General features: G+C 47.8%; 4 protein-coding genes, 1 non-coding gene and 2 pseudogenes across 5 annotated transcripts; 3 read left to right on the forward strand and 4 right to left on the reverse strand.

Moving 5' to 3' along the window:
• The window catches only part of LOC136515949 (scopoletin glucosyltransferase-like), a 26,134-nt pseudogene extending 20,811 nt beyond the window's left edge, over window positions 1–5,323 (reverse strand).
• A 24,977-nt stretch (window positions 5,324–30,300) lies between these two features.
• TRNAM-CAU (transfer RNA methionine (anticodon CAU)) lies at window positions 30,301–30,386 on the reverse strand. The gene is given in 2 exon segments: window positions 30,301–30,336; window positions 30,349–30,386. It is a non-coding gene; the product is annotated as a tRNA-Met (tRNA).
• A 4,675-nt stretch (window positions 30,387–35,061) lies between these two features.
• On the reverse strand, window positions 35,062–35,562 carry LOC136518550 (uncharacterized). Its single transcript, XM_066512226.1, has one exon. It carries the CDS (start codon window positions 35,501–35,503, stop codon window positions 35,189–35,191), a length of 315 nt encoding a protein of 104 aa, XP_066368323.1. The 5' UTR covers window positions 35,504–35,562; the 3' UTR covers window positions 35,062–35,188.
• A 1,585-nt stretch (window positions 35,563–37,147) lies between these two features.
• Window positions 37,148–38,880, forward strand: LOC136518374 (22.3 kDa class VI heat shock protein-like). The gene is made up of 2 exons (XM_066512021.1): window positions 37,148–37,616; window positions 38,337–38,880. Exons 1-2 carry the CDS (start codon window positions 37,286–37,288, stop codon window positions 38,597–38,599), a joined length of 594 nt encoding a protein of 197 aa, XP_066368118.1. The 5' UTR covers window positions 37,148–37,285; the 3' UTR covers window positions 38,600–38,880.
• Window positions 38,881–40,908: 2,028 nt separating this feature from the next.
• On the forward strand, window positions 40,909–42,367 carry LOC136514775 (scarecrow-like protein 32). The gene has a single exon (XM_066508485.1). The coding sequence runs from the start codon at window positions 40,909–40,911 to the stop codon at window positions 42,184–42,186; it is 1,278 nt and encodes a 425-aa protein (XP_066364582.1). The 3' UTR covers window positions 42,187–42,367.
• Window positions 42,368–50,023: 7,656 nt separating this feature from the next.
• Window positions 50,024–50,990, forward strand: LOC136519100 (uncharacterized; annotated as a pseudogene).
• An 11,035-nt stretch (window positions 50,991–62,025) lies between these two features.
• LOC136517375 (probable indole-3-acetic acid-amido synthetase GH3.1) lies at window positions 62,026–64,637 on the reverse strand. Its single transcript, XM_066510928.1, has 3 exons — window positions 64,157–64,637; window positions 63,125–64,035; window positions 62,026–63,033 (listed from the first exon to the last, which is right to left on the reverse strand). Exons 1-3 carry the CDS (start codon window positions 64,489–64,491, stop codon window positions 62,357–62,359), a joined length of 1,923 nt encoding a protein of 640 aa, XP_066367025.1. The 5' UTR covers window positions 64,492–64,637; the 3' UTR covers window positions 62,026–62,356.
• Window positions 64,638–71,171: the final 6,534 nt, after the last annotated feature.

Below are 71,171 nucleotides of genomic sequence, written 5' to 3' on the forward strand. Positions count from 1 at the left end.
TCAGTTGTTATGTTGCTGCTGTATTTTAATTCCAATACAATTAAGATCATTTTCTTTGTATTTTAATTCCAATGTTCACTTGTGTTGAAGCCTCAAAAGATGAGATGTAATTCATATTAGAATCAGTACGCGTTTTGTGAAAACTGGTTTTTACTCTCTTCATTTGGCTTGCACATCAAAAGGTCGTTGAGCCAGTTTACTCTCTTCATATGCCTTTCGCTGGCTCGCTGGCTCTCTGGCTATATGCATATTAGAGGAGCTGCTTATTTCATTATTTGCATGAAGCTCGAGAATGGTGAGCTTTCTCTTCTCACCTTTCTTGTCAGGTATAGCACCATCAGTTCAGTATACAATATAATATATGTTTGGCAGGAAAAAAAAAGATATGTTCTGCAAACCATTTGCCTGACATTCTACAGTCTGAGCAGGGCCATTTCATGACCCAATGCATATCTACAGTGGACTTCAACACCATCCTAAAGGGCCCATTAATGAATTAGAGGGGCCACTGATCATGAAGCAATTTAGCCATGGATTACTGTAGTTTTTTTCCTAGAGATGCTACACATATTTGATATGTGATGCAACTTTGAAATTTTAAGCAATCATAATACTTTTGAGTTCATTTAGGGCTCTGTTTGATTTATTTATGCTTGTTCTCACAGTGTCTTTATGCTTTATACAGGTTTACACAGACCTGTTTCGACAAGTGCATTGAGAAGAGGTACATATATGATCAGCTTAGGGCCAGTTTGGCACCGCTCTTGCGTGCTCCGGCTCCGGCACTGTTCATGCACTGTAGCTGGAGCCGCAGGAGCTGCAAAAACGAGCTCCGCCGGCTTAGTGAACAGTGCCCAGTGAACAGTGAGACGAAAAAGTAGGAGAGAGAAAAACAGCTTCAATGAACAGTGTCGCTACAGTATAGGAGAGAGAAAACCGGCTTCATGAACAGTGCCGGTGTCGATGGAAGCCGGAGCCGTCGGAGCCGAAACAATGTAACACTTAATGTTCTATGATGTTATATATGGATAATCACCGAATAATTGAACTAAGTTGCAATACATTACATCTTAAGTTTGGAACTTCTCATTGTAACACCTCGGGTGTTTAAATACTAAAACCTGACATGTCATCATACGCATTGCAAAGCATTTGGCAATTGGTGAAAACTTTGGGATGCATACACTAAAACAAGTTTATATTCATGTGGTATGTGTTGAATTGTATTGTTTGACTCAAGTTCAAAGTTTGTTTGATTTTGAATTTTTCGTGAAAACCCCGATTTTCAGCATTTAAATCCTACCCTGAAAATCCATTTCAAAATCTATGCATATTTTGGGGTTGAGTCCAAAAGCAAAAGTGTAGAGCTTAACAAGTTAAGCAAAGTTTGTTTTTGGAGTTTTTCAAGTTGTTTAGTAAAATTTGGAGTAATTTAAAAAGGCGTAATTCATTAAATTTCCCCATTTGAATTCAAAAGTTCATTTCAAAATCTAGACTGAATTAGGGTTGGTTATAAAAGCAAAGTTGTAGAACTTTTGATTTTGAACAACTTTTGTTTTTGGAGATTTTTGAGTTGTTATGAAAATTTGAGAGTAATTTGTGAATTTTGGCGAATGGCAAACTTGTAAATACTGTGAACAGTGTTCACCGCCGTAGCTACACCGCCGGCGACCTTCGGTTCGCTTCCAGACACGCGCGTGGACGTCCTCGGCTTCGCGCTGGCGTGGGAAAGGCTCCTGCGTGGCTTCCTTGCGCTTCTGGCCGCTCCTTAAGGCCTAAGCCGTCGCTGCTCTTCGCCATTTCCCTTCCTCTGTTTTTCCGACGCCGTTGCCATAACTCCGTTGAGTTTTTGCCGTCGAACCAACGCCCGCGCCATCGCAGCAAAGCATGTCCTAGCTCCGCTAGTTCCTTGCGCGTCTAGCAAACCAGTCCTTGTGGCTTGTCTTCACCGGAAACTCACGGTGCGCGCTCTTCTTCCTCGCGGCCGGCAGCGTCCCCGCCGCGAGCGCTTCACCGTGGCCAGCGTGTTACGGTGATCCTCTGCCCCTGCTGAGTCTTGTTTCAACTTCGCCACGATGCTGTAGTCCTTCATGACCCATTGATTTCTCATTTTGACCACCACAGCTCCCGGAACATCGCCACCGACGACGATCTGCTCCGCCGTGCTTGCTCGGAACGTCGACCCACCTCTCCGTTGCTCCTCCGGCCTTGTACTCTACTCAGTCGCGTTTGGGGTGAGCTGCTGATGCTTCCTAGGCCTTCTGTTTAAGCTTTACTGGTCTCACGTCGCCGGCGTAGCACTGTCGTGCCACCGCATCCGCCATGGCCGACGACGAGCTAGTATAGGGCCGTAATCAGTGCTGATAGGGACGTCAATCGATGCGCCTAGTCTTGGTGATCATTTTGGTACTTTGGCCGTCGCCGTTGGACTCACCGTCGACGAGTTTACGCCGGTCAGCGCCGTCACCGTCGTGGTCAAATGCGCGAGGTTAGGGATGACAGGTGGGACCCGTTGTCAGTGACTTAGCGTTCAAATGGATTTTTCTATTTTCAGATTTGAATGAATAGTGATGTAATTTGTTATTTTTGTGTAGATTTATTTATAGCTCCAAAAATTATGAAAATTTTTGTGTGACTTCTCTGTGATGTATATTATTTAAGAAAAATATGAAATAATGTTTTTCAGTAATTGTTGAATGTGATAAAAATTGCTCAATTTATTAATAAATGGGTTTCCATGATTTTTCTAGGCTTATTTATTTATCCAAAAATTGTGAAATTTGTTTTGCCACTTAGTTATCATGTAATGAACATTTACTAAAATTTTGAGCTCAATTAGAATAAGTTGATTTATTTCATAATTTTGAATTAAATAATTAATTCATAAAAGCAAATTGTAACCTTTAATGAATTAGGTTTTGTTTGAATTTTTGATTGAGTGATGTCCTTGGGTGATTAGTTGATAATGATCCTTGGCAATTGATTTGGGTGTTGCGAAAAAGATTTGATTAGTTTGACTTACCATTGTACCGCGAAGGAAAGTTGTATTCAAATTCTTAATTTTTGCATCCATCATCGAGCTTCATGTTTCGTATTCCGCATCATGTTAAACATGGCATTGTTACTACGTGTAGTGAACGAAGGTGAACACGTGGTAATTAATCAAGTTGTTGAGGAAGTTAATCCGTCTGTTGAGGTCGGATCAAATACTTGTGAAACATCGCAGGAGCCAGACTTTTCCGTCAACGAAGGCAAGCCCCGGATGCATACAACCCTACCTTGTATTTTACAAATTGATTTCGCTTTTGCTTCTTTTTACTGCATTAAGTGATTAGAAGTCAAGTGGAAACCTAATTGGTGCATTACCAGCCTTGTTTTTCTATATCTACCTTGATTACCTGTTTTATTCGTAAATGACTAGTTATGCTTAGTCATGCTTAGTCGGGTGATTACCTGTCATCTACGAGTTTTAAATGGATCTTTGGTTACTTATGTTATCATGAAATATAAGCATGTGAAGTAATAAATCTAGACCAGGCGGACTCGGTGTGTGTGAGCCACAAGACATGGAAGTCTTGTGAGCAGGTTCTTTCCGCATATGTCGATTAAGGCACATCCGTTGTTGAACTGTGTGTGGTGAGACTTTGTAGTACTAACCACATACTCTGGTAAGCCTAAACTTAGCGATTCTATTACGAGAATGGCTACTCGCGCACTGAGAGTGGAGAGATGGCGGGAATAGCGTGTACCCACGTGGCAATGGGCTAGATTGGTGGAGTACTGTATTCTCGGGTGGCGTGGACCCATTCTTGCCTTAGAGGATCTGAGAGTAGGTTGATATATGTAGGTTGGGGACCTGCATATGTCGTGTGGTCTGGAATCCCCAGCTAGGTTTTAATCGGTTCGAATCATCATTGCTCCTCGGTTACAGGGACTCACTTCTCTGTTCATCTTCGTAGTACTATTAACTAGAACTCGAATAAGGCTTGTGAAGGTGTTGGATATGAAGTTTCATGATCTCAACATGGATCGTGTTAGCTTTGTATATGATTTTATGAAGTTTTCTATATAAAGAATTTTGTTAACGAGCTTTTACGCAAAAGAACTTTGATTATTGTTAAAGCCATACCTTGAATCCCATGAACCGGCATTTCTGAGTTCTATCAGTTTTATTTTGGTTAAGTCTTGTTGAGTACTTTTGTACTTAGGGTTCGTTGACCCTTGTTGTAGGTGAGCCTCATGAGCAGATCTGTTTTGGATCATGCTGCATGATAGTTGTACCTTGTGATGACGATGAGAAGTAAATGTGTGGCCCTTGGGCAGGGCAGTTTCATTGTGTGTTTTGTATTATATTATAATGCCACTCCACTATTCCATTTTGTAATAAACATCGAACCTAGTTGCAAGGTTTGAAACTACTGTTTTGTAAATTATGTTATTGTAAGACTTCCACTGTTTTTACTCTGGTATTGATGTTTGAATAAATGTTGCAATACTGCAATGACTCTGTAACGTGATCCTGCTCGGAAATCGTGGATGATTCGGGGTTCCCCGAGGACACCCGATAGTCTTTTTAAGTTAATGGAAACATATGCATAAATGTCAAAGGTCGTCGGACAGTGACAGGTGCATGTGGGCCCTATAACTTAGGAGGTTCTGCCACACTCATGCCATGTTAATTGATAGTCAAGAAGGATTTATCCTCTATGAGATTGGACTATGATTTTTTTTTCTGTGGATTCATTTTATTCCAGGTATAAAGAAACTGAGCTCAATATGGGTGAGAACAGTTGTATTGATCGATGTGTTTCAAAATATTAGCAGCCATGTTTGTTGATACCCTTTCTCTTTGGCCTTTGCGGATTCATTTTATGCTTATTCCTAGACAATGGATTATTGATGGGCATGTTTGTTGATACCGTTTCTAAAGAGATGATGATACACTTGACGTGGTCTACTTGAATCTGCAAAAGTTGATCTCATATATTTTCCTTTCGTAGTCCGAATTTGTGCATATATGGAAAAGTTATTTAATGTGTTCCGTAATGTTGCCACGGGTAATATACTAGTATAGAAAGGGGAGGAATGGAGAGGAAGGCAATGAGGAAACAAACTCTGTACTCGTACTCGTTACTTTTCGTCTGAAGAACTCATCGTGGAGATATCTCTGTTCCTCCTTGTTCTTCCTGTATTCGTGATCTCGGAGTAGCAGATCGGCATCCCCAGTGGGCTGCTGACAATCGGTGAATGGGCCGATGTGACTGGTGGCGAAGAAGGGCATGAGAAGGATGCGCAGTTTCTTGATGGACTCGGGCGCGACCATTGATTCTGCATGGCAGGCTCAACTTCTTTCACAAACGAATTGGAACGAGTCAGAATAGCTAGGCTCGATGCCAAGCATTTTGCGAAGGCGTAGATGAATGTCGATCATGCAAGCAATCATATTTCTCCGTCAGCGCTATGACGATGGACACGGCAGTCATACGGTGACTAGTTAACATCAACCTGGCCAGCGTGCTCAACATAAAAATGATGCGTTGTGACTTCATCCGCCTTTTTAGATATTGTCTGTCGGGTACCATAAAACGGGGTACCCCGAGCGTATATCGAAAGAACCATTTCAACCCCATAAAAAACAAAGCCAGAAGGTAAGCCGTTGGTTAACCACCGGCCCCGTCCGAATCCATCGGCTCTCCGCCTCGCCTCTGGCCTCGCATGGGAGGTCTTGATGGCCTAACAAATCTCCGCCTCGCGCAAGGCCTCTCACGGGAGGCCTCAACGAGGAACCCATTCTCGGTCTCGCCCGAGGCCCCATGCGTACAGCCTCGAACGAGAGCGATTCTCCGTATCGCTCGAGGCCGGCTCAGCAATAACCCATCGCTCCCGCCTCGACCAGTCTTCCTGACAATGCGTCGCGTCCCATTAATGCATCAACCACTCCCGCAATCTCAGCCGGACGACGGCTCAACACCGTGGAGTGGCTGACGGGACGGGAGGTCACATCAACGCCATACCATCAAGAGCAGACGGGGTAGTGGTTACCGACCGCTATGCACTGGTGCTGTGCCCACGATCAAGCGCCTGCACTACGCTGTGCCACCTAACCCCTGCCCTAGAGACAACACGGCATGGGGAGTTAGGTCCGGGTCACCATAGCCTCGGAATCAGTGTATGAGGCCAACAGCTCCTTCCGAGCCTCGACAATCTACTGTAGGGTCTCGGCAACCACGGGATTCACGTCTACCGAGCCTCCCACGATGGCTCGGCCTCGGCACCAATTAAGCCTCGGCCTCTCGCGTTATTAGCACGCAGTGACCAACACGCCGACTACCGTGCCCGCTTCGAGATAACACTGGAGCTCCCATGACGCACAAGATTGGACGTGACCGGCGCATCGCCCTAGTACTTCAAGGATGGACCGCTCCGTCGGCCACGCCGCCACAGGAACAGGCTACAGGGCTCGGACATGCCGCCTCCACTCGCACGACGCCGTGTAGCTAGCGCATGTATCACCCTTGTCCCCCCTTTCAAATTATAAAAGGGAGGGACCAGGGCCATTTCTAGGGGAGGGGAGGCGGGCGATTAGACCTAGGCTCACGCAACGAACTCACGCACAAACGCACAGACGAACACCCGAGCTCCCCCACGGCTTGAGATCAGCATCTCAAGCAATCCATGCCGCGCCACGAAGAGACCTAGGACTATGCCCCCTCTCTCGCCCTACTTTTAACCCCCTACTACAAGCACTTCGGTGCAAGGAATACAAGATCGATCTCTCAAACTGGATGTAGGGTGTTCATTACCCGAACCAGTATAATCCTTATGTCTCTTTGCATCACCATCCAGGACTGGGAACATGCAGTTCAAATTTACTAGTTGGTTGAGGGCTCGCCGGTCCAAAACACCGACAGTTAGCATGCCAGGTAGGGGCCTCTACGTGTCAGTTTCGTCATCCCAACAAGTTCTGGATGGCAGACCCCGTACGACCACTGCGTCTCGGCACGGTGATCTGGTTTGGGAGCCTAGAGTTCATGCCTCTAGGGCATGAGTACAACATGGTACTCCTTACGCCCTAAGCCCCACCGACCGACGACGACATCACGCACCGGCAGCCTAGGCGCAGGCGGCATCCGGGCGGCCGCTCTCGCCGCGCTCGCTAGGCACGACACGAGCAGGGTCACCCCGATGCCACGCGAACTCAGGGAGACACGCCGCTCTCCGCTGGTATCCCACAACCAGCTGTTAGCATAAGGTCCCTGGTTGGGGACCTGTCTAGCCTGAGCCTAGATAAGGGAAAAATGCCGGTGGCATGCGGCGATGCCCTGTCATCAAGCTCCGCTCCACCACTCCCTGAGGAGCTGACTTTGGCGAAGCAGAGCCCGACGATGGCACCATCCCCATACCCCTTCAGGTTGAGAAATGCCGCCGCTTCTGATCACGCGGATCACCTAGGACGCCAGTAGCGCTTCGCCCTTGACTTCGACACCACCGCGTCGACCCACACCCACGTTGACTCCTCGGAGGAGGACGAGGCATGGGCTGGAGCGGATTTCTCCGAACTCCATGACCCTGAAACCATGCGCCGCTTCTTGGCCGCAAGCGACTACTGCTTCGACTACTCCGACTTCGACGACGAGGGTGCTTACGACCCCACTCGTGAGTGCTTCCCCATTGGGCTTGGGATGCTAAGGATGGGCGAGAAGGACAAGGGGGTAGGTAGCCGTTCCTCGCTTCACCCGGGTGCAGGTGCCGCCACACCTCCACGCGTTGTCCTACCAGCAGCGTGGAACAAGAACTTCACGCCTGCATGACCTCAATGCCCAGACCTGGAACAGATCCGTGAGCTCTAGGCCAAGGTCGAGCAAGACCGACTCCTCCTGCAGCAGCTTTGAGATACTCTTGAGTAGGAGCATCGAGGTCACGGCGAGGGCAGAGGAGCCCGACAGAGGGCCTGCGACTTACACCACCGCATCAACGAGGACGAAGGGAGTGAGCAACCCCCAATCTTCAATCACACTAGCCAGAACATCGTGGCTGCAGCGATGTTAGTCTGCACGATGCTCGAGCCCTCCACCACGGAGGGGCGACGGGTCTGCGGTGAGCTTCGAGATCTCCTTGAGACCGCCACGGTGTAGCAAGCCGAGAGTTCCACATCTTAGCGGTGCGGGGGCGCCTCGGACCTTCCCATGGCACCGCCTTGGCAGAATAGGGAGGCCTCGATACGTCCTGAGCCCGCTCGAGCACCAATAGCCCATAGGGTCCCCTTGCTGCTCGACCGCCTCGGCAACCAACACGAGGTGCAGGGAGACCATGAGGTGGTCAGCAGGCGACGACGCCACGACAATGAGGGGCCTGCTCAGGGCTACCATCCACACTGAGGTGGCCGTTATGACAGCGAGGAGGACCGCAGTCCTTCTCCTAAACTGCCTGGCCCTCGAGTCTTCAGTAGAGCCATCCACGCTGCTCATTTCCTGGCCCGGTTTCGTCAACCAGCCAACCTCATGAAGTATAGCGGCGAGACCAATCCCGAACTCTGGCTTGCCAATTACCGCCTAGCTTGTCAGCTAGGTGGCGCGGATGATGACCTACTCATCATCCGCAACCTCCCCTTGCTCTTGTCAGACTCGGCGCGAGCCTGGCTCGAGCACCTTCCTCCCTCATAGATCCATGACTGGCGCAACTTGGTTAGGATCTTCGTTGGAAATTTCTAGGGCACATACGTGCGCCCTAGAAACTCCTGGGACCTTAAGAGCTGTCGCCAGAAACCGGACGAGTCTCTCTGAGACTTCATCCAGCACTTCTCTAAACAGTGCACCGAGTGGCCCAGCGTTGGCGACTCAGAAATCGTCTAGGCTTTCCTCTCTGGCACCACCTGCCAAGACTTGGTCCGAGAGTTAGGCCGGAACGTGCCGTGCTCGACAACCGCGCTCCTCGACATCGCCACCAACTTCGCCTTGGGCGAAGAGGCAGTTGGAGCCATCTTCCCCAACAACGATGCCAAGGGGAAGCAGAGGGACGAGGCCCCCGAAGCCTCAGCTCCCCACCTCCCCAAGAGAAAGAAAAAGGGTCACCAGGGGAAGCAGGCCGTCCTCGAGGCTGATCTGGTCATGGCTGCAGAATGCAAGAATCCTCGAGGCCCCAGGGGCCCCAGGCCCTTCGATGACATGCTTAAGAAACCCTTCCCTTACCACCAGGGCCCGGTAAAGCATGCCCTCGAGGATTGCTCCATGCTGCGGTGTTACTACGCCAAGCTCGGGCTCCCCGACAATGACGCCAAGCAAAAAGGCACCGGCGACCGGGATGATGACAAGGACGACGGGTTCCCCGAGGTGCACAACGCCTTCATGATCTTTGGTGGACCCTCGACATGCCTTACGACGTGCCAGCGAAAGAAGGAACGCCGAGAGGTCTTCTCGGTCAAGGTGGCCACTCCTCGATACCTCGACTGGTCTCGGGAGGCGATCACCTTTGATTGAGATGACCACCCCAACCATGTCCCAAATCCCAGGCAGTACCCGCTCGTTGTCGACCCGATCATGGGCAACACCCGGCTCACCAAGGTGTTAATGGACAGAGGCAACATCCTCTACGCCATCACCCTGGAGCTCCTAGAGATCGACCAGTCAAGGCTCTGGGGGGACGCCGTGCCTTTCCACGGCATCGTGCTAGGGAAACACACGCGACCCCTCGGACGCATCGACCTTCCCATTTGCTTCGGCACCCCCTCACACTACCACAAGGAGGTCCTTACCTTCGAGGTGGTCAGATTCCGGGAACCTACCACGCCATTGTAGGGCGGCTGTGCTACGCTAGGTTCATGGCAGTCCCCAACTACACCTACCTCAAGCTCAAGATGTCGGGTCCCAACGGCGTCATCTCGATTGAGTCCATGTACGAACATGCATACGACTGCGACATCGAGTGCATTGAGTACGCTGAGGCTCTCATGGAGGCTGAGACCCTCATTGCCAACCTCGACCGACTCAGTGGCGAGGTGCCTGACTTCAAGCGTCGTGCAGGGACGTTCGAGCCTGCGGAGGCCATCAAGCTCGTCCCAGTTGACCCCGCCTGCCCCGACGACCGGGCACTGAGGATCATCGCCACCCTCGATATCAAATAGGAAGTTGTGCTCGTCGACTTTCTCCGCGTGAATGCCGATATGTTCACATGGAGTCCCTCAGACATGCTGGGCATACCGAGGGAGGTCACCGAGCACGCCTTGGACATCCAGGCCGGCTCTAGACCGATGAAGCAATGCCTACGCCAATTCGATGAGGAAAAGCGTAGGACCATCGGCGAGGAGGTGCAGAAACTCTTGGCGGCCGGGTTCATCAAGGAAGTATCCCATCCGGAGTGGTTGGCTAACCCTGTGTTAGTTAAGAAGAAAAATAGGAAATGGAGGATGTGTGTAGACTACACCGGTTTGAATAAAGCCTGTCCAAAAGTCCCCTTCTCGTTACCTCGAATCGATCAAATCGTTGACTCCACTGCAGGGTGTGAGACCTTGTCTTTCCTTGATGCATATTCTGGTTACCATCAAATCAAGATGAAAGAGTTCGACCAGCTCGCGACTTCTTTCATCACCCCATTCGGCATGTACTGCTACGTGACTATGCCTTTCGGCCTCAGAAACGCAGGGGCCACGTACCAGCGATGCATGACCTAGGTCTTTGGCGACCACATTGGGTGAACCGTCGAGGCCTATGTGGACGACATTGTTGTCAAGTCCAGAAAGGCCGAGGATCTCATCGACGACCTGAAGATAGCCTTCAAATGCCTTAGAGAGAAGGGCATCAAGCTCAATCCCGAGAAGTGTGTGTTCGGGGTCTCCCGAGGCATGCTCTTGGGATTCAGTCTCGGAACGCGGCATCGAGGCCAACCCAGAGAAGGTCTCGGCCGTAACTAGCATGGGACCAATCCAAGACCTCAAGGGAGTGTAGAGGGTCATGGGATGCCTTGCGGCCCTGAGCCGCTTCATCTCGCGCCTTGGTGAAAAAGGATTGCCTCTATACCACCTCTGGAGAAAATCCAAACGCTTTTCTTGGACCCCCGAGGCCAAAGAAGCCCTCGCCAAGCTCAAAGCACTGCTCACCGATCCTCCTATCCTGGTACCGCTGGCCAGGGATGAGGCTCTCTTACTCTACGTCACCGCAACGACCCAAGTGGTCAGCGCTGCCGTAGTAGTAGAGAGGCAGGAAGAGGAGCATGCCCTACCCATCCAACGACCTATCTACTTCATCAGCGAAGTGCTCTCTGAGACCAAAACACAATACCCCCACATCCAGAAGTTGATCTACGTCGTAGTCTTGGCTCGGCGCAAGCTGCGTCACTACTTTGAGTCTCACCCAGTAACCGTGGTGTCATCTTTCCCCTTAGGAGAGATAATCCATAACCGGGAGGCTTCGGGTAGGATAGCCAAGTGGGCCATCGAACTCATGGGGGAAGCCCTGACCTTTGCGCCTTGGAAAGCAATAAAGTCTCAGGTCTTGGCTGATTTTGTAGCAGAGTGGACCAACACCCAGCTGCCACCAGCTCAAATTTAGACGGAGTGCTGGGCCATGTACTTCGACAGGTCCCTGATGAAGACCGGGGTAGGCGCGGGTCTGCTCTTCATCTCGCCCCTTGGAGTACACATGCACTACATGGTTCGGCTCCAATTCGCCGCCTCCAACAACGTAGCCGAGTATGAGGCCCTCGTCAACGGCTTGCAGATCGCCATCGAACTTGGAGTATGGCGTCTCGACATCCGGGGCGACTTGCAGCTCGTCGTTGATCAAATCATGAAGGAGTCAAACTGCCTCGACCCCAAAATGGAGGTGTACTACAAGTTGGTATGTCGCCTAGAAGACAAGTTCAATGGTCTCGAACTCAACCACATCGTGTGGAAATACAATGAGGCCACGGACGAACTGGCAAAGATGGCCACGGCATGGGCTCCGGTCCCCCCGAACGTCTTTGCCAGGGACCTCCACAAGCCTTCCATTGACTACGCCTTGGCAGCGGAAAAGGGCCCACCAGCTGAACCCACCGCGGGGCTCAACGCCCCCTCTGCTGCCGAGACTCCTTCGGCCGAGCCTGAGGTCATGGAAGTCGACACCGGGCCTCCCTAGACCGACTAGGACATGGACTGGCAAGTCCTGTTCCTTGATTCGCTCACTCAGGGAGAGCTTCCTAGTGATAGGACCAAAGCCCGATGGCTTGCATGACAAGCCAAAACTTACATCCTCTGCAATGGCAAATTGTATAGGCAAAGTCCATCCGGTGTCCTCCAACGATGCATCACCACCGAGGCAGGCCAAGCCCTACTTTGGGACTTGCACGTAGGGGCCTACGGGCACCATGCGGCGCCTCGGACGCTCATTGGAAATGCCTTCCACCACGGGTTCTACTGGCCGACGGCGGTTGCCGACGCCACCAAGTTAGTATGCTCCTGCGAGGGATGCTAGTACTATGCTCGGTAGACGGACCTCCCAGCCCTGGCCCTCCAAACCATCCCCATTACAAGGCCGTTTGCCGTGTGGGGGCTCGACATGGTCGGGCCTCTGCAGAAGGCCCCGAGGGCTACACCCATCTACTGGTAGCAATCGATAAGTTCTCCAAATGGATCAAGGCTCGTCTGATCAATCAAATCAAATCCGAGCAAGCAGTGCTATTCTTCACTAACATTATCCACAGGTTCGGAGTCCCTAACACCATCATCACCGACAACGGGACACAGTTCACCGGCAAAAAATTCTTGACGTTCTACGATGACCACCACATCCGTGTGGCCTGGTCGGCCGTAGGACACCCAAGGACCAATGGCCAAGTAGAACGTGCCAATGGCATGATCCTACAAGGCCTCAAGCCAAGAATTTACAACCGGTTGAAGAAGTTTGGCAAGAAATGGCTCGCTGAACTCCCATCGGTCATCTAGAGCCTAAGGAACACTCCAAGCTGAGCCACGGGGTTCACACCTTTCTTCCTGATCTATGGAGCCGAGGCCATCCTCCCCACTGACTTGGAATATGGTTCCCCGAGGCTATAGGCCTATAATGCCCTCGACCAACTGGAGGAAGCCCGAGACGTCGCGCTGCTGCACTCGGCCAAATACCAGGAAGCCCTACGGTGCTATCAGGCCTGGCGCATTCGAAGCCGAGACTTAAAGGTAGGCGACCTAGTGTTGAGGCTGACACAGAGCAACAAGGGCTGCCACAAGCTGACCCCACCATGGGAAGGACCGTACATCGTCACCCAAGTGCTGAAGCCCGAGACCTACAAGCTAGCCAACGAGAGGGGCAAAATCTTCACCAACGCTTGGAACATAGAACAGCTACGTCGCTTTTACCCTTAAATTTCCAAGCATTGTATATATTGTTTCTCAGAATACAATTGAGAAGTGTTCTTTAGTTGTTCTAATTTTTCGAGAACCCCCCCCCCCGAGCCCATCGCGGGTCTCGGCAATACGATAACACCATAAGGGAGTCTCGACTCTGCCTCTACAGAACTAAGCCTCCCTCGGGGGCTAGATGGGGGACTCCCCCCTAAGTCCCACGCACCTTTTTTAAGTCATTTTTTTGAAAAAATTCCTATGCCAAACTCTCTAGCACGCTCTGATGAATCGGTTGTAAAAACCCAAGGACCGAAAAGTCTGTTCCAGGGACAGAAGGCCGGTAGAGTCGTGAGACGGCCTACGCCCCCAGGCTACGGCACTCCCTCACCACCTTTCGCCTAAGGGACGGCTTAGGTTCCAAGGAGGTTTTTTGCAAAAGAAATCTGATCAGAGACAACAGAGGGCAGAGGCTCAGAAACACAAGAAAAATGACTAAGAAACACGAGTACTTAAAAAAAGCCTCGACGACCACAAGCATTATGATATAAAATTGATCCCTATCCCATTTACATGGCCTCTTGGGCCCAGGTCAAGACTCAGGGCCTCCAGCATCGGCAGACGGCGGGGGAGGGACCACCTCCTCTTCGAACAGCGTTGCCAGCGCCATGCCGAGGCCTTCCGCCGCCTCTATCAGCTTCGTGACCGCCTCGTCGTCCTCCTTGTCATCATCGGGCCAGACGTAGCCATCGCTGATGGCTTGGAGGTCAACGCTGATGTAGTGCGAGGCGATGACGGCCAGCGCGCGCTTGATGCCCATATGCAGTGCTCCTCGGAGCCGCTCACGCACTTGACCGCTCAATGCAATCAGACGGCTCCTAAGGGAGCTGCCTAACTAGACCCCCTCAACCTCCAGGGCCTCGCAGGCGGTACGGGCGGCACCCTTCAGCGCGTCGTGCTCCCCGATCTCGGTCTCGAGCACCGCCTGCACCGCGACAAAAGCCTCGGCTGCCCAGGTGAGCTTCGCCTCCAACTCTGCGCCATAGGAAACAGAATGGGGTTGAGCACAAAGGAAAACAAGATAAATAGGGATAGAAGCCTATGGGACTCACCCTTGGCCTTCTGCTCCTAGTGTCGGGCCTCGATCCGAGAGGCTCGGCTTTCTCCTTCCAGCATAGGGCCTCGGCCTTCTCCTTCAGGCGCTGGGCCTCAACCCGAGTAGCCTCGGCCACCCTGGAAGCCTCTCTCCCTAGCTCTGCATCACACCAGAGAATTAGGGGGCGAATACAAGAAAAGCGAATAAAACGAGGGAAATAGGACTCACCCTCAGCCTTTCCCCTCTAGACCATAGCCTCGGTCTAGGAGGCCTCAACCACTGTAAGGGCCTCATCCAAGGCGCCTTTTGTCAGCTAGTGCGCACTCTGCTCTGCTCCTAGCTGCCCAGCAAGAGCTAGAGGGACTTGAAGGCATCCTGATCACTGGCCACGCGGGTGAGCTCCTCCTCCAACTCCTTAACTCACGCCGCTAGAGGGGCGACCTGCTCCTAGGCCATGGCCGCCTCGACCTTCACATCGGCACAACAAAGGCGAAGGTCCTCCACCTCTATGCTCCGCGCCGACAGGAGCTCGTTGGCTCCGGCAAGAAGGCCCTTCTGCCGCTAAAGCTGGTCCTAGACGTCCCTCTCTCGCCGGAGAAAGACCAACTTCCCAAGGGACTAGGTCTCGAGCTCCTAGGGGAAATAGAACAGGGGTCAATCCCTACAAGAAAACTCAGAAAAAGACAACACCGCATGAGAAAAGAAAGCATGAACCTAGGCGACTCCGGGCAGATCGTCGACCACCACGGACAGCGCCGTCCGTAGTGACCGCTCCGCCAACTAGTGGTACTAATCGAAGGTGTCCCAGCGCTCGCCCTCGGCCGCGTCCTCGACGGCGAATAGAGGCTCCACCTCAGGGTCATCTCGACTCTAACACAGGACACGTAGGTGATCCCAACCGCGAGGCTTGGGTCGTACCCGTGCGAGCACCGAGCTTCCCTTGCCCGGGGTCAGAACCGGCTGTTCCATGGCGCCGGCCACCTCGGTGTTGGCCATCTCCTGTGCTCGGGAAGTATTGTCGGAGGAGATCAGAAGGACCTCCACCTCCCGGGCGCTCTCCTGCAACGACGGTGGGCCTTGAACCAAGGGTGCCACCGAGGCCTCCGCCGCCTTCATCTCCACTTCCTAGGCCGATGGCCTCGCTGCGATCACATCGGCCTCGGTGGTCCCGGGGGCTCCGGCCTCCGCCATCGTGACCTCGGTGGTCCCGGGGGCTCCGACCTCCGCCATCGTGGCCTCGGTGGTCGCGGGGGCTCCGGCGCCCGCCGCAGCGGCCTTGATGGTCCTGGGCGCCCTGGCCTCTGCCGCCTTGGCCTTGGAGACTGAGGAGGCCTCGACCTCGGTGGCCTCGGCAACTGAGGGCACTTCAGCCCCATCTGACTCACAGGCCTCGCCCTCATGGGGCGTAGGCGCTCCCTCCCCCGTCCATGTCGGGGCCACCTCAACAACCCCTCCTTGGGTGGCTGGCTCCTTCGGGTTGGCCCTTGCCAACGCTGCGTCGCGTTGTAGGGCGGCTTGTGCCTCCGCCACCCAGTGGGCGGTGGAACAGGGGTTCACCTTGAGCGCCTTAAGGGGCGCCAAGGTAGGCACCTCCGCAGGTCGCTTCTGACTAAGAACAGAACACTTGCAGGGTCAGCACGAGACCGAAGAACGAACGGAAAAACACTGCGGCTCTGCCAAAAATAAGCTTACCTCGAGCGAGGCTACAACCGCTTCGGCACGGCAACCCTCGTCTGCAAAGGCGGTGGCGGTGGCAGAGGCACGGCCTCTGTATCCGCCGACGCCGACCGGTCCTCGATGGACCCTGGCGCCCCCTCGGTCCTCTATGAGGGTGGTTGCGTCGCCCCCGCCACCACCTGCTCCGCTGCTGCCGTCGAGCCCACCAGGCTGACGGCACGCTTTCCCAGCGCCGCGCCTCGGGCGTGTCGGCCTCGGCCCTGGGGCGGGCGATTGCCGACCCTAGGACAGCTCTTCCTCCTCCTCCTGGGAGCGCCGGGCTGCTTGCTGACGCCCCGGGCACCATCTCCCTGATGTCAGGGAGATGGTCCAGGGGACCCCGCCCCATCTCGCCCTCGTCATCTCCGTCCGAGGCCTCCATCGATAGCGATGGTGAAGGAGACTCCTCCAATGGGAGACCGTCCTTCCTTTGCTGTCGACGGCGCTTGTCTAGTTCCTCGCACGCAAGGATCTTCTTTGTGCACTTCGCCGCCTTGGCGTCCTTCCACTTTTTCTGTGCCTCGGCGTGCGCTCGGTTTGATCGCTCGCCGCCTCACGTCCTCAGGAATGGGCGGCGGGGAGGCTCGCACGTCCCTCATCCCCTATAGGAAACGGTGAACACGGATAAGGGAACGAGAAATAATGAGAGACGGAGAAGGCTTGGGGCTACAGTGGCACGTGACTTACCAGTGAGAGGAACCCCCACGACGGACGCATCACGAGGGTGGTCAGACCACCGCTCCTCAGCTTCGGCATCACCGTCTTCCCCTCACCCGGCAAAGAATTTCCTCGTCAGAGAGGGCGGAGGCAGACATTCGGATGCCCACAATCGGCTCATCTGGCCTCATCTCGAACAGGCATCGCCGCCGAAGGCCATCAGTGGTAGCACCCTCCGGCGATGGAAGGCGGCCACGACCACAAACAGAGCACAGTCGTAAGGTAGCGTCCCACAGCCTCTGCACCCCCCAGGAGCGGCTGTAGCTTGGGCTGATCCTCCCTCGGGACGCCATACTTCCACCTCTCCGGACAGCTCCCCACAATCCGCCCAGTGTAGGGGGGAAGTCCGCCGTCGTCGTTGCGGAGATAGAACTAGCTCGTGTACCATCGACGATTGGTTGACGCGAGCTGGGCCAGGATGTAGAGGTGCTGGCGGTCCTGGCGCACTTGGAGAGTGCAGCCACCGGCCCTCACCACCTTCCTTGTGCTCGATGTGCCCATCGGCTTGGTGGTATGCCCCGCCTAGAAGAGATGGAGCCACAACTCCCAATAGGGAGCAATCGCCAAATACCCCTTGCAGACAGCGACGAAGATGGTCGCCTACGTGATAGAATTGGGGTTGAAGTTGTGGAGCTCCATGCCATAGTAGTGCGGGAGCGCCCGCATGAACCGGTCCATTGGGACGCCGAGGCCGCGCTCATGAAAGGACACGAAGCTCACGACGTAACCATCGCAAGGCCTCGGCTCTGGCTCGCCCGACGGAGCGATCCACTCCGGCCTGTTAGGGTCTATCACCGGACGAAGGAGTCCACCGTCGATGAGCAACTAAAGCATCTCCACGGTGATGTCGGATGGATCCTAAGGGTCCGCCTCAATGACAACGATGTCACCGGCCATGAGTGCGGTGGAGGGTTCGAATGCGGCAATGAGTCTGTCTCTCTGTCTTTCTCTCTCTCTCTGGCTCGCCCTTCTCCCTTCTTCTTCCCAGTGCTCGCTGCTCTAGCGATGGCTCAATGGGGGCAGAGCTAATGCAGGCAAGGTAAGGTGGGGAGGGGCAAGGCTCATTGCGTATTTATGCAGGGTGAAGGCAAAACAGACGGGTGACGAAATTGGGGAAGTTTCCCCCAGATCCGGTGCGGTTAATCCCGATCCAATTTTACCGCCCACGTGCCCACCTTTTCCTCATTAATCATGAGAATAGTTATATCCCATCCACTGACACCACATCGCGTCCAACCACAGCAGTGGCAGGCGTCGTTCCGCCTCCCTGGGAAAATCGCCTCAAAAGGAGCCGATGGGGGAGATATCCCCCCACCCTATTCCTTTCAAACGAAGGAACGAGGCACCGAGCCCATTACGGTCCAAGGGTTCGAAGGCTGGGCCCCTAGGGGTTTCGACAGCTGCCCCAGGGCAAAAGAGTCAGGGAAGACCGTGGGCGAGCCCATACGGGGCCGAGACCCAAGCAAGCGAAACGCTTGGGACACCCAAAGTCGTGTCCAAGACCGATAGGGAAGTCTCTGAATGGGATCCCACCGTAGGGAGGCACCGAGCCACCGGGGCCCAGTGAACAGCCCCAGCACCCACTAGAGAAACCCACTGGTACTCTTGGAGTGTGTCTCTAGACCGCTAGCTGACCCCTAGTGAACGGGGCTCGGGCCTCCACTCGGACTACCCGATAACAGCTCACCGGAACTGCCACCGCTCGCGCCCACCGAGGGTAGCCTGGCACATTCCACCCCTCCTTTCGAGCGAAAAGGAAGCACGAGGGTTGTACAAAAAGCCAAGGGAACCCCTGACGGCCCTCTTGCTTCGCGCAGAGACTAGGGGGCTCTTCCTGCAACCTTGTCGAGACCCAGCGACCCCGGCTCGCACTCGAGGGGGCTCGGCAAAACAACCCCTCCTTCTGAGTAAAAAGGAAGCGCGAGGGTCATACAAAAAGCCAGGGGAACTCCTAACGGCCCTCTTGCTCCGTGTAGAGGCTAGGGGGCGCTTCCTATAGATATGCCGAGACCCCGCGACCCAGGCTCGCACCCGAGGGCGCCTCGGCAAACAAACCCTCACGCGCGAGGGGCGTACAAAAAGCCAGGGGAACTCCTGATAGCCCTCTCACCCCATGCAGAGGCTAGATGGCTCTTCCTACAACCTTACCGAGACCCAGCGACCCAGGCTTGCACCCGAGTGGGCTCAGCAAACAACCCCTCCGTTCGAACGAAAAGGATGTGTGAGGGTCGAACAAAAAAGTCAGGGGGGCCCCTGACCGCCCTCTTGCTCTGTGCGGAGGCTCGGGGGCTCCTCCTGCACCCAAGACAAAGACAAGCGACCTAAGCCCGCGCTGGAAGATTCGTTAAAAACGCGATAAAGGGCATCGAGCCCGTTATGGTCCAGGGGTTCGAAGGTTGGGCCCCCTAGGGTTTCGACAGCCACCCTAGGGAAATAGAGTCAGGGACGACTATGGGTGAGCCCACGTATGGCCATGGCTCAAGCAAACGATCGCTCGGGACGTCCTAAGTTGTGTCCGAGACTGGCAGGGAGGTCTCCGAATGGGATCCCACCATAGGGAGGCTCTGAGCCACCGGGGCCCAGCGAATGGCCCCGGCACCCACTAGAGAAACCCTCTGTTACTCTTAGAGTGCGTCTCTGGACCGCTAGCCAACCCCTAGCGAATAGGGCTCGGGCCTTCACTCGGACTACCCGATAATAGCTCACCAGAAAGGGTCACCGCTTGCGCCCACCGGGGGTAGCCTGGCATATTCCCCCCTCCTTCCAAACGAAAAGGAAGCGTGAGGGTCGTACAAAAAGTCAGGGGAGCTCTTGATCGCCCTCTCGCTCTATGCAGAGGCTCGGGGGCTCTTCCTGCAACCTTGTCGAAACCCCGCGACCCAAACTCGCACTTGTGGGCTCGGCAAATACGATAAAATCTCTCGCTCAATGTGAGAAAAAGACCCTGGGGGAATGAATCCACTCCCCCAGGGCCTCGGGGGCTACACTCGGCGGGTGCGCTCGCGCGCACCCACCGAGGCCTCGAAGTACAAAACACCGTTCTGTTAGGAGCTACCGCAAGTCGAGCCTCGTCAAAACCTCAAGGAGAGAGCTCACGCTCTCCCTAAGGCTCGGGGGCTACTGTCAGGTACCATAAAACAGGGTACCCCGAGCGTATATCGAAAGAACCATTTCAACCCCATAAAAAACAAAGCCAGAAGGTAAGCCGTTGGTTAACCACCGGCCCCGTCCGAGCCCACCGGCTCTCCGCCTCGCCTCTGGCCTCGCACGAGAGGTCTCGATGGCCTGACAAATCTCCGCCTCGCGCGAGGCCTCTCATGGGAGGCCTCGACGAGGAACCCATTCTCCGTCTTGCCCGAGGCCCCGCGCGTACAGCCTCGAACGAGACAGCGATTCTCCATATCGCTCGAGGCCGGCTCGGCAATAACCCGTCGCTCCCGCCTCGACCAGTCTTCCTAACAACGCGTCGCGTCCCATTAATGCGTCAACCACTCCCGCAATCTCAGTCGGATGATGGCTCGACACCACGGAGTGGCCGACGGGACGGGAGGTCACATCAACGCCATACCGTCCAGAGCAGGACGGGGTAGGGGTTACTAGCCACTATGCACTGGTGTTGTGCCCATGATCAAGCGTCTGCACTACGCTATGCCACCTAACCCCTGCCCTAGAGACAACGCGGCACGGGGAGTCAGGTCCGAGTCACCATAGCCTCGGAATCAGCGTACGAGGCCAACTGCTCCTTCCGAGCCTCGATAATCTACTGCAGGGTCTTGGCAACCACGGGATTCATGTCTGCCGAGCCTCCCACGATGGCTTGGCCTCAGCACCAATTAAGCCTTGGCCTCTCGCGTTATCAGCACATAGTGACCAACACGCCGACTGCCACGCCTGCTTCGAGATAACACTGGAGCTCCCATGATGCACAGGATCGGACATGACCGGCGCGTTGCCCCAGTACCTCAAGGACGGACCGCTCCATCAGCCACGCCGCCACAGGAACAGGCTACAGGGCTCGGACATGCCGCCTCCACTCGCACGACGTCGTGTAGCTAGCGCATGTATCACCCTTGTCCCTCCCTTTCAAACTATAAAAGGGAGGGACCAGGGCCATTTCTAGGGGAGGGGAGGCGGGCGATTAGACCTAGGCTCACACAACGAACTCACGCACAAACGCATGGATGAACACCCGAGCTCCCCCACGGCTTGAGATCAGCATCTCAAGCAATCCACGCCGCACCATGAAGAGACCTAGGACTAAGCCCCCTCTCTCGCCCTGCTTGTAACCCCCTACTACAAGCACTTCGGTGCAAGAAATACAAGATCGATCTCTCAAACTAGACGTAGGGTGTTCATTACCTGAACCAGTATAATCCTTGTGTCTCTTTGCATCATCATCTGGGACTGGGAACACGTAGTACAAATTTACTAGTTGGTTGAGGGCTCACCGGTCCAAAACACCGACATTGTCAATCTATTTAGATTTTCTCAATCTTTTATTTTATAAGTAGTGCCCGGATGTGTAGATGGACACCCACAACTGCAGTTCATTTTTGCGCATCCACGTGTGGGCCCACGCCACCTGGACGTCACTCGCCTATGCCCGCGTCTCGCACGGCCACGTGGGGGCCCACGCCGCCCAAACATTGCCCATGCAGGAAACCTCTCACGCCTCCTCCCGCTTTGCCACGCACATCCCTATGCAACGTCCAATCTACTTTGAAACATCCAGATGCAAAACTTACAACATATAAGAAAAACGGATGAAACACTTGAAACATGCGGCTAGAACACTTACAAAAATATTTGAAAACCATTGCACACATATACAACATCCATATAAAACACTTGCAACATGTGTGAAACATATGAACATCCACATAAACACACTTGCAACATACATCTGAAAAACAGATGAAACATTGGAGACAAATGCTTGCAACATACATGTACAACCATTGTAACATATGCAACATCTCGATCCACTTCTGCAACATCCACATGAAACACTTGCAAGTTGCAACATACCTCTAAAATATCTAAAACATTTGAAATGTCAGCTTGCAACATGTATAGTATCCCAGTGCAGCCTCCTCCGCCATATGCATCGTGCCATAGCAGGAGACGAGGCTAGAGGGCTTCCATGCCAGGGCCCGATGCTTCTCTGGCGACACCTGTCGGTATCGTCGGGCGAGGCGAGTGGTGGAGCAGGAGCAAGATGAGCAGTAGAAGAAATGGGGTGGGCGGCAGAGCTTAGGTCTATTAGGCTAGTCCGAAGGCCTAGGCGCACGACGTCTGGACAAGATGGACGTCCGTGTAACACCTCGGGTGTTAGCCTTGCATAACTTGACTTGCATAACATGAGCATGATCATCACGCATTCATAAACAAGCATTTACAATTGAAACATTTGATTGAAACATCTGCAACATTTGCTTGTTATCGCATGTTTCATTAACATATGCAACTTTTCTCGTTATTTCATGTCTCCATGTGTATATGCATATGATCATGAGTGGACACATGTACTTGGTTAATATGAGTCACCAAAACATTTTGGCAATGCTTAGGTTCACAAATGGAACATGGCTCATGATTGTCATTTTCCATGATCAAGTCCTTAAGTCATGTTTCATGTGATTACTTTAAATGGCCCTATGAGTGACTACTACATGAAATGATTGAATGACCTTGCAAATTGCTTAAACATGTTTAGAGTATCTTTATGAACAACTTTGATATTCATGGTTAGGGGTAAAAAGATCATTAAGCCATGCTTTGATGTGTATCATCATGTAAATGTGACATGTTTGACCAAGTTTGAACTAGAGGTTAGAGACCTTGCATGGAGGAGATCACTAAAGCAAAGTTGTAGTATCTGACATAAGGAACAACTTTTATTTTTGGGTCATTGACTGATTTAGCTTCTAACATGCTTGAATGGGTCCCACAAAAATCAGCAAAATCATGATTTCAACACTTAAGAAATTTTTTTTCTAAGTCTTGATCACTGACAGCCTAACCAGCCGACCTTGAGCATGATTTTACTCTGTTTCTGTTGCGAATTAGAACTAGATTCTTGAATGAAAGTTGTAGCTGGTACATGGTTCTACAAATCTTATTCAGACAATTTTTACCTAGGAGCCACGGATTAGTAGTTAGATGAACGTCAAAACTCGTCGTCAGGCTCGGCGTTTCATGACTGAACGAACTGAACGAAGCCATTCAGTGGCCGACCACCGACAGAGCCCGCGCACCGCGTGTCTACGGCGACGGCCGCACGTCGCCGTTGCCCTAACCGCGCAGGCCACGACGCGCCTGAGCGCGGCTTCAACTCCCCAGCGTGTGCCCGCTCCATTCCCACTCGCTCACACCAGCTCTCTCCCTCTCCAGCGCCCTCCCTTGCTCTCGTCGTGGAACCAGGCAACACCGCCGAGCACAGCACCGCCTCCGCCGTCGCCTCGCGTGCTCTACGTCGCACCACCACCGCCTCCATCTCGCCCGTAGCTACGCCACACCTCCCTCCACCCCTCGTCTTGATTGCAGCGGCTATCACGCTTCGGTGAGGGCGTATTCACCGTTTCCTTTCTCGCCGGAGTTCTCGGTCGCCATGGCCGCCTCCACGGCAAGCTGGCCATAGCTCGGCTCATCGGCGCTTTTCCTTCGATTTTGAGCGTTAGCGTTTGGTCAGGCCATGTATTAGCCGGTGCTAAGACGTTACCTTCGTTAGTGATCCCGCCGGCGTGGAACGCGATGACCCGCGCCGCAGCATTCTAACCCCCACACCACCGTGCCGTGGTCAAGCGTCGTCGAAGCTTTGCGTGATGCATTTGTTGCTAAAATAGAGTCACTAGGACACCGTGGTACTGTTGCGTGCCTCTCCTAGCCTTCCCATGGCCGGAGACGGCCGGCACAGAGTTGAGCAGCGCCGCCGTGTCGCCATCACCGACGACGATCATGCTCCGCCGCACTAGCACTGTCACCACCTAGACCATTCAACGCATCTTGAGTAGTAGATCACGATGGTGCCCGTGATTTCGCCGGAGAACTCACCGGCGACGAGCTCTAGCCGCGCCAGCGCTGTGCAGCGCCGCTGCCCTGTTTCGAGTCACTGACTCGTGGGGTCCCCTGACCAGCGGGTCCCACCAGTCAGTGACTCCATGTTTTAAATCCCGTTCATTTTGAATGCAGATTTCATATGTTTTGTAATTTTTGTATCTTCAGTTTAGTAGCTCCAAAAATTGTGAAATAAATTTGTTAGTGTTCCTTAGGAAGTGTAGTATTTAGGAAAAATATGTTCTTGACTTGTACAGTAGAAATTTTTGGATATTTAAATAGGGATTTGAAATGTGCTTTTGAATGCATTCAAATTTGTTTATTTTATATCTAGAGTTCCTGTGCTCTAAAATTTATGAAATTTTTGTGGTAAGCTAGTCTTAGCATATATGAACTCTGGTAAAAATTTGAGGACCAGTGCATGTGTAGATTTATAGTTATAGATCTTTCTTTTATGAATAGTTAATCCTTGCATGAATTTTTATAAATTATTTATGAGTCCAAAATTCCTGAAATTTGTTGGAGGTAATCCTAGTAGTATATGGATGCTAAGAAAAATAGGAAATCTGTTGCTTGACACTTTTTAATAGGGTTTTCCATTTATGCTATTGCAAGCCTTGCTGCCTTGTCATTTTTGCATAGGATGTTCTACTTGGTAAAATGACATGAAATTTTTATAGTAGTCCTTTGATAGCATTAGTAAGGCACTGTAAAGTTTTGAGAATTTATGAAGTACATCTGGTATATGTTTATTATTTAACCTAGATATCAAAATAAAATAATAAAGACATTTAAATAAATAGTTTGGGCTTCACCATTATATTATCTAAAATGTATTTGGTATGCTTACACTATTGGTAGATTTTATGTTGTCAAATTTGGAATGATTACATGAAGTAGAAGTAGTGTTACTTTATATTGCATGTTGAATAGTTTCCGGACAGATTCTAGAGTTTGATGAGTTGCATGTTGAAACTGATGTGTACTGTAAAAATGGTTAATAACAAAGTTGTAGAGAATTTGATAAGCTTTCCAGAAAGTCTAGGATCACTAAATTTGGATTAGTAGAACTCTAGTTATGAGTGAAACAAGTAGCTACTGTTTTATGGCATAATCGATGCATTGTGGAAATAGTTAATTAATTAATCGAGAAGAGATATGCACCTACTCAATAAATATGATGCACTTGTTAATATTTATGCATTTGTAATACTTACGCCATACTCATGCATCTAGGATCAGAGGAAGAGATCACGTTACTGGAATTCGAAGAAGCAGAGGAAGGGAATCAGCAGGAGGATCCGTAAGCCGCAGCTCCCGAAGGCGTGGAGCAGAACCCTAAAGAGCTTCCGGAGTGTCCTGACCACCGCCCTACTTCCTTTCTGCGAGGCAAGCCTTGGAGCATTATAAGTCTCCCAGTAATTTACAAATGTTTACTTACGTACTTATGATTGATGCATTAGGTTATAAGAGTTGAATAGAACCACTTGATGCATGTAAATTCCTTGTCCAGATATTAACCCTTTAACCGGTATAGGTCCAGGATCGAATATATGCTTAGCCATGCTTAGACCGGTAGAAGTCGGGTGATGTCCTGTCACCCGCGAGATATAGGGGGATACCGGAGCACGGTTGACTATATCTGCCATCGTGGAACAGAACCATGTGGTAAAAGTAAATCAAGACTGGACGGGAGGTCGATAGAGAAGCAACAAGACATGGAGGTCTTGGGTGTGGATCTATCCCCATCTATGTCGGTTAAGGACCGTACCGTTGTTGGAACTTCTGACAAGATTACACGCATGCCTCTCACTTAGCTGGCCGGATAACTCGTTCCGACCGCGAAGCCGAGTAATTCAACTCAGGCCGGGACCCGTTCTGTTGTGCGCTCCTTCCGGGGAACGATCAGACTAAGCCCAAGGGCAGGCTTGGCCTAAGCATCCTGGCATCTGGTGTTCCAGATTGTGCGGCGCGGTACGGACCCGCGAAATGTGTACCTGAGTTGTATCAAATGTGACCTAAGGCTATCGTGGCTGGTAGACCTGGGTTTGTGTTAGGAATAAATTCCTAGCTGGTTGAAATCGATTCGAATCGCCGTCTCTCCCGGATAGTGAGAAACTTGACTAGCTCCAACATCGTAGTAACTGTGTTATGAAATATGATGGTTCGGATGAAAATAGAATTTCAATACCTGCTATGGTTACTATTGTATGCTTCTAAATGATATACCACATATTTAGCATAGGATAGTTTGCGAATCTAGAAATGGAGAGTTATAATTAACTTGATAAAAGGAATCATAATTGTACAATAGGTCAATTACCTTTTACACAAAATGTTGTCAAGTTACGTCCACTTATACAGCCTTGCATAATCCTTGGAGTCATTTTATTTCTGGTTCATGACGGGTAAGTCTAGCTGAGTACCTTCTCGTACTCAGGGTTTTATTTCCCATTGTTGCAGATGGCACTGTGTATCATGGTTATTGCAAGAGTTGCTTCTATCCCGCTGTGGATGAGGAGTAAACCTTGGGCAGGCTTCTTTATTAATTCCTATCTTTGCTTTTGTGGACCGTGATCTTACTTGGCACGGTATCAAACTATGTTGGAAACTTTATCTTCGAACTTATTTGCTTCCGCTTTATTTATCAAACTCGGTTTGTAATAACTTTTATTCGTACTCTGATGACGAAATGTATCTGTGAACTTTATGTAATATGTGGCATGTATGTTGAATCCTGTACGATCTTGGTTGTTGTAAATCGTTTATCGAGACCCGTTGTGGTACTCGACGGACTACCGGGTTTATATGGGTTCAAGTATGACAGTGCGACCGCTTGCGGGCTGTCATTGTACTTGTACTCTTATAAATTGGTCGGTTCTGCGACAGTCCGCGTCCTATCATTATCGATTAATAAAACCATATACTTGGGTAATAATAGAAACGGCACGTTACGGATAAAAAAAGAGTTTCATTCAGATGGAGAAGAAGCGGCACATTACGATAAAAAAGAGTTCGATTGAGAAGGAGAAGCGGTGCAAATTATAACAAAAATATCATTTGATTCATCAATCCCTTCGTTGCAACAGGAAATTTGATTCATTGATCCCTTCGTTACAACGGGAAAACCTAAAAGCTAACTATCAAGATTTTGCGCTATCAGGACACATACTTCAAGAAATGATCTGTGACTGATTAACCGCCTTGTTATCGTTTTTTTAATAAAGACAGTAAAAAAATGCCTCGTATCTCACATTATCAAGGAAAATAATTATTTGGTGCTAACGTGCAAGATCATTGCTGTAACATAGAAAACAAATTTTTGCATGGAAAGTCAGCAACGAACGGTAATCAGATGTGTAATCACAGTCTCTTGTTCTTTCTCCGACGAATCATTGTCATTGTTAATAGATTAAGCAGATCATCATCACAGATCTACAATTCGCCCCGATTGACGCAGAGGAATCTGTAAGCAGACAAGATAACATAATAGTTTATCTCACTAACAGTAATTAATAAAAATGAACATATACATATTTGATTATTTAAACCTTTAAAACATTATTAAGGGTCTTTTGATTTACTACCAAAATTTATCATGCCAAAGATTTGGCCATCGAAAGTAGGGTAAAAATATTTGTCGCGGCTTAAGCAAGCAAAATGTGACATCGAGCAACTCCAACAGCTTGGCTAAAATATTTGTCATGGCTTAAGCAAGCCAAAGTCAGATAGCGAGCATATGGCCACCAAAAATCAAAGGATAGCCAGCTTTTTATTTTACAAAGTCAGATAACACATTTGTTGAAGCCTACCTTTTGCTATAAAAATTCTAAAATAGCCTCCACAACAAAAATAGCTAAGCTATTGGAGCAAGTTTTAATAGCAAACCAAATGACAACAAAAACTTGGGCTGCTCAAGTTTAGCAACCAAATTTTAGCCATCAACCAATTAAGCTCGGGCCTAGTGCAAGCGGTAGTCTTACCGCTTGTGACCGAAAGTTCCCGAGTTCAAGTCGTGGTCATCTTGCGTTGCACAGATGAGGGTAAAACTTGACACTGACACCATTCCTCAGACCCCGTATAGAGCAGGAGCTCTCTGCACTGGGTACACCCTTTAACCAATTAAGCTCCAATTCTCGATAAAAAAACATAAATGCAAAAGTGCGCTGGTAAGCTGCTAGTACAGGAACATTGAATTTCTGGATTAGCATTGAATTTGAATCCATCACTCTCGTCCCCATTCTAGCTGGTCCTCCCTCAGCCCATGTTTAGTTCCAACTCAAAATCCCAAAAAGTGCTACAGTAGCCATCATATTGAATGTTTGCGGTCCGTGTATGGAGCATTAAATGTAGACGAAAAAAACTAATTGCACAATTTGGTGGGAAATTGCGAGACGAACGTTTTGAGCCTAATTAGTCCATGTTTGAACACTAATTGCCAAATAAAAACGAAAGTGCTACAATAACCCAAAATTCCAACTTCCTGAAACTAAACTTCCTGATGCTAATGGTTAACGTACGCTATACACCATCTACATCTCAATCAACAGACCAGCTCTTTTTTTTGAACTCTCAGCAGACCAGCTCTGATCGATCACTCACGTCCCCATTCTAGCTGGTCCTCCCTGCCCAGCCATCTAATGCGCGTGCTGTCCAGCTTTTCTTTTAGGAAGTGCGGCAAGCTTACACACGTACCTGGCCTTTTTATCTGTGAAGACAAGAGCAAGCAGGGGGTGTAATATCCAACCTCACTTCATGCATCAATCATAAATAAGTACTAGTACTACTAGGCTTAATGCTTTGAGTAAATTTCTGTGATGTAAAATTTATGATGAAGTTCGTTTTCCAAGCTTCATTTACAGGAGTCCAATTTTCAGTTTGTAATTGTAAAATCAGGTACCAGACGCTCTCTAATTTTTTAAACCGGAGAAATAACTTTGGTCATCCAGATAGTTTCAAAGACCGTTTTCAATTTTATAAATTAATAAAAATCAGTTTTAGTTTACAAAATCATAACTGATTTGTCTTAAATAAAATAAAATGAAATCAGTGCCATTTTTAGAAAATGTTATTTATTTGTCTCTCCTCACCAAGAGTATAAGAGATTTTTTTTTCTTTGGCGCAATGAGTAAACAAAGGGACCTTTTGCAATATTCCATCGTGATGGACAGTGCACTACTGAAAACCAAGATTTCCCTGTCGGTATTGTCTTCACCAACAAGAACATAAATATTACACGACAGGATAATTGTACAACTGACAGAAAAAAAAATCAATTTTCCTTTGTGGTTGCCCAATGCCTCCCAATCCCAGCATGCAGAAACACTATAAAACTTTGCACCCTGGAACTAATCAGGGCCTGAGTTGTAAATGTTTGTCATAAATAAATCATAAAAGAAATGCATTCCTTGTCCAGAATCTAGAGCAATTGGACACAATGGACACAATGTTTGCAATTGGCGTTTACCTTCCGCCTGGATGCCCAATGTAGACAAGAACACTTACGAGTCCCCCAGAACTGAGAATTCTGCTGGCAGCTTGGAATGCTAGATCAGTTGTTCTAGGCACTGCAATTACAGTTTTATCTCCTCCTGGAAGGTAGCTGAGGTTGAAAGCAACAAGCCTAGAATGAATGTGCCATAGCGAATCAGCAAGTCTAGGATTGTTACTACTTGAACTGGCATTTCCACTTTTGCAGATTTTTTTTTGTGAATTATAGTAGTACTAAATGAGTTGGAATTTTGAAATAGCAGTGAACCTAGGAAGGCCTTGATCACCTGACAGGAGCATCTTTGGGAATAATTTCTTCCAATCTACTATGACATATAGGAAATAGTTTTACTAGTCTCTGGCTCCCTGCTGCCACATAAAACAAATATAGTCACAAGTACAAAATATATTAAATATTCAGTGAGAAGATGAAGACCAACGCCTCCTCCACCCCTGCGACGGAAACGCACTCCACAACTTCAGCAAATTCGCCGACCAACGCCGACGTGAAGAAAAAACAGAAAGAGAAATCAAAAAAAAAAAACAACCAAATTCAGGTTGCTAGAGATGTACCTCCTGGGCCGGCAAAGGGGCGTGTAGCAGCTGGGTGCTTGCCGGAGGAGAGGGGCTGGGGCTTGAGAACGGAGGAGGTGAAGAAGCAGCGACAGTGGAGGGTGCAGCGGCGGCGGCGGCGGCGGATGGCAACGTGCTCTGCTATTGGAAAAATGGCTGCGGCTGTAGTGAGGTCGCGTTCGCTGGATTAGAAATCAACGGACCAGTTTGTCTGTGAGCTGCGAGGCCGGAGAAGAAAAAAAATAGACCGAAGCTCAGAGGTGCTCGAATCATCCGAGAGGATGACATGTCGTGACGACCATGTGTCACAGAGCGTTTCATCATCAGTTCGGCCGAATTAGTTTGGGGCGAGAGAGGCTCGAACTCTCGACCTCAGGATAACTCAAACAGCTATGAGACCTACGCGCTAGCCAACTGCGCCACCACCCCGTCGTTGTAACTGGGCAGATGAATATCTTCTCATTCTTGATCCATGGAAACTCCAGCATAGCAATTAGCAGTTTTTAACTTTTTATTAATTGAACTCTCTCGCCTACCGTGCTAGACTGATAGTAGCGTCCGAATGAACGAGGGGTATGCTCCCACTCCTGTCTCTGATCAAATTAAATATTAGAGTAATCTTAAATTATTTTTCTTTTAAGTTTAAGTAATTTATAGAAAAGAATAATAAGATTTATAGCACCAAACTAATATCATCAAATACATGACAAATATTTTTTTTTCATAATATGATCATTTCATGACATATAAATATTTGTGTTCTTTTCTATAAATTTAGTCAAAAATAGTCAGCAAATATAAATGCGCGACATGTATATGTTTATAAAAACAATTTTAAATGCAATGAGAATATTAATTGAATTCTTGATATGTCAATTCATATATATCATCAACAATTCTTTGAGTACAAAAATATGACGACGAATTATTTATTGAATCCATAAATCATTAAAGATTTTTTTAAAAAAAAATATATGATGTCGCTTGCTCACTGGTGCAAAAAAAAATGAAGTGGAGATTGCAGACGTGGCGGTGCTCTACACGGTGATTTAATGACCAGGCAATGATGTAAGCATGACTGAATATGATTTCATGTATAAGATTATACACATACAAACAACATGAGGGATTAGGACTTTATTAATGATGTAAGATTGCTACTGACAACGTATCAAATTGCTACTGACAAGCCTTGCAACACCTTGCACTAATGCAATCCAACGGGAGGCGGAGGCATGCTTCTAGCCAAAAAAAAAAAAAAAAAAAGAGTCGTTCTGACGTATGTCTTCTTAATTTCCTCAGCTTTATCATAATGCAGAGGAACATTCAAATAAGTACTGTAATAGGAAAGACACCTACTGGACACGCAAACAAAGATTGTGGAAAATAGAATGACTAGTATCTTCATCAAGGTCTATTGGAATGAGTTACTATTGCAGAAATGAATTTTTATCCTGGAGATCTGTTCAAACAACACTAGAGTTCACCTCAGATTTTGGAGATGGATAGGGTCTGCGTCTGAGAAGATAATAGCATCATCTGATATTGCAGCGATATAATACCTTCACTCCTTTATTTCTAAAATCAGAGAGCAGACCTTTAATTGAGTCAGCCTCAGCGGCCTTAATTAACATCCTAGTCAGGACATCTCCAACATTAATGAACAAAATGGGGAACATAAGACAGCAGACCTCTTCGTTTTTAGTCCTAAATCAAACCGAACTAACATAGTTTGATTCCGTGGAATTTGCTTCAAGACCTGCATTGCCACATTCCATCATTTCTCCAAGGAAAAAAATAACAAATTAACTGATCAGGCTAGACCTACGTCTTCGTGGGCTGCGCGCTGCATGGTTTGACTTTTATGCAGGGCTTGATTTTTCGATCATTCAGTGTTCCCTGTCGTGTTTAGTTCGCTATATAGCGAAACCGTGCCTTTCGTTCCCCTCGGTCCGATTTGAATGTAGGGCAGCAGAGCTGCTCAACAATATATATATATATATTTTTTTTGAGGAAACAGGAGGGGTTTGACCCCCTACTGAGCAAGATTACACATAAGCTCCTAGCCATTGATGGATGAAGTTTAGCCTTCGCTCTTAGAACAACTAAGGCGAATTCCTTCTTGAAGATGAGTTTACAGCGCTGAACTGAGGGCAGAACACCGTTGAATATTGCATCATTTCTTACCGACCAGATGGACCAGCACATAGTTACAATCACCTCCATGAAGAAAGGAAGGTGTAACTGAATCTTGAAGGCTTCCAGAACTTGATCAAACTCTGAAGTGTTGGGAGCCAGAAGTTGAAGGGTGTTCTAGCAGGCCCCCGCGAAAGGACAATGGGAAAACAGGTGAAACAAATCCTCTTCAATAGGGTGGGAGCAGAAAACACAATTGTAGTTGTCTAAAACCATGCCCCTTCGTCGAAGAGTCTGTCTGGTATTAAGCCCATCAACCATCAGAAGAAGAACTTTCGTTTATTCTAACAAGAAGAAAGCCAAAGCCAAAGAAAGCCCCTATGAGCCTGTCAACTGCCAACTAAATGCTTATATGCTCGGGCTGAAACATAAGCTTTTGGTACCCCAAGAATAGGACCAGACATCTGGTGATGGCTGGAGGTGAAGATTTCGAAGGATAGCCACAACCTGAACAAACTGCTCATATGCCTAAGTAGATAAAGGAAGGTGAAACATACTCTGAGGTTGACCTAACAAAATAGCAGTCTTCAGAGTAATGAACCTGTTTCGACAGTTAAAGGATCAAGATGCCTAAGAGGGGGGTAAATTGGGCTAATTCTAAATTTCTTTCAATAATTAAGTCCTACGGTTAGCCCAATTAACCCCTTGTGCCTAGAATATGTTTTTATTGATCTACCGCACAAAAGTTTAGCAACCTATGTTCCAATCCTACTCTAGCATGATAATTCTATGAATGTAAATGACAAGAATTGAATTGCTCAAAGTAAATGCTCAAAGTAAAGAGAGAAGGAGGAACGCGACGATGTTTTGCCGAGTTATCGGAGAGTCGTCACTCCCCACTAGTCCTCATTGGAGCACCCGCACAAGGGTGTAGCTTCCCCTTGATCTGCGTAAGGATCAAGTGCTCTCTACGGGTTGATTCTTCGACACTCCGTCGTGGTGAATTACCCACAACCGCTCATAACTTGAGTTGGGTCATCCACAAGCTCCGCCGGATGATCACCAAGCTCTTAATCAAGCCGTCTAGGTGATGTCGATTATCAAGAGTAACAAGCATGAACTCTCACTTGACCATGACAAGCCTAATGAGAAGGGTGGATGCACACTTTGCTACTCTTGCTTTCACTAATGAGGGCTCTCTTTGGGATTCTCAAATCTCAATCACCTCACTAGGACCTTGCTCTTCTTGGCACTCTCAAAGGTGTTTCTCAGCTGTTGGAATGAGCAAAAGTACACCCTCACACGAATAGAGGAAATATTTATAACCTTGGTTGAAAAACGAACCGTTATGTGCCTCTGCGGGGTGACCGGACGCTCCGGTCATGTTGACCGGATGCTCCGGTCAGTTCTCCCCGAACTCCAGTGTTTAAGTTGTGACCGGACGCTGGACGTCCGGTCAGCACTGACCGGACGCGTCCGGTCATGATTTTCCCTCTCTGGAACCTTACTGGAGTCGACTGGACGCTGGCACCCAGCGTCCGGTCACTCACCTCTCAGTGTCCGGTCGCGTCCAGACGATTTCACCTTGATTAAATGAACTGACCGGACTCTACGCCAGCGTCCGTTCACTCCGGAACCAGCATCCGGTCAGCATTTAACCCTCCATTCACTTCCAACTCTCGATCATACGTGAATGAAGTTTGCTCCAATGGATCTAAAGGCTTTTTAGGAGCTATCTAGTGCTAGATTTAGCAAGTGTGCACCACACCTAACCCACTAGACTCACCTAGCTACCCATCTATACCCGTCCATACCACACCTAGGATGCTTCACTAGCCAGTTCAAATGCCGTTTTCTGTGCATTTGAGTATCAAGCATATGTTAGCCATCCTAGTACCAAAGCATACTTGGATAGCCAACGTCCCAGTAGAATAAATTCACTGCTGCTCCCTCCTGCATTCCACCAGGAAGTATTTCGGGGCATTCTCAGAAATTTAAAGAGTAGTGACAGATTGTCCTTAGTACTATTGGAGCATTGGTACAGAGCTCATATAGCTACAACAAACAATGTTGAGCCAATATGAGAATTGTGACAAGACAAATGTTTTCTGATTCAACATAACCAACTTAACAAGAACCAAGCAAATGATCTAGTAATCTGGAACCAAAAACAAGGACAAGTGAACTCCAGAAAGCCATAATAAAAAAAAACACGATTGATTAACTTGTTACAGACATTATCAGCATTTAGGGTGTTTAATGTTTTCTACTTACATATATAGAAAATACAATAATTGTATCAAGGTATGTTGATACTGAAACCAAAGGCACAAAAGAAAATATAGACTGCATAACTGCAAATAAGTTCAAGCTTGCAAAGCCTGCCACATGGTGGTGCGTTAGGTGCTTTGAATTTTGATCACAGAACCAATCAAGTATAGTTTTGATGTTTGGTACCTTCTGAATTCTGTTCTTTCCTAGACAGCCAGTGAACACCCAGACAGTTATCATTCGAAACAGAGAATTTCCGGTTCAACGTAGGAATTTGGTAGTCCCTAAAAGATTCTCTATGACCAGCTCTAAGAATATCACACCACAATTAACAACAAACAACTTACACTAAGCAACATCCACAAATGTAGTTGACTTCCAAATAAGTCCCCTGTACCTTGTAGGATCTTCAGTGTCCAGCTCTAATAATATGACACCATAGCTAGAACAGTGATTTTAAGGGACTATCTGCCATGTACACCGAGCATGTATCTTGCAATTTTTTCGATCATGCTATAACTCAACCACAAATTTTAGCGCTCTTACCATACGCCCCCGGAAAAACAGATTTCACTTAGCTTAATTTGGTATATTACATTACTGTTTGCCAGTAGTGGCGAATTATTCATCTGTGACTGTAAGCATAGAAGAACCAAATCAACAGCAGGCAAAGTGAGCATAGAAGACCATCCATATCTAATCAGAAAACTCATCAATCATATCTCAAGTTTTATTTCCACTGAATGGTTGGTTATCAGTACACCCCCAACCATCACATCTTTATACCAATGATGAAACCTGGTACCATCCGAGATGCCTCGCGCTCAGAACACGATGCGGAACTGCGGCGCGCCCTCGCCAGCAGCCGGGACCAGCTCCCAGCGGCACGGCTCGAGCTCGTCGGAGACGGGGCAGTAGCCAGCGAGCGTCAGAGCGGCGCCAGATTCCGCCGCGGACCCGAATTCGAACACCGTCGCGTCCGCAGCCTGCCGCTGCCGCCGCACCTCCACCGCCCCGTGGGTGCCAGAAGCTGCCACCTCGGTTCCCGCGACCCCCGAAACCGCCGAGGATTGCTGGCCCTGCTGGTCCGGCGGGCCGCCGCCGCGTCGCCCTCCCCTCCACCACGAGAAGAGACCCATCGGGAGCGAGAGACGTGGAAAACGAGATTGGGCTAGGGTTTTGCGTGTTGGTGATGGACTTCGGGCCCGCTCGGGTGGAGGTACTAGGTAGACGTGAGAGTTTTATGGGCCAATCCGTGAAAACGCTGATAATTTGGGCCAACCTTTGCACTGTTCGGCCCATTTTAGCATCGCGTATGAAATATGAAAAAGAAAATAGCAATTAAAAAAAACAGTTTTCATATCTAGAAATGGAAAAAGTCCATATTACTCCTTCCAAGTTTGGCATATGTCCAAATAACCCCCAAACTAACATTTGGTTCAATTTACTCCCTCCAACTATTTAAGTTGGTCCAACCAACACCTTAGAGAGATTTTTATTTTTGTTTCTCATTGTACAAATTATATTTTAGTTTTAAATTTCGTGAGGTGATAGAGGTGTATTTTGTGTTAGAAAAATGTACTATGAATTTTTCATCATTATGTTTTATACGATATTGTATCTCTAGTGTTAATTTATTATTAAATTTCCTAAGCTATCAAAATAGTGGCAAAAAGTTAAGATATATTTTTCTAACATAACTTATGATGTTCTCTATCATATCACAAAAGTTGATATTAAGACAAAACTAATACGTGGAAAAACAAAAATAGCAAATCATGTTAAGGGGTAAACTAGACCAACTGAAATAGTTGGAGGGAGTAAATTGAACTAAATATAGGTTTAAAGATAATATGGACATATGTCAAAACTTGAGGGGAGTAATTTGGACTTTTTCATTTAGAAATCCTGAAAGAGTAATAGACTTAGCTTATGTTATTTCCTTTAGTTTATGTCATACCTCACCCTTTTATCTGTTCAGCCGCTGAAAACTCAGTGTAAAACTTACGACATGGCTAGCGTCTGGACGTTCGAACGCTAACCCCCGTCCATACACCCGCGCCTGCTCCACCTGTTGTGCTGCTGTTGCGTCTGCCCTGCCTATTGCACCTGCTATTGCTGCGCGCCTGCCTACTGCTGGTACACATGCCCGCCTGTTGTTGCTTCGCATGCTGCTACACCTGCACGCACCTGCCCTCCTATAGCTGCACGCCCACACCTGCTGCTGTGCATGTGCGGACCGCCTTCGCTCGCGCTCGTTTTCCTGTGCCCGCTGATGAAAACACTTGCAATATGAAGCATTAGCTGCAACATATATCTAAAACAGATTAAATATTTGAAACATATGAAACGTACGTCTGAAACGTATTAAACATACGGAGCTCGACATCGACGTGAAGTTCGATGTCACGGAATGGTGCGGAGCTTATTAAACATGAACCTCAACAGTGGCCTCAGCAACCGAATGGAGCGCGGCCGCGGCGGGAGCACGGCGCGGGCGGGGTCGCGCGACACGGGCGGGGGCTCGCGGCGTGCCGTGCAGGGGGCAGCCCGGGCAGGGTCAGGACGGACGTTAGCATTACTGTAAAACTTAGCTTTGTCAGTTCCATTTTCTAAAAAAATGTAAACAGTAAGAAATTGATAAGGAAGTACAAATGGGCCGGGCCGTGAGAAACACATATGTTTGGGCTAAGCATTTAATCACACTTTAGCAGCCCAGTATGTCGAGGTCCAGTATATATGATGAGGGGAAAATAAGAAAAAGGCGGGAATCACATCGATGGCATAGCCAGTGAACGGCGAACGGAATTGCGCCTCCCATCCTCTGCATTCCCCAAAGGCCAGCTCCACCGCGGCGCCACCGCTCCTATAAACCATCCGCTCCCCGCAGGCGCGCTTTCCCCGCGGCAGCCTGAGCAGCCATGCCGGGGAGGCTGGCGATCGAGGTCCGGCTGCTGCCCTGCGGCGGCGGCGACGCCGTGGCGCCCAGGTGGCGCATGTCGCTGCTGGAGAACACGTTCAGCGGGTTCCTGCAGGGCGCTGGCGCCGACGCCGCGGCGAGGGCCGTGTTCGTGGAGGGGTCCCTGTTCAGTCCGTTCCTGTTCGGCAAGTTCTTCGACCCGGCCGACCCGTTCCCGCTGTGGGAGTTTGAGTCCGACGTGCTGCTCGCCGCGCTCCGCCGCGGCAACGCCAGGACCACCGTCGACTGGGCCGAGACCGACTCCGAGTACTACCTCAGAGCCGACATACCAGGTACGAATTACGATCGCTGCCAGCTCCATGCTTTTCACTTGGTTGTGCACGCTGTTCATGGATTAATGGATCCTTGTGATAGCTTGGAAATGGTGTTAGAACACCGCACAGAAACAGGCATCAATATTCAGTAGAGTCTCTATTCAATATTCCTATGAAAAGTTCAGATTGTAAACTCATATGAGATGATTTCCATTTAGTAGTTGTAGGTTAGATTTAGATCTTTGCGATATTATGCGGCATCGGTTCCGCATAGTTTCTACTTGTGGTCTTGCGTGTGCCACCAGCTAATGCGTTACTGAGCCGGCGTGACAGAAAATCGCATTGGCAGTGTGCCGTCCATCATCCACACTTCAGTATTCAGATGCTTAATGCTTTACAGTTTTCCAGAGAGATCTTTTGCAACTAGCAGTAGCTAGAGCTAGAGGATGAAAGCAACCATAACTCATGTGTGCATCCTCCTTTTCCCCACACTAGCTTCCGTTTGCTTTATCGTTTACAGCAACGTTAGAACACTGCTTTTTTCACAAGAAATATTCGTTGCGTTTGCGTGCGGCACACCGCAATCCACATCGATCGTAGTGGACCGTGGTGAAAGCGTAGCTAGAAATGCAAGCGCAGAGCAAAGAGTGTTCGTGACGATTGCCAAGACCAAGAAACCAGCATCGTTCTAGGTCAAAAAGATGGATTTTTTATTTTGCCCTCTCGGTCTTTATTCAGGTGGAAGGAGATGCGACGTGGAGGTGAGCGGGGACGCGATGAAGGTGATCGACATCAGCGGGCTGTGGCGGGCACCGCCGCCAGCGGACGGTCGGGACTGGCGCGCCGGCCGGTGGTGGGAGCACGGCTTCGTCCGGCGGGTGGAGCTGCCGGAGGACGCGGAGTGGAGGAAAGTGGAGGCATACTTTGACGACGGCGAGGGGTCCCTGGAGATAAAGGTTCCCAAGACCGCCGATGATGATGCCCACCACGCCACGGCCTGACGCCGAGAATCGGAACCTCGCCGCCCCCATTGGAGGACAGCCAGTATTATTCTTCGAACAGTCGGCAAAAATGGAAAACGACGGCATAATCTTCGTGATTGATATTAAAAATTTGCAAGATACGGAGCACGCAGAGAAGGGAGCAAACAAAGATCATGGAAGAATGTTGCATGTGCCTTAATGCGTGCAGTGTCCCTGAAAAACGATGTATGTAATATGTTCTTCAGTGCCAACTGTTGAATTGGCTAGCTAATTGGCAGTGTCACTGTCGCCTTTGGTCATCCGTCCTTCAAATCCGGCATCGAGACCGCCGTATAGATGATTCCGGGATCGATAGATAGATGAATTCGTGAATGAATATATATATAAATTCACAGGTCGCGGCTTTCCGAAAGGAGGATTCAGATTCTCCCGTTTCTTTCGGCCTGAAGGCTCTCTATCACCCGCGTCGCTTTTATCCCCCAATCAGGCACATGAGCATCAGAGCTCTGACGGAAGACCGGCGCTTTCGGTTAGTCAGGAAATTCTTCAGAGAAATCATTAGCCAAACATATTTCAGTGATTGATCACGGTCTGTTGTAAAATAAACATCTTTCTGTGTGCCCCAGGCAGCTGTATGACAGACTGACAGACATTTGCTTCTCTTTTCCCCAAGAAGAACAGACACTATTTGTTTCAGTGCAGACATCTTTCCGCGATGCTCTTATCACTCGAATGCATTACAGTTCGCGCTGGTGTGGTCCAGCAGTCGATAGGTGTTCTTCACAATTCCTTGTCCCTTCCATGCGCATCGTCAGCAGCTCATTGCTGCAAGGTATCTTTGACTGATCTTGACTGACAACTGACCAATGAGGCCATGCACGCAAGAGCAAGACACGAGCAGTGCACACGTGGCGCCGGAGGATCGTCGGATCGATCGGAGGCTGAATTCCATGTAGTTTCCCTTCTGTCGCGCAACCAATCGCTCGTCAAGATCAACAGCAAGAATACAGAGATACGACAAGGCGTCGCGACAGGCACACCCCAATTATGTTCCAATCAGGGCTCCCGGAGTGACGAGAACAACAGGCTCTTCGTCAGCGCCCGGAGATGCCCGCTCGTGTGGATTTTACCTCCTTTAGAATTGGCCTGCTTGCTTGTTGGGTTCTCGGAGCGCCCGCCCTCCGGCATAGAAAATGGGGTCCGGAGAATGACAAGGTGAGGTAAGTTTATTCAGAGTTCTTCGTCCGTTGCTCTGAACGGCCAAAAGAGTCCGGGCGGCTTTGGCTGTTCCGCCGTCGCCTTCTCAGTTCTCACCGGCGTAAAATTTATTCTAGTTTTAATAAAAGGAGGTGCTGCAGCCTAGGGACAGACTAATACACGTCATAAACTCGTGTCGTTAGGCTGAACCGTTTGACGACAAAAAGAAGAGTTGGTTAAAACGATGCTGCCTGAAACTCTGAAGTCTAAACAAAATTCGGTATTTCAGGATGACTCGGGTTCTGTTTTCTGCCTTGGTATCGAGTGTTTTGTAGCTTCATTTGAGTAGTAGTAGTCACTAGTCAGTTGCAATCCAGTTGAGAGGAATTTGTGACCAGCTCCATATACCATATTCTGCAGTTCAGGCACGATCAGACAAGGGCGTTAAAAGAATAAATCAGATTGTCTTTACCCCAATAGAAAGCGTCCAAATTGCTATCCAATTTCCTCACCCAAGGAGATGAACTGAGGATCTTTCACAGAGCTCTTATAAATACCCCCAAGTCATTCCAACAAGCAAACCAAAACTACCACCAAGCACCTCAACCCTGCTAATTCTCTGTCTCAGTCAGAAGTCGCCTTTGCAGTAGCTTGCTACCGAACTCCAAAAGCAACTAGCAGCCCGATCCTTGTAGTGTCTTCAACAACCGTGACCCAACATAAAAGACTTATTCATCCTTTGTGTAGCAAAAGGTTCAATACTTATTTTTTGTCTTGTCCAACGACAGGACCCAAAAGACAACCCTTTATGCAAATAGGTCTCCAGGAAAGAGGATATTCAGATTTGGGTTATGCCTCTCCTGACATCCAAAATGGATCTTCCATATAGGGACTTTGTTGAAGACTATAATTATTGTGTTGGAAATTCTTTTTGGGTTTAGGTTTCGTAATAGGTCTCCTATTGGAGACAGGCTTAGGGATTGCTTCGTTCCACATCTCCTGAGATGATCCGAAGCCGCTCAATCCGAGGCCGACAAGTGTCTCGATCCTAGCCAGCCCTAACTATTTGGATTGTCATCCCAAAATCCTGTAGCAGGTTGGCACGTCCATTCGACGAGGTGGTGCGGAGCATGGAGCAGGAGTTGAGGACCGGCGGCGGCGACAACCTCAGGGCGGCGCACAGCTCTGTCTGCTTCTCCGGCGGGCTCATCGACGGCCCGCGCATCCAGCAGCTGCTCCTCCACTGCGCAACGGCGCTCGAGTCCAACGACGTCACGCTGGCGCAGCAGGCCATGTGGGTGCTCAACAACATCGCCTCCTCGCAGGGGGACCCCAGCCAGCGCCTCACGTCGTGGCTGCTCCGCGCGCTGGTCGCGCGCGCGTGCCGCCTGTGCGGACCGGCCGGCGCCACCCAGTCTGCCGCCGCCAGGGCGCCCGCGCCGCGGGAGCGGGCCATGTCGGTCACGGAGCTCGCCGAGTACGTCGACCTCACGCCGTGGCACCGCTTCGGCTTCACGGCCTCCAACGGCGCCATCCTCCGGGCGGTGGTGGGCAGCGCCGCGGTGCACGTCGTTGACCTCAGCGTCACACGCTGCATGCAGTGGCCGACGCTCATCGACATGCTCTCGAAGCGGCCCGGGGGCCCGCCGGCGCTCCGCATCACCGTGCCTTCCGCCCGCCCCGCCGTGCCGCCCCAGCTCGACGTGTCGGACGAGGAGATCGGCCTCCGCCTGGCCAACTTCGCCAAGTCCAAAGGCGTGCAGCTGGAGTTCAGCGTCATCAAGTGCGGGAGCCCGAGCCCAAGCCCGACGTCGTCGCCTCCAAAGAAGCAGGCAGCGCTCTGCCAAGACCTCGCGTCCGTGCTGTCCGACCGGCAGTCGCTGGGGCTACGGGACGGCGAGGCGCTCGTCGTCAACTGCCAGAGCTGGATCCGCCACGTCGCGCCGGGTTCCCGGGACGCGTTCCTCGACGCCGTCCGCGCGCTGAACCCGTGCCTGGTCACCGTGACCGACGAGGACGCGGACCTGGACTCGCCGAGCCTGGCCACCCGCATCGCGGGGTGCTTCGACTTCCACTGGATCCTGTTCGACGCCCTGGACACGTCGGCGCCCAGGGACAGCCCGCGGCGGGTGGAGCACGAGGCGGCCGTGGGCCGGAAGATCGAGAGCGTCGTCGGGGCCGACGACGCCGACGGAGCGGAGCGCTCCGAGTCCGGCGCGAGGCTTGCCGAGCGGATGCGGAGGAACGGGTTCGCGGCCGTTGTGTTCGACGAGGAGGCGGTGGGCGAGGTGAGGCGCCTTCTGAGCGAGCACGCCACCGGGTGGGGCGTGAAGCGGGAGGAGGACATGCTCGTGCTCACCTGGAAGGGCCATGGCGCCGTGTACACCGGCGCCTGGACGCCCAACTAAGTTTAGCCATCTCCATTAGCGATCAAAACTGCTGTTTAGGATGCATGCCAATGCCACCATCACCATGGCATGAAATGAAAGTAGGCTTGACTGCTGATTAGCTCGAAAAGGATCATCAAAGAAGTAACATAGAAACAAACAGTCATAAGAACTTCAGTCGTTTTCGTGCGTCCATGGTCACGGCGAATGAACGGACCAGGACTCGAGAGTAGTGAAGAACTCATGTAACATGTAGAAGTACCATGAACTTATCAAGTTGTATCACGGAACTCATTTCACAAAATAATACTTTGCAACAAGCAAGCCAGCCTATCACCCGGTAGCTAGTTTTTTTTTTTTATTCAACATAGTATTTGAGTTTTTTTATATAATTGCACATTTGTTTATTTTATTGTAATTGATCTCTCTCCATGCCTCACTACTGTATTCATGGCATGAGCTCCATATACAGTAGCACGCCAACCTATTTATTGGGTTAAAACTATTGTTGTTTTTCCCTCTTCTTTCTTTCCCCCCTACCCTCTAAGGTTTTGCAATCTATATCTTATAATTTCAAACCCCACTAAGTTCTATGTCGATATGTAAGTCGTTGTTCACCTTAGCAGTCAACTATCAAATACAATTATAGTCCACTAGCATATGCAATTATGATATACATGTCAGCACAAATACACCACTAACATGCATTTAGTTGTCCATATCAGCGTGTCACACCATCCACTACAATTAATTCATAATAGTTTATCCCTTCATATAAGTAATTATATGTAGTCTAATTTTATTCTAAATCATCTGCAATTCCTATAGCAACTATCGGGGTATAGTTCTAGTTTTCACCAAAGCTAAATCAAAGGAGCCTTTCCCTCTTGTAGATGTCATTCCTCAATAAAACTACCCTCCAAGTCTCTTGTGATTCGTTTAGTTTCTTGGACCTATTGTAATTTTAAATTTTGGACTAGCTTGTACCTTGTCTTGAAGATCTCCAGACTCCCTCCTACAGTCCCCCCCCTCTTAATCCTCATTGGATTCATCACAATGACATTCATATTTGCTAGATTCGCTACTGCCTCAAGAATTTGTGTTGGCCGAACCCATCGTCATGCCACCTCAAGCTTTCCCAAACAAATTGTGGAACCATAATTGATGCCAGTGAGCTCCTAATCCCATGCCTACTACCCAATGCCACTCTACCTTACTATCAATGGACATGTTGTGACAATGTTCGTTTCTACTTGTGATTGACTTTTTCGCGAAGAGAAAAGCTAAACAATCTCAGTCATGCTGCTCACAAGCTTCTCATACATGTGGATCAGAGAATCAATCGATCAATTACACATAAGATATCAAAAGTCGATATGCTTTTCACGTTTTTGTTGTAATCTTGGTTGACGCAACCTGGTCTTCTCCTAGGTCACCATAACCATTGAAAATATATGAATTAATTAATCTAGATCCTTTGATGATCATAATATTATGTGACAGTAGTTGTTCTCTTTTTTATTAGTCGTATTTGATATGATATTTCTTTTGATTAGAACGTTATATGCACTAGTTATAGATGAACATGTTATAATCTAGGCCCACATGGTTTGATATCGTAGATGTTCTCATTTCACCAATTAAAATAGTAAAATGTTGGCCTGGTGAGATCTTCTATAACTTCGGTTTACTTAAGATGATAGTATATATGCATTTTACACTTACTTTTCATGTAGGTGTTTCTATAAATCATATGGAAATTAAACTACTAATTGTTCATTTAGCTTTTACTAATTGTAATGTATATAGATTCTGTATTAGTTATTTTTATTTTCTATGAAATCAACTAGTATTTGTCTCACAATTTTTATTAGAAAATTTGCACTTCTAGTTGTGTTTTACATGGATTTTATTATTTTTTTCCCGATTCATATAAGCATAATTTGTTTTTTTATATTTTCCCCAAATAATTAGTTATCCTCGTCGGAGAATTCTCCTCATCGTTTGGAAAATTTGGAACGAGCACAACAACCGTATTGAATCGCTAAGGGTTATTGTGTAATAATTAATTCAATCGCTAAGGGTTAGTAGTTTGTACTAGGTCGTTTTTCTCCTTCTCGCTTAATGTAAACCATAAGTTGCACGTTCTGGAAAAAAGTTCAGAGTTGTGTATCAAATTCTGTCAGAAAGAAACATGCTTTTGTTTTGAATTTATAAGTTGCTTTTGTTTGATAAGAACTGGAATTGGCAGCTGAAGAAGACTAATGATACAAGCTATATTGTCAGGTTTCCTCCTAGTAGGAAGGTTGAGAATGTTGTGATTGGAAAGGCCTCTCTATTTCAGCTGAATAGGCCCAAAGTTGTTGCTTCGCTAAGTGTGTGGAATGGAGATGTGGAACCAGTTAGGAAGTTGGTTGAAGTATGGGTTCAGATCAGGGAATCCCTCCCAAGTGGGTCGATTGGAACATAGTGAGGGAGGTTGCTTCAAGTCTGGGTCTGATGATAGAGTCGGACTGGCATTCAGTGTTTGACAGTTTCTTTAGTCTGATTAGAGTTAAAATCCTTTGTAAAGATCCTACAAAAATCCCCAGAGGAAGACTGTATGTGTTCAAGGCTAGGGTGTACAAAATCTCCTTCTATCCTGAGGGATATGTCCAAGTTGATAATTCAACTGATGGTGATTCTGGAGATGTAGAGGAGTTAGAGGAGGATGGTTTGTTGGATGATAATGATCCTAAGGACTTTACAAAAGCGAATGATGATAACCCAAAGAAGGTTAAGGAGCATGAACCACAGGAGAGGGAGATACCTGAACCATCAGATAAATCACAGGGAGGTGGTAGCTCTGCTGCGAGTAGCAAATCTGCCAGGAGAGCTCTGTCGTTTGAAGATGACAGTGTCACAACTCAGAAGGATGCCTTAGTATTTGACTATGCAAATCTGCTGGGAGCCATGGAATTAGAAGTGGAGGATGGTGATGAGGAAGTTATAGAAGATGAAAGTTCCTTGGTGATTCATGATGATAATGAGAGAATCCAATTACCAGGTGAGTGGATATATGATCTGCAAGCAAAGAACACAAGTTTACTAGACAAAAACATAGATAACAATAGCTCTGAGTTGGTTCAGCAGGATAAGCAAGTTTTCATGGTTGAAAAATCTCAGATGGCGGAAAAAAACAATGATAGTGAGGAAGATTTGGTGTGGACACAACCCAGTGGTGAAGTGGCTGAAAGGATTCTAGCTAATGATAACAGGGACAAAGCAAAGCTGTTTAACCAGAATCAAAAGTGGGGGCCTGTGATGCCTTTAAGGAGGAGTAGCAGAAGGGTTGATGATGGCAAGAAGGTCATGGAATGTGCCTAGGAATTTAAGAGGAAATGGTATCTCGAAGACAATGCAGGTATAAGCAAAAAACCTCCTAAACCTCATCATGTTTCTAAAAACTTGTTGCTTTCTGTGGCCAAGGATATTGGCATAGATATTGAGGATGGACATCCTGTTTTAGACAAGATGGTACAATTAGATTTGGATAGAATGGGTGATACGTTTTCTAAAGGTAGTCATGCTGGTTGTTCTAGTAAAGCATCTACATCTATTTTAGGTTCTCAGGTTAATAGCAACAACTTGGATGGTGATTTTAACACATCTGAGAAAAGTGATTAGTATGGAAATCCTGATCTGTCCAAGGAGGACCAGGAATTAGGTTGGTCTAAAGTAGGGCCTAGAAGGAAGAACAAGAAAAGATATAAATGATAGGTTTGCTTTGGAATATTAGAGGTTTGGGTAAGCTTGGAAGGGTTCCAGCCCTGGTTAGTAGAATCAAGGATTCTCATGCTGGTTTTGTAGGCATTATGGAGACAAAAAAAAGTTCTCAGTCAGTAGGTTTTCTGAAGGCCTTGTCTAGTAATGTTCCTTTTGCTTGGCATCATTTAGAAGCTAAAGGCTCAGTAGGAGGAATCCTGGTTGGGGCCAACATGGATATCTTTAACATGGTAGTTGGGGATGTTTTAAAGTTTTCGGTTAGTGTAATGCTTACTAACAAAGCTAATGATTTTGTTTGGAAACTTATTGTGGTTTATGGGCCAGCTTATGATGATCTTAAGCATGAGTTCTTAGAAGAGTTAGAATCTGTGATGGGCATTTGGAATGGCCCAGTTTTGATTGGGGGTGATTTTAACCTTGTTAGGTTTGCCTCTGATAAAAGTAATGGAGTGTATAGTCATAGGTGGCCTGATGAGTTTAACAGCTGGGTTAACAAGTGGGCTTTGATTGAGTTGAATCCTAGTAATAAATTTTTTACCTGGACAAATAATCAAGAGCATCCTATTTTAGCTAAGATTGATAGGATCTTTGTCTCTAGTTTGTGGGATGCTGCTTTTCCTTTGTCCAGTGTCAAAGCTCTAGATAGGTTTCCAAGTGATCATAACCCTCTAGTTTTAGATTCTGGGATAAATAGTTGCTTTGGCAAAAAGAGGTTTTGTTTTGAGAAATGGTGGCTGGAAAAGGAGTCCTTTTATAGTATAGTGGAGAAAGCTTGGGGAACCCCTTGCACCCTGTCTAACTATATGGACAGATGGCAATTTAGAGTGAGGACCTTAAGAAGGATGATTAGGGGGTGGGCAGCAAATGAGGTAGCTGTCCAGAATAGAGATAAAGTGGCTTTGTCTAAAGAGTTCACTAGACTGGAAAGTCTAGCTGAAATCAGGGAGTTGTCTAGTGTTGAAAGACAAGAGTTAGCGCACATTGAAGATAAGTTAGAAAAGATTTGGTCTTTAAAAGAGATTAGAGTTAGACAACGTTCTAGGGATAGAAACATTCTTGAGGGTGATAAGAATACGGCTTATTTTCAGGCGGTTGCTAACCAACGGAGTAGAAAAAAGAAAATAGAATGCCTTGAAAGCCCTACTGGTTTGGTTTATGATCAGAAAGGGATGATGAGAGTGGCAGTAGATTTTTACAAAGGTTTGTTTGCTAAGGACTCAGAGCCTGGCTTTAAGCTGGGACAAAATTTTGGGGAAGAGGAGGATAAGGTCTCGAGGAATGAAAATGAGTTACTCATAGCACCTTTTTCTGAGTTAGAGATCAAAAACGCCATTTTTAGCTGTTATGCAGAAGGTGCTCCTGGGCCGGATGGTTTATCCTTTCTCTTTTACCAAAAGTTTTGGAATCTCATTAAAAATGATGTGATGCATCTTTTTGATGCTTTTCATAGGGGGGATTTAGATCTTAAGAGACTTAATTTTGCCTTGGTTTCTCTAATTCCAAAAGTAGGGGAGGCAACAAATATGAAACAATTCAGACCTATCAGTTTGTTAAATTGCAGCTTCAAAATTTTTTCTAAGTTGTTAACTCTTAGGTTGAGCTCTGTGGTTCAAAGGATAGTGGCTCCAACTCAATCAGCTTTTATAAAAGGAAGATTTATTTTAGAAAGTGTAGTAGTGGCTCATGAGTTGGTTCATAGTGTGCATCAAAGTGGTGAACCTGGGGTTATTATTAAGCTGGATTATGAAAAAGTTTATGATAGAGTGTCTTGGAGTTTTCTCTTTGATATGTTAGAAGCTAGAGGTTTTGATCCAGTTTGGATAAACTGGATTAGACAAGTTGTGGTGGGAGGATCTTTGGGTATTATGGTTAATGGGGAGGAAAGTTCCTATTTCAAGCCTGGCAAGGGCCTAAGACAGGGAGATCCGTTGTCCCCGTTCCTTTTCAACTTGGTGGGAGATGGTCTATCTAGAATGTTGAAAAAAACAGTTCATACAGGGCTTGTGACAAGGCTCCTAGAGGGTTTTAGGCAAGGGGGTATTGTGGCTCTGCAGTATGCAGATGACACTATTTTATTTTCAAAAGCTGAGGAGGTTGTGTTAGAAAATCTTAAATGTATTCTTATGTGGTATGAACAAATTTCGGGTATGAGAATCAACTTTAACAAAAGTGAAATGATTCCAATCAACTTAGGAGATCATGAAGTACATAGTTTAGCCCATATTCTCTCCTGCCCTGTTGGTAATTTCCCTTTTAAGTACCTAGGTATTCCGCTACATTTTGATGTTCTGACCAGAGATGACATACAACCTTTAGTGGATAAAATGATGAATAAAATTATAGGATGGAGAGGAAAGCTGATGTCCCTGGCTGCTAGGGTAGTTTTAATCAAATCCTGTCTTTCTAGTATACCTGTTTATCTTCTGTCTTTTATCAAGTTCCCTAAATGGGCCATTAAAATGTTAAATACCCATATGGCTAATTTTCTTTGGGATGATTGTGAGAATAACCATAGATATCATTTAGCCAACTGGGAGTTAGTTTCTATGCATAAAGATTTTGGTGGTCTTAGGATCCCTAATCTGAGAGATCTAAATCTGTGTCTTTTGGCTTCGTGGCTTAAGAGATATAATGTAGATAGAGATAAACTCTGGAAAGAGTTAATAGACTTCAAGTATGATACTTTGAATCCTCATGTTCTGCTCACTAGATCTTCTTTTGCTTTTAGTTTTTTAAGGGTTTTATGTGGGCAGCGCAGGCTGCTAAGATGGGTTTTCTGTGGAAGGTTGGGAATGGGAGGAAGGTTAGGTTTTGGGAGGATACTTTGTTAGGTTCGTCTAGTCTGGCCATACAGTTTTGGCCTATTTACCGGATCATCAATGAACATGGGAAGACTGTTGTAGAATTGTGGGATGGTTTACATTTGAAATGTACCTTTAGGAGAACTGTAAGTGATGATCTTTATCAGTTATGGTTAGAAGTAGTTGAACTAGTTTCAACAGTTAATCTTTCTGATGAGGAAGATGAGATGATCTGGAAGTTTTCTTCTAAAGGATCTTTCTCTTCTCAATCGCTGTACAAAGTTATTAGTTTTAGAGGGATTAAGCAAGTGCATGTATCGGTTGTTTGGAGGATTAAAGTTCCTCCTAGAGTCCATATGTTTTTATGGCTGTTGATTAATAATAGAACTTTAACTAGGGATAATTTAGCCAAACGTAGAAAAGTAGATGATGCTTCTTGTCTTTTCTGTGCGGAGAATGAAAGCTGCCAGCATTTATTTTTTGGTTGTGTGGTTGCTAGGAGATGCTGGTCAGTTGTCGCTGAGTTGTTAGGAATACAAGTAGGTGGAGACATAGTTAGTGTAGGGCAGTTGTGGTTGAGTGAAAAAAAGTATAGTGTTATTAACATGATAACTTCTGCTGTGTTGTGGTCGATTTGGAAACTCAGGAATGAGCTTGGCAACTCAGGAATGAGCTTTGTTTTCAGAGGACTGGGTGGAAAAGTATGGAGGTTTTGTTCTACAAGATCTTGGGGCTGCTACAGAATTGGATAGTTCTGTGCCCGGTGAACAAAAAGAAGCAACTGGATGGTTTTCTGGAGGATTTGAAGACTACAACAAAGATGATTTACTGGCTTCCCGATTTCACCAAAAACGCAATGCCAAGTTCTTCAGAAGCATGACATCGGTGGCTGATGATGAAGGTGATCAGTTACCTAGGAAGTGTTCAAGGATGCTGGTGCTGCCGAGTCTTACCTGATGAAGGAGCTGAAATCTTTCAGAGATGTAATAGGGTGTGGGTCTTTAGTGTTGGTCTTAGGGCCTGCTTCTGGAGTTTGCTTTGTACTCAGTCTTTTTTGGTTGGTTGCCTGGTTATGGCTGGGTGAGTGTTCACCGTCTACCAGTTGGAGTTTGGAGGCTCTTTGAGCTAACTGCGCTGTGAAACTTTGGTCTTTTGTTAATGGTGAAAGGCCGGGGCGTTTTTGCCCTTAACTCTAAAAAAAAATGTTCTCTACAAAGGCCCAAACTGTGATTGGGCCTAACGTTCTGGTTGCTCCGGATTATCTAACTTCCTATCAGGCCGTAATGAGGACTGAGGACGACGATCCGATCTATGGCCGCCTCGGCCGCGCGTTCGCCGCCGGCGATTGACCGGCACGCGGTGCGGCTGGTCTGGCGCGTCTCCGTAGCACTGGCCGCCATCGCCACGCTCTCACTCTTACACCTCGTGCGCCACGCATCCATCTACTGCTTCCCCGCGTCCCACCCCCTTGCGCTCACCATCTCGCTCGCCCCCTTCCCGCGCACCTCCCGCGACGCCGCCTCGCGCCGAGTGGCCCCGCCCGACCGCCGCCTCGCTAAGCTGCGCGCCTCCCCGCGCTGGAGACGCCGTGCCGCTTCCCTGGCCACGTCCGCCTTCCCACCGCTCCGCGGCCTCGGCCTTCTCGCGTCCTCTGCCTCGCCGCGGGCGCCGGCCACGCCGTCGACGCGCTTCGCGCGGCGGGGACCTGGGACGCCACAGGGATCGACCTCGTCGACTTGCCGACGCTCGTCCGCCGCGCGGATCCCCACCACCTCCCCTTCTCCGACGGCGCCTTCGACCTCGTGTTCTCGGATGACCCCACGGCAATCTCCGGCGCGCTCTTCCCGTCCCGCCTCGCCAGCGAGGCTGAGCGCGCCATCCGCCGCGGTGGCGGCATTGCGCTCGCGTTCGACCGGGAGATCGAGACTGCCGCCGTCGCCACACTATTCAAGAGATCGCGCGTTGTGGATTTGAAGGATGTCACCTTGGATGGCTCCCAGGTTAGGCTGCTGATCATGCAGAGTAATGGCACTACTTCAGACCCATATTGATCCGTGTTCATTCTTTTCGTGTATTGTCATATCTCAGTGATGCTACCCAATGAATTTTAGGAAGATAGTTGCGAATATGAATTATGATCAGTATAGGTGATGGGCCAGAAAAATACAAAAAATGTTCGATATTATTGCCTGCTTTGCTGTGCAGTACTGCAGTGTTCTTCCTGGCCATACCATGTTATGCTGCTGCAAACTCCTCGCTCCAGAATCAGATAGTACTTTTTATGAACACAATTGTGCTAAGTGCTACTTACTTTGCAAAGCACAAAGCACAACAGAATGTCCTCTCTGGCCCTGAGTCATTGCCACCATGATACTTCAGAATCGTGAGTATTTCTAGGCATGGAATGCACCCCAGTGTAAATTCCTGTCATTCTACCTGCCGCCGTTTCCCTCAGTCAGACATTTTTGTAGGAAGGATATGTATGCCTCTCTGTTGGCATTTGATTGTTCTTTTCTTCTATAAGTTGTGGGAATGATATATATACCGAATCCACAGCAACCACCAAAACAAAGCATCGTAGATTTTCGGCCATGCAGATGCTTCCTAAGAACTATTTATATGCAGCCTGTTAGATGAGGTCCTGGCTAAATGGCCGCTTGACAGATGCTACGGTCTAGCTAGCTAAGTGATGACGATTAACAAGTGCATTGCAATTGGTTGAGAATAACTAATCACCTTTTCATATTCAGATTCTACATTTTATGGGAGGTGCGAACAAGTCATATTATGAAAATTCGAAAGCACCAGTTTATAACTGAACTAGCATAGCGTGTATTGTAACTTTGTGAGATTGTGTTATGCTAGGATTAGTTTAAGCACTTGCATACACGTACTTAAGTGTTCATTAGGCAGACACTTCAGTATAGTTGAATAGGAAACAAAATTGGGTAATGTGCATTTTTCAACCCTAAACCTGCGTATGAGTTTGATTTTCTGCCTTAAACTACAAAACCGGGTATTGGACACTCTCCAACTATAAAAACTGGATAAATTTGGTCCTTTAGCTGCTTTCAAAGGTGTTTTTATTTTATTTATTTATATAATAAAAAACTAGTTTAACCTCTATAAATTCATAACTAAGCTATTTTTAAATCAAAAAAATATGAAACTAATACCATTTTATCTAAAAATGTTATCTAACTATTGGTAATCTATGTACAGTTATTTAGAACTTATTTATTTCGGTTCCTATTATTTTATTGCTTGTGGTCTGGTTTATTAGACACGTGAACAAATCAGATTCAATAACTCCAAATGGAGCACGAAAAGATAAATAACATTTTAGGGAAAGAATAGTATTAGTTTCATATTTTTGATTTAAACTAAATAATTTATGAATTTGTAGTGATTAAAATGGATCTTTATTATTTTAGAAAGTAGAAAACCATCATTGAAACTAGCTAAAGGACCAAATTTATCCAGTTTCAACAGTTGGAGGGTTTTTCCAATACCCGATTTCATAGTTTAGGGTTGAAAACTGAACATCCATGCAAGTTGAAGGTTGGAAAATACACTTAACCCAACAAAATTTATGAAAGCAACATACTTCCATAGTTCCACTTGTGAAAGAAGATGCGCTTCTTTGGACAATTCCTTGCAGTGTCATGTATTCCATCTACTCCTGCAACCCTCGTTTGGGATACTGGAGTTTATAGCTGATCTCCTACCGCTTTTGCGTCAATGGAGTCCCTCCTAATTTTTATAGACATGGAAGGAAGGGAGGAGTGTCTCTAGAGGTTGAGGATGAATGGAGCCCCCTCTTTATGAATTTCTAGATCCGCCATTGGCTGAGCGAATTAATGGTTGATTTGTTTGTGTGCGAGTAAATTATCTGCCTAATTGAACCCTCTCTAAAATCTCAAACGATAATCGATGTAGTGTAGCAGAAAGTTGAAGCTGCTTGATGGTTATCTTGTGCAGTTGCAATAGGAACTGCACCTGAATGCTGAATTGGTTGGCTCTCCTCTATCATTGTTGGTCACGTGTCTTTCACCGTGAAAAAAAAGTAACTTCATGATGGGCTTCAGGGCTTGGAACTAGCAGCACGTCTGTTCCTGATGCAACATTCCCTGGCAAGTGCAACCAGTAGAGTGGACTTTTGTTTACAGTCTCTACTACCATCATTTCAGGTGAACTATTCAGCATTGACAAACTGGGGTGAATGTTTATTCCTGCCGGCCAAACTTTGATGGGCGACATCTCAAGGCCCCGCCGGCGACGACTTGGCCTGGGCCTATATAGGCCGTAGCCCGGCAAAGTAGCTTGCTGTGCCTCCATCCGGACGCACAGCGTCGCGCAATCGGCAGGCCCACCACACCTTGCCGCCAATTATAAAACCTCGTGCCCTGTCACACTGAAATTTACACGAGGAGACAGAAACAACAGTAGGCACTGTTGCGTAAGAAAATTTTGCGCACTTGAACAGTCATAGTGCATGTTTGGCGTTATTGAATCTGATTTCTACGGTACCGCACTGTTTTCTAGGCAGCGGCTCATCAAAGGGCTCCGGCTCCTGTTGAAATGCACTGCGAAGGGGAGGAAGCTTGAGGAGCTGCGATTTAGAGGCTCCGACGGCTCCTCTACAGTGTAGCTATAGTAGACGAAGCTAGAGCCGTCGGAGCCCCTCCAAACAGGCTCATAGTACCTTATAGATCGAAAAGTCCTGAGAGATTTTGGTGTCCTTCGTCACTAAATCCCTTAGCTCCCATTTTTATATTAAATCGAGAAATTGGGTCAAGTCATCTTGTTTTGACAGCATTTTTCCTTCATTTATGCAGTTTCTCGTAGAAACGCTCTCTCCACACGGTTTTCTTTTTCTTTTTGTGAACCTAAACTACACGCTGCCTTTGAAATGCCCATACACGATCGATGAGCATGCGCTATATATAATTCCTTAGTCCTTACCCTGCCGATCAGCAAAGGCCAAAGACGGAGCAAAGCTGAACAACATGCAGGGTCCCTGTGCTGTCTGATGTGTGCTGTGTGTCTGCAGAGCCCTCCGATCGTGCGCCTGTCGGCCTGGGGAAGACGCCGCGCGCTGCAGTCGCTGCTGGGCTGGCCATCCCATCAGACCGCGCGCGTGCGAAACGGCGCTGTTCGGCAGCCGCCGGGCCAGTAGGAGTAGAGCGCTGTGGCGAGACGGCGACCCAGCGACGGCAGGGTTCCCCCGGCGAGATCGGAGGCGACACCGCTCGCCGGCTAGCTGTTGGCGTCAGGCATCCGTGCATGCATCGCGTCGCGACAGCGTGTCCAACCACCTTTGCTGTGCATGTGCACAGCTAGCAGCTAGCGCCAGCCCGAGCATAGGCTCAGGCTGTAGGCGATCACTGAGGGTGCACGTACGGTGGAGCAGTACTACGCGCGTGAACTGTTGGATGTGCCGTGGCCGGAACGGATTCCTAGTCGATGTGTGTTTCGCCGGCTCGACACGTCGTCACACGGACACGAGCGAGAGGAACGTGTCGAGTGAACTGTGCGTATAGCCCTGTGTGTAGGATCAGATCGATGCACGCAGCTGCAGCTGCTGATAAACGGATCGGAGATGGACGGGTGAACCGCGCATAGCTATAGGGGGGGGGGGGGGGGGGGGGCTTTGTTGGACGTGGTGGCGACAAACGGGAACGCGACATGCGTGCGTGCATGAGTGCATCGCCTAACGTCGACACTGCCCTCTTCTCCCTACCGCCCGTGCATGGTTGCTGGGATGATGAGGTGGCCGACCCACATGTTCCCCCTCCGCACTCCTGCACGTGCATGCACCGCTGCGCTGCACGCTCGTAGCTCGGCAGATGAGACGATGGATCATCATTCTACACGTACATGCACTTTGTTTTGTATCGTGCAAGATCATTGTTGTACAACAGTAGGTCAACAGTAGTGTATAAGCTTAGTCATAACATAAGTGCTGGAAAAATAAGCATATATGTATGTACAAAAGTTATTCTCTACTTCAGTACCATGCAAATATGTCCTTAAATAACACTACTGGAAACTCGAATATTTCTGTGGGTGACAAATTTTTCTGTGCGTTTTTTTCGTTACACACAGAAAAATTGTAATTTTTCTGTCGGTTCCAAAATATAGCGACAGAAAAATACGAAAACCCACATGGTAATTGTATGATTTTTCTGTGTGTGACAGTACACGCAGAAAAAGTGCAATTATTCTGTCAGTATTTTTAAAACGCACAGAAAAACAATGCACACACACAGAAAAATATCAATTATTCTGTAGGTTTCTATATTACCCACAGATTAAAATTACATACGCACAGAAAAATAAGTCGCGCGCATGGTTTTGGATTTGGCGCCCTGTTTTAGGCATGGATTTGCACAGAGAAAAATTTCGCGTTGGCGCTCTAGCTTTCACGTTGGTGCCTTCTGAAGAGCAAACATATTTAAAAAAAATCCTAAACTTAAATCCCCACAACCCCACTGAAGCCTCTTATCCTCTAGTCCGCATTCACCCCCGCAACCCTCCTCCACCCATCCGCCGCCAGCTCTCTTATCGTCGCCCTAGCTCCGCTGCTTCCCCTCCCGACGCCCGGACGCAGCCCTCTCGTCGCGCGGGTGCGGCCCTCCAGGCGCGCCGTCCCTCTCCCAGGCGTGGCCCTCTCAGCGTGCGGCCCCTCCCAGGCGTGGCTCTCTGGGCGCGCCTTCCCCAGCGCACCGCCCCTCCCGGACACGGCCCTCCTGGGCGCGTCCCTCACAGTGCGCCGCCCCTCCCGAGCACAGCCCTCACGGCGTGCGGGCCCTCCCGAGCATGGTGGATCTGCAGCCCCTTCTCAGCCTGACGTCTGCAGCTCCAAGCGCAACCACATCAGGGCAGTTGCAGCTCCGAGTGCAGCCTCCTTCCAGTGGCCGAGGTGAGCCCTTTGCCAACGACAAGCACCCACAACACAAGCCAGGTATGCATGTTCCTTCTCTTCCCTTTTGTGCAAATTTGAGAACGAACCCTAATTTAAGCTATTTGGTTATGTGTATTCAGAACAGATCTGATCTAATCCCATGTGTATGCTGTAGGATGTGGATTGAATTTTGTTAATATAACTAGTACTGATTTTTTTTACCAGAGCAATACATGTTGAAAAATCTGTACTATCCTATTTTCAGTATTTGACTAATACATTTTTTTACCAAATACCAACATTTTAAAGCATGTTTTTATCGGCCAGGAATTATAATCCAAGTTGATTTGGTTAACTGAATTGCAAAACTATGTTTTATGACAACTTTCAAAGCTAGGCCGTATTTCAGTCATGCTTCTGTAATAGCCACCTAGCTTCTCTAGGATTTTTTTTTCACCTGCAAAGCTAGGCCGTTGTTCAGTAGTCATGCTTCTGCACCCAATACATAGGATACTATATCGGAACTGGATTGCCAACGGCCAAATGGAAGGTAATGTACTTAGGTCCTCTACTCCTGAAAGTGTAAAAGATAATGTATTGTGCCTATAATTTTGTACACTTCATTGCAATCCTATGCCTATGAAGCCTGACACAGTTTCATCTTTGTGTAGCATTGGAAGTATTAGAGCCAAACTTGGAATACTTTTGTCGAAAGGAGTAGGTAAGCAACTTGCTTAAGCATGTCACTGTTGTTCTGTGGTTCTATGTGAAATAATTTCTGTAACTTAGGAAATGATGAGCTCATTGGTCAGATGATAATCCTTGTTGTTTCTCAGTAGATGGCATTGTGCGTAAATCAAACTGGCTTGTGACTTGAGAGTTAATCTCTGTTCATTGATTGAATGAACTTAGTCTTAGTTTGGTCATTGTCATATAGTTCTTTCCTTATTACAGTTTTGTCTAGTTCCTTTAACCTGATTATAGTACAATATCTATCTGATTTAATTGATGTTATTAATTTACATTCATGGGTTCACAATCTTTTTGGCAGGTAGCATGAAGGATAAAGCAGTCTGTGATGCATAATCCCATATGCAATCATGCTTGCAGCACAGGATATTGCCAGAGATGAAAGGTACTAAGCTGTCTCCACTGTGCTAAAGCACAGTTGTTTCTAAGTTTATTGATGGATTAAATTTACTTTGACATTGCTAAGCTACTGGTTGTGGACTGAATTTTGTTAAACGACTAGTCTTGATTTTTTGGACCAGAGCAATATATGCTGAAAATCTGTACTATCCTTTTTTAGTAGTTGACTAGTACACAATTTTTTGAAGCTAGGCCTGTAGTTCAGTCATGCTTATGCACCCAATACACAGTGATTGCATATTGTTTGAAGAATGATGCTACTGAAGTACAGTCTGTATCTTGTTTGCATCAAATGTCCATGTCTAGTTGTACAGAGCAAATGCTTCTAATATTATTATTACTTTAGATGAGCAAATACAATAGCATTTAGATTGCACAAGGTTTTAAAACTTTGGACAATTTTTTTTGCCATAATTTTAGTCTAGGATTTGAATAATCAGGAACCTTTTTTTTTGCTTGTAGACTTCATCCTATGGAGCCGTGCAAGCTGAGATATCAGAAGACATGCAGGTGTTGCATTTTGACTTCAATAGGTGAGATATCATCAGAAGACATGCACAAGGTTTTTAAGCTTTTGCTAGTTTCATTTGTTGGCTGTCTTAAAATAATTAATATGGTGTTGCTTTTCCAAGTATGTCTATTACAAAAACTAGCATTGTTCACTTCTTGTTGTGCGAAATGTAGAATTCACTAGTTTATCCAAACTACTCATGCTTTCTTCCAGCATTTTGTAAATACTAGTGCTTGTTTTGTTATCTTTTTAAAAATATATGCCTTTGCTTAAGACTTTGTTGAACTTACAGGTAGTGAAGGATGGCTGGTGAAGCAGTTTACTATTGGTTGAATAAGAAAAAGATGGTTTCTTTCTCTTATTCATGCTTAAAATGTAGATGTGGTGGTGGTTTCTTTTGTAGTGTTGTGCTTTTGCACATTAACTAGTAGGAGGCTCCCATCTGTTAGCTTTTGGTTTTAACTATATGATTCAATGATGCATGCTGGTATTTAAGTAATCTTGGCTGAAACTTGAACCGCTCAGATGAGATGGTAATGCTTTGAATGTATTGATGCCGGAATATTTGGACATCATCTATATATATAGCTTGTATCCTATGAATGTGCTGAATATTTGGACACCATCTTTATATCTATGCTATTTATTGTGTTGTGATGTGTCATGAAATTACTATATGGACAATATATATTTTAATATGTTGTTGCTACTGTTTTAAAATAATTTTTGTGTGTGTTTAACTCTTTTTTTCCTGTGAAACTGGCTACACAGAAATATTATTTTTAATCTGGACGAAATGAATTTTTCTGTGAGTTCACCTAGACCGACAGAATAAAAAACATGTGTTTTTATGTGCGTTTATTTCTTTTTTCTGTGTGGATTAACACACAGGAAAAATAGTTTTAATCTGGACGAACATAATTTTTCTGTGCGTGTGAGACCCACAGAAAATTTGTTTCTGACTGGTGAACCCATAGAAAAATTTGATTTTTCTGTCATTCTATTTCTGTGTGTTATTTTCTGACGGTACACCGTTCAGAAAAATATTTTTCCGTGGGTATTCGAATTTTTCCATGGGTTTTTACACACACATAAATATTTGAGTTTCCAGTAGTGTAAGTATAGCCACCATGACAAGATGCACTGTCGTTCATTAACCTAGACGAGTGCTTCTTCAGATCTCTAGACTCTAAAATTACGTACTCTCTCCATCCCATAATACTTGATCTTTTATAATATTTAAAATGCCTTTCAAATTACTTGTCATTCTCACTTTTCAGTGCATATTTCTCTTTTTCTAACACACACTCTCTCTCCTTCTTATTTCCTGTGCACTACATATTTTACTCTCATCCATATATTTCCGTGCCCAAACCTAAAAGGTCATATATTATGAGATTGACGGAGTACTCCCTTGTGCCAAAAAGATTGCACTTCTAGATCTGCTCCGAATCAAACTATTTTAAGTTTTGATCCCAAATAGATATATTATGCATATATATACAATGATCAATTAATCACTACAACAGAACAAACGATCCATGCCAGACTATGACTGTTGGTTACATTGAAACCAGCAATGATAATACAAACCTACATATCAAGCCGATTGTAGCCACGAACCGATAATTAATATATGTATGCTTTCACTTGTTTTGCACAAAAAAAAGGTTATAACTTTTTTTCATATGAAATCGGATCAAGACAAATTGTAAAGTTCAAAGACATCTAAAACTGTGTAGTTGACAACTTTTAAATTTGAAATGGTTTATATGTTTCAATATTCAATATAAATTCTCAGATTGGATTTGTGAGATGGTTGACAATGTTGAATGGAGATAAAGTCAACATCAAAGTTGTGGTACTCAACGAGATAATTTACAGATTTACAGCTAACAACTTTTTCATTTAAGATCATTTAGAGTGTCAAATATACAATATAAGATTTATAAATATGTAGTTAAAAGAATAGCATCGGTGATATAGTCACATATGTTGCTTAGCCTAAGATGATATGCTCACTTGAGAGAACGTTGAGTTCGAATCAGCAAGATCTAGAACCAGCAACGATGGATAAGCCCATCACTCCTTAATGAAGAACGTGCAAAGCACACTTTTGAAAAAAAAATCATAGATAGAAGTATATTTTTTATAAAAATTTAGTCGAACGAAAGATTATTTAACCTGGCACCGTAGCTATAGAAGGTCACTCATTTTTTTTGGGACGGAGGGGGTACATATTCATAGCTCCAAGCTTTTGAACATTCTGAATTGTTTGGTCCTAGATGGCAGGGGCAGGACTTTGTTAGGGCTAAAAGGGCCAGCATGGCCTTCCCACCCCGAACCACCACCGATGTCTGTACTTTTTTTAGCATAAATAGTAGGTTTACAGGCAATATGCTAACGAGTTACTACGTTCTACTGCATTGCTGGGCCTCCTCTACGATCCGAGGCAAAGCTCCGCCACTACCCAGCTGGTGCCGCAATGTCCTGTGGTGGGCAGACTACGATCACTCCACTGCCTCGTTCGCGTGTCCTTAAACCCGTTTTTTTTATCCGGAACCGTGTTTTTCTCTCACAAATTCCTCCAGAATTTCTCTAAACCATCCAAATTCCTTCAGAACCATACCATGTTCGGGGCCACTACCACAGTATCGCCACAGGTGGGATGGGATGTGCAAGTGCAAGGGTTCTCACAGGATTTGCTCCATACACATGCATGTCTTGAATGGACAAGAGAGACGTAGCCACACACGTTTTTTTTAAAGATTTCTCCTTCTCCCTATGTACCATTTCAACTTGGACTTAAATGTAAATATAAAGAATGCAACACACTCGCCACACATTTTACCCCTATTAACGATGATGAGCAATACAGGAGTTATTAGTTTATTGTAGTCTTCATTATGTGGGCTTGTACGGGGCACAAGAATTAAAGTGGGGAGTACAGTGACTGCATCGTGTTGGCTTTTACATTGGCTCCACGCATCAGCCCAAAAACCAACCAGTGAATAAGCCGATTGAGGATGGGAAGCAAACTACTACTGCTACTAGAGCAAAGGTAAGCGCGTGTTTAGTTGGCTGGATTTTGGAATTTGGGCTACTGTAGCACTTTCGTTTTTATTTGGCAATTAGTGTTCAATCATGGACTAATTAGGCTCAAAACGTTCGTCTCGCAATTTCCAACCAAACTGTGCAATTAGTTTTTTTTGTCTACATTTAATGCTCCATGCACGTATCGTAAGATTCGATGTGATAGATACTGTAGCACTTTTTGGGAAAAAAATTTGGAACTAAACAAGGGCTAAAGCGAGAGCAAGATGATAGAGGGATAGTGCTCCTTTTCGCTAGGCGAAATCAAGAAAGATACTGTTGGCTAAAACGGCAGCAAACGGAACAATCTTGCATGTCCGAGCTAGCTACTCCTGCTAGGCAGCTAGCCCTAGCCGGCTTAGCTAGCCCCCCTTGTGTCGTTGAGAGCAAAAGCTCGAGGCCTTTGTCTCCGATCGTCCCCTTGATCCGGCATCGATCTCTGCTGTCCTGCAGCGTCCTTCGCGGATGCCTCTCCTCCTTTGGACCGGACATTTGGATAAGCCGCTGCTGCTAGTGCACATGCGTCGTCCTGCAGGCCACTGGTCACTGGTCACTCCAGGCCAGGGCCTGCCGTGACCTGACCTAGAAGCTAGCCTAGGGCACTGCAGCTTTAGCAGCAGCAGGTCTCTCTTTCCCGCCGTAGCCGTGTGGAAAAACGCAACGGGCAATGGCATATTGGCATGCTTTTGTGTACTGGGCTACTGGCCAGTGCGATGAATGTCATGCACTCGAGCAGCCTGCAGCTTTTGTGCTCCATCTGCGATGAATGGAGTGGACTTGGCCAGTGTGCATCTGCGATGAAAGTCATGCACTCGAGCAGCTAGCAGAGCTCGGTCACGGCCAGCATCTGCTTTGCTGAGATGACGCTGTGGCTGTCAGGAATCTGCTCCCCCCTTTAACGGTGCTACCGGGCGCGGGGGGCACTCGCCGCCGTGCACGGGACACCGCGACATGGGCGTCGCTCCGCTTTCTAGCTAGCGTGCATGTTTATTTGGTGCTTCATGTGCATGCAACTGCAAGATCAGCTACCACGTACCGAGGACAACACTCCACAGTCCACCACGGTCCTCTCCACTCTCCCGGTTTTGAGCTTTTCCCTCTGGTACGTTATTTTCCTCGGAACTCTTTTTTATACGGCCCCAGTCCAGACAGATAACGTACGCACACTGTCTCTGGCTATACGCACCTCCTAAAAATTAAGCCAACGGATCTTAAAATTGGCGAAGTCATCGCTCATCCTTCCTCGCTCTCTTCATCTGGTCGGTGTGTTTATTGTATTATACCGTTTGATATTCTAGGTTTATAGAGTTTAGGGATGTAAACTTTTTCACACCTCAGAAACATGACGAGCACATTTTCTATCACCGAAAGAATAGCGTAATTAAATTCTAAAATATATTTAGAAAAATACGACTATTCGTGTTATATTGAGAGCTTAAATTCATATGAACATGTTCCACCCATAAGAAACTTAACTAGTTGACCTATGCTTAGTTTGCGACGTAGGTCTTATTATTTAAATCATAAAAATAGGATAGAGAAATACAAAGAGACCTAATGAGGAGAAAGAACCATAAACACCAAGAGTAATGCTAGGACCTACAAGAATATAAACAAAGATTCTACTATCAAGCTTGTGTCGGCATCAAAATCTAACTAGTTGAGCTCCGCTGAATTCGTAATGCAGGTCACTACTACGTACGTACAACTTTATTACAAAACCAGATAAAAGAAAAGAAAAGGAAAGAGAAAGAACCAAAAGCCCATGATAGCACGACGCGTACAATACTTAAGCTACCACACACGATGATTAGCTAGCTCGCTAATCACTCGTTGCCATGCACATGCACGGATACATCATCTCATCATAATCGAATCGATCGACCACAAACAGTCTCCCTCTCTCCACTAACGGTTCCGGAATTAGCCAGCTAATTAAATCCCCTAGTACGTATAGCTCGATCATCAGGCGACGACGACCGCCCCTCCTCCACCTCCATTGCTGCCGCCGCCGGCGGCCTTCTTGGCGGCAGCGGCGTCGCTGCTCCACTGCTTGCCTCCGGGGCTCCACTTGGGGCACTTGGGGCTGAAGTAGCTGGCCTGCACCCGCGCGTCCAGCAGCTCCACGACGGGGCCCGGGCGCACGCACCGGGGCGCCTTGTACTGGTTGATGGACGCGCCGCGGGCGAGCGCGTAGTCCATGAGCTTGTCGAACGTGCCGTCCGACACCACCCGGATCTCCAGCGGCCCGATGGAGCGGTCGGCGGCGCGGCCCTGGCGGTACACGCTGTTCAGGGCCTCCTCCACGGCCAGGCAGCAGTCCTCGAACACCGACGCCGGCACGGGCGTCGTCGTCGCGGCCCCGCCCGCGGCAGCGGCGCGGAGGCGGAGCTCCCAGAACAGCACGTAGTGGCCCGGGATGGTCCCGGCGTCCGCGTAGCTCGTGTACTCCACCAGCGACGCGCCGAACGGGGCCAGGTGCTGCACCGCGCCGCTCACCGCCGCGTGCAGCTCCGCCTCGTCGGTCTTGTCGGAGTCGATGCTCAGCACCACGTTCTTGCGGCGCAGGAAGTTGAACATGGGCGCCTGGTTCTTGAACCCGGCCACGCGCAGCACGTCGCCAACGCGATAGCGATACAGCCCTGCGGGTCACACAGTTGAGTTGACTCACTGCACAGCTAAGCTAGCACTTGTCATCAGTAGTAGCTGTTTCATTTATCACCCGCACCGCACCTGAGTAGGTGGTGACCACGAGCTCGTACTCGTGCCCGAGCTTGACGTCGACGAGGTCCACGAGGTCGCGCTGGTCGGGCTCGCCGGCGTCGTCGTCGGGGTGTGGCAAGGGGAGGAACTCGAAGTAGCACATTGTGGGGATGAGGGTGTAGGCGACCTCGCTGGGCTTGCACATGGGGTTGAGGTTGATGCCGAAGTAGCTCTCCGAGGACGCGTACATGGTGCACGTGAGCGGCAGCCCGCCGCCGTAGAACTCCAGCTGCGGGATGTACTGCGCCATGGCGCCGGTGACGATGACGTCGATGTACTTGGTGTTGGGCCACACCCTCCGGATGATCCCCTGCCACGACGCCCTGGCGCACTCGGCCTCGACGGCGTCGGCGAGCGCCGGGTCGGCGCGGAGGAGCACCCGCTGCTCCACGGCGGCGCGCACGGCGCGGTCGGTGACCGCCTCGGCGTCCAGCGTGCCGCTGCGGATGTCCCGGCACAGGAGCTGCCAGTGCTTCTCCAGGAAGCGGATGGCGCGGAGGAACCCCGAGGCGAAGACGGCGCCCACGCGGAGCACGTCGGCGCGGTGCACCAGGCCGCACAGCAGCTGCACGTACATGCTCTGGTACGCGTCCACGCAGAGGATGGCCTCGTCGGGGCTGGTGTACACGGTGTAGGGGTCGTGCGGCCGCTCCAGGAAGTGACGGCTCCGGTAGAAGCTCGTCAGGACTGGGCGCGCCGGGTGGCCCCCCGGCGTGCGCGACTCCGCCTTGACGAAGTAGAGGTACATGCACTTGCCCTTGTCCAGCCCCGGCACGGCCTGGCTCATCACCGGCATCAGCAGGTTGTACAGCAGCGACCGCCGGTCCAACTCGTCGGCGATCGCCGGCATCAGCTTGCGCTCCCCTCCAGACGTGCCGGAGCTGCCAGCATGCCACGTACGGCCATTACTATCCACGCTACGCACGCTCACGCGTGCGACGTACTGTACGTCCACATGCACATGCTATAGCCTATATAGAGTCACGGATCGGATCGACTCACCTGGTGAGGAACTCGCGGATGGGCTTGCCGGAGAGGATGGGCGACGTGTCGCCGTTGGCGATGCGCAGCACGTCGGGGAGGATGTCCTCGTAGGTGACGAGCGGCGCGGCGCGGCGGAACGCCTCGACGGCACCCGGCGCGTCGCCCGAGACGCCCAGCCTCCGCAGGTACTCGGCGGGCGCGTTCTGCGCCAGGATCTCCGACAGCACGCGGCGCTGCACCTGGGCCGCCCCCGCCGTCACGTGCTCGATGTACTCGAGCAGCTCGCGGTGCGTCTCGGGCACCGCCGCCGCCGCCGTCGCCTCTCGCATGGTGGTGACCGGCGCCTCCGGCATGCCTCGATCTGGTGGTGTGGTGTGGTGTCTGTCTTGTAGCTAGCTCCTAGCTCGTGATGAGGCGGGCTTACACCGAGGGAAGCTCTCTTCCTCTCTCTCGCTGTAGACTGTAGAGTGCCTGCCTGCCAGGTGATTAGTGGCTCAAGGATCTGGAGCTCGTGTTCTTGTGTGACAGAAGCGAGGGGTGGGTGTGCGATATTTATAGATGGCCAGGGCTCACTCTCTTGTCCTGCTGCTGGCACTGTTCGTGTCTTGTAGCGCCTGTCCCGTGCGTACGAAATGGAATATCTGTATCGCTTTGGAAAAAAAAAATCGAGATTATATTCTGGATAATGCATACTAGAGAGCGTGTTTCTTTCGGAAAAGAAATTACTACGATCCTAACCAAGTGTGTTTATGACGTCAATATGTGATCGATCGAGGTTTGGATTTTTTGATGGAGATGTATGCATGTAATAGTTCGACGCACACGGAAGAAGGCGTGGTTTCTATGATGCTGAGTCACATAAATGACGTGCAGACCCCAAGTGGCAAAACGGTTCCGGCGCGATTCAGGTTGCCCTGGCATACGATCTGCATGAACTGATCTGTGATCATGCGTTAGGGACAGCATGGCAATGTGGAGCACCAAAAAAAAGTGGAGCATGTAGCTAGCAGGGCCTTGGGTTTAATTATTTCGTTTTTGAGGTTGTCATAACAACATCTTTGTGTATACAATTGGGAGTATATATGAGGACAGGACAGTGTCAGAATAAATAGTGAAGACGTATTCCAGTGCATCCACAATTCTTAGCGTCCAATCGCTGTTGGCATTGGTTCGTACCCCTCCGCCCTCCATTACCAGTAAAAAATAGTTTAAGCTTGATGAAAATTGTAATGAATATTATTTAATATTATATCTTCAATAGAGTTTGTTGCAAAAAATATATTTCATGATTAATCTAATAAAATTTTGTACTCCACAATAAATAACAACATTCTTTGTATAAACAAATCGGGAGTGTGTATATAAGCACATGGCTGTGTCAGAATAAATAGTGAAGACGTACTCCAGTGCATCCACAATTTTTAGGGTCAAATTGATGGTGGCATTTCAAGTCTAATAAAAATCCGGCAAAACTCTTGCCGCCTTTAAAAAAAGGAATAGATGGTGGCATTGGTTCGTACCTCTCTGCCCACTATTACCGGTCAAACTAGTATAAGTTTGATCAAGTTTATAATAAATAGTATTAATATTTATATTCTATAATTAATCTAACCGGTATTTATTTTGTACTGGCTCGTCTAAAAAATATATAATTATCACTTTTCGAGAAATCAAACAGTTTAAAGTTTCACCAAAGTTATAGAAAAGGCAAAGACAATCTCTAAAAAGGAAATGGAAGGGTGGTCCCACTTGTGCTTTTTGTCAGAAAGATGAGTTAACCACTTATTTTTTTATGTCCTGTGAGCAAATATGTTTGGAGCATCCTTGATTATCTTTGGTGCAATAGTGAGACCTAACTTGTTTTCTCAGTTTTGGGGGTTTGGATTAATTGGTGTTTACCAAAAGGCAAACATGTGTACACTGCTGGTTTAGCTGCGGTTGGGCTATGTGTAGAACAAGAAACAATGTTTGCTTTTTTCGCGAGTGGGCTTCCACCCGTTTTTCATTAAGAGGATAAGAGTTTGAAACGTTACAGGACCGACAGTGTTGTTGCGAGGAGCCCCTAACACGTGCCCAGAGGGAACCTAGCTACTGGATGCAAATGTTTTCTTTGAAGGAAAAAAAGTGAAGGCGTCTACTGAGATCATATGTTTGATTTGTTCTATGTAACATATTGGGCAGGATTCAAAAGGATGTGATCTCTTCAATTCGCAGTTGGATCATGGCACAAAGTTTTGAACAAGACGGCGTTGCACTTTCATCAGCAAGGACGGAAGGATGGCGATTATTGTGTAAGCGGGTAGTGTCTTTTTGTGCATGGTTGGATGCTCTGTTTGATTGGTGATGTTGTAAACTGCATTAAAACGCTTGACGGTTTCGTGGTTCGTTTAGCGCCTATTGGGTGAACCTCTGTGTTCATTCCAGCGTGGCCACACCTTAGTTTCGATACGGTTTTATTTTGCTATTACAAACTATTGTAATTTCATTGTGTTTGAGTAACGAAATTCGGTTCAGTCTGTAGCGGAAAAAAAGTTATACAAAGTACTAATATTCATAATACAAAACAAGTAACATTAAATTAATTATAAAGTATATCTTTGTATTAAACCTAATTAAAGACTTAAATGTTAATATCATTCACTATAAATTTGGTCGACTTAAGCTTTCATAGTTGTATTCTTTTTGGGAATGTGGAGTATCATGAATGTTAGTATTCTTTTATATAACTTTAATCAAAATGTAAATTGTTCTTTTTGAAAAATGAGAATTATATTTTTTTTGGAGCGAGAGAGTATAGGACATTCTAGTGTTTTAGGTATTGGGTTAATGGTAACATTATTATTGGCAGAACCGCCATGGACAAAGACCGCCGCTTAACCCAAAACCTATGGTATTCTAAAAAAAAACCTAAAACCTAGGTAGTAATGACGTTATAGAAACTGAAACCCGATAATTTTGCTGGGGTGGAACCAGGCAACTAGCCCTAGGTTAGGTGCTAGACTGTCAAGGACAGACGACTGTATCCACCAGCACTTGAAATACTGATGGCATATGGTCATATGGATACGGTATGAGTACATCCACCAATGTACGTATGTACGTGTGATATAGGCCCTATTTGGATCCCTTCAATTTTTGTCAGGTTTTTAAGAATCTGGTTTTTAAAAATTCACTAGTACAGAAACAAGCTGTACTCCCTGGTTGAGAAACCTCTTTAGTCCCGGTTTCTCAACTGAGAGCACGAATCCAGGACTAAAGGAGCCCCTCCTTTAGTCCCGGTTTCTCGCCCTCCCGGTTGGTATACCAACCGGGACTAAAGGTTTTTTTTCCCGGTTGGTATTTTCAATTGATGATTCGTTTTGGTTTTTTTTGGCTGCGTGACCTCCATCCTGTATGCATCTGTCTTGATGAACTCACTCAAGATCTTCGCCTCCGTGTATTGTGGGTACCCAAAATCCATCATCTCATCCTCACCGCCCACCGGATCTGGATCTGCACGCCCCCGCCTGCGCCTCTCTATCTGCGGCCAGTAGATTAATGCGGATCAGTAGACCAAATCAAATGCGGAAGTAAACAAGAAGCAAGAAAGAGACAACGAGAGGGAAAAAAAGCCTAACCCATCGAACTCACTTGTTCTTGTCGCATCGCATCCTAGGGATCTTGCTGCCTCCACAGCAACGTTCTTGAAGATGAGCCCAGCACGTCCTTCAACAGGAGGAAGGTGAGCGCCAGGGCCGCCCCTGCGCGTTGGCTTTGATCCACGCCTCCTCGCCAGTAGGCTGCCGATGGTGACTCGTCGTGGCAGCGGAAGGGCCTGCACGCCACCGCCTCCTCGCCACAGGACGACAACAGCAACGATGTGCCGCAGCTGCGCCAGTGCCGCCCCCGCTCGTGGCTCCGGCCTACTCCTCCATAGTTGCTTTGAATATGAGAGAAATCAAGGAAGAAGAGAGACAACAGTAAGCGAGGTGGGGAAAGTTTTGAAACAGAGTGCGGTGGATGAAACAGATGCGAGGGGACATTTAGTCTCGGTTGGAGACAGCAATCGGGACTAAAGGTCCATTTCTAGTCCCGGACGGAGCCTCCAGCCGGGAGTAGACTTTTACTCCTGGTTGGAGGGACCAACCGGGAGTAAAAGTTAACCTTTGTCCCAGTTGGTAGCTCCAACCGAGACTAAAGGTCCTCTGCAGCAAAAGCCTGCCGCAGTAGCCCACTTTTACTCCTGGTTGGAGCAACCAACCGGGACTAAAGGTTTCTCTAGTCCCGGAGCGCGAAAAATACCGGGACTAAAGCCAAATTTCGAAGTGGATCAAAAGTCGTTTCTCTACTAGTGATTAGGTCGGATCCAAACAGACTAGTTTCTTATGCTAGAATTTGCCAAATTCTAAAAAACCCTTTTGCCAGTTTTTTGTGACCTAGAGAATAATAAAATAAGTTAGATTCTTAAAAAACTAGGGGATCCAAACACCTCCATAAGTTTTTGCTCAGAATCCAGATTTTAAAAATTAGAGGCAAAAACCAATTTTTAAGAATCCGAAACCAATCCCAACGGGGCCTTAAAACAGCAATGCACATGAACTTGCACAAGCATCCTGCTCCGATATATTATGGTATGACTACAAGCCCTAATGGTTATTATTTTTTATTTTTATACAGAAAATATGTTCACAAGTACCTAAAATAGTCTCAACTAATAATAAAATTTCCTAATAAATTTTCCAGGTTTCGGTAGTGCCTGGTAGTGGAGTATGATACTGTACGTGGACGCTGCAATCACCTTGCCCCCGAGGGGGCCAAACAGCGGGGGGATTTTTGTATTTAATTGCGTTCAACGCCCCCTTCTTCGCCGGCTCTGGGACCAGCCTATCCTCGGATAACCTGTGGCCTGTTCGCTTCGATTTATCAGTCGGCTTATTTTTTTCTAACAGTAAATTAACTTCAGTCGACTTTAATATCAGTCGAACACCCCCTGGTTGATCATAGCTTCACGCCAAAGCCCCCTCAATCGAGGAAAACAAAGGCTGGCTGGCTGTTGATCTCGATCTCCTGGTGACAACGAGAGCCATATCATCCACACAGATCGAAGGTTGGTGACTCGGCGTGAACTGACGATTTTCCCCCATCCAAGGAGGGTAGCCTGCGACTGCGAGCGAGCGGCCGGGCTCCGGGGCCCGGCCAGCAGAGCATGCAGGAGATAAGAGCAGGGAGGCAGGTGAGCTGATCACCTGGAAATAAATGGGTGCCGGCAGCGGCCCGCAGACACGGCGGGGGAGGGCCTTTGCGTGTGCCGCGATGGCGCGCGTGCGCTGCCGGGCGATGGGTCGGCAACAGTAGCGGTTCCCGGTGAGATCGACAGCGCGCCAGCCCCTCCGCCGCCGGGAGCGTGGGCGTTCGTCCTCGCCCGTACCCAACCTCGCATGCATACATACACCTCGCGTGGCACATGTCTATGCGTCCTAGCTTGACTCCTTGTCCTATACGATCGTGGAAACTGTAGTATACTACTACTCCACTATATAGGAGTAGTAGTAAAAACTGATGGAGATGGGTTCAGATCAAACGTGGCGATCGATCGTCTAGCTATGACTATGACCCAGGTGTCGTACGTTGATCGTCTTCTGAGAACGCAAATAAAGATCATATGGAACGAACGAACCGACATTCCAGCAGGCTCATCGATCGCCGCCGTCGACGTCCTTTTGGGTTCGGGTTCGGGACCGGCAGAAGAACAAACACACCACCCTGATGGCCTGACATACCTCTCAGGTTCCAACAACCACCGCACATTCGACGACGGTTATCAGATCGGAGCATGCAGTTGATGGATCACCTGCCACGCCATTTCGATCAGAGACAGATAGGCTTATCCATATCTTGTGATGATAGCTACTACATGTAGGAGTACGTACTAGCATGCTGCAGCTCTCTTGTGACGCGCTCACCCGCCGCTCGCTGCGCTTCTCTTTCAGGAGGCGCACGATCCGTTCAGTCTTGGCACGGCACGCGGCAATGCAGCTCGATCTGGGCCTGCCTCTGGCAAACATGCACAAACGACCACTTCCGTGCGGCCAACTCATGCATGTAGCCCGTCCCTGGTCTGAAGGCACGAAAGCACACTCGGACGCATGCTCATTTGCAGCGTGCTGTCGTCACATGTACGTACGGATGTATACTAACTAGCTAATAGCCTAGCTTCTAATAGAGAATTAAAAGAAGGGGAAAAAAAAGGTCGACATGCTGCGGCAGATGCGTGCCAAGCTAGCTCAGATCGAGAGGCCGGGCAAGCGACGGAGTGCCCTGGACGTGAATGCATCATGCACCTTGTCCTTGTACGTACGACGACGTAGCTTTTGATGCAACTTGCAGCATGTAGTATAGTAGGAGGCGTACGTATAGGATTGATTAGGAGAGGTAGGAGCTAGTGATTGTTTAGGGATAAAACAGCGTTACTGATGGCTGATGAGCCCGTAGCCGCGGCTCCTGTCCCCGTAACCACGTCCTGAACCCCAGCCAACGCAAGTATTGTAATGGCTAATCCTCCATCTTGATGAGCTTGACTGTCTTGCATTGTCTCCCAGAGGCTGGCTAGCTAGCTGCCGGTAATGAGCACGTACCATATCATAATACTCTAGCAGTATTACTGCTAGCTACAAGCTACTGGGTGTCTACATGTTCACATTAGAGCAAGACTAATAATACAGCTGGCTTGTTGGTTGTAAGGTTTCTTTCAGCCTTCTCTCAGCCCACTCATATAGTAGTTAGCTCTTTACAGTTAATACATGGCCCACTTGTCTCTCTCACAGACTTTCTTGGTTCTTGTGCCCAAGCCGGCTGTAAGCTTACAGCCCGCTTCTCCTCTCTCTTCTCCCATCTCTCCTCCAACTCAGCATTTAGTCAGCTTATAGCCTGCTATTATACTTGCTCTTAGTTCTTGTGTGATCTCAAGATGCAAGCTAAGAACAAATTAATTATAAACGCAACTTGGTTGGTGAACTTAGAACCAAATTCATTTTCTGTCTGCTACTCTACTTAG

This window comes from Miscanthus floridulus, chromosome 17 (genome assembly GCF_019320115.1).
Source record: "Miscanthus floridulus cultivar M001 chromosome 17, ASM1932011v1, whole genome shotgun sequence".
Classification (NCBI taxonomy): domain Eukaryota; kingdom Viridiplantae; phylum Streptophyta; class Magnoliopsida; order Poales; family Poaceae; genus Miscanthus; species Miscanthus floridulus.

Bases quoted from the DNA above. Each gene is read 5' to 3' on its own strand.
- LOC136518374 (XM_066512021.1), top strand. From the start codon at position 37,286: ATGCCGGGGAGGCTGGCGATCGAGGTCCGGCTGCTGCCCTGCGGCGGC. The intron at 37,617-38,336 runs GTACGAATTACG...GTCTTTATTCAG, and splicing joins CCTCAGAGCCGACATACCAG to GTGGAAGGAGATGCGACGTG.
- LOC136514775 (XM_066508485.1), top strand. From the start codon at position 40,909: ATGGAGCAGGAGTTGAGGACCGGCGGCGGCGACAACCTCAGGGCGGCG.
- LOC136517375 (XM_066510928.1), bottom strand. From the start codon at position 64,491: ATGCCGGAGGCGCCGGTCACCACCATGCGAGAGGCGACGGCGGCGGCG. The intron at 64,036-64,156 runs GTGAGTCGATCC...GCATGCTGGCAG, and splicing joins ATCCGCGAGTTCCTCACCAG to CTCCGGCACGTCTGGAGGGG. The intron at 63,034-63,124 runs GTGCGGTGCGGG...TGTGACCCGCAG, and splicing joins CGTGGTCACCACCTACTCAG to GGCTGTATCGCTATCGCGTT.
- LOC136518550 (XM_066512226.1), bottom strand. From the start codon at position 35,503: ATGGGTCTCTTCTCGTGGTGGAGGGGAGGGCGACGCGGCGGCGGCCCG.